Here is a 53020-nt window from a genome sequence, read left to right as displayed (position 1 = left end):
TCTTTCAATGGGCTGTAGGGCAGAAGTTGTATACAAAATACGAATTTTGTCTCAAGGGATCAGAAGTTACCCATCATAGTGACCTATTCATTCAAATTCAAGTTAAAACACAAGTCTGGAATAAAAATCTAATATCAGTAATGATGACCATGTGCCTATTGGATTCTTATTAAAAACAAAACAGCTTTTCTTACTGAATTTGTTTCCCTTAATAAGTCAGTCCTTTTTATTTGTTTGATTATTTGCTTTCGTTTCATTTCACCACACCACTCCCCACCACTCTTAGATGTCTGAAAATAGTCCAGCAAGGCAAGAGAAAAAGTTCAAGGAATAATACAAGAATAACGAATGCTGGGTTTCAACAACTAACAATGAAGTAAAAAGGCACATTAAGTAGATTGTTGTAATGTATTCATAGATTTAGAAGAACATTTATAAGCTACTGTTCATATACTGCCTACCAGAATTTTTTTTTATCTATACCACAGTATATTTTACTAATAACAAATTTCAAGTGTTTTTGTTACATCTATTAAGTTTTATATATTCTGTGTAAATAGTCAGAAATTAACACCTCGAATAAACAGAAACATGTGCCATCAATATCCAGTTTTGGGAGAGAAATGTTCAGTCATTCATACATTCAGAGGACATTTTCATCTGGATTTCAGTGTAATTAGCACTGTTAGTGAACTTCCCAAAATCTAAAGTAATTATGAAATAAGCTATATGACACTAAATTATTGCATGACAAAATAGAGAAAGTTAATTTGTGGGATTAAAGGAAATTTCTTTGAAAGTATATAAGCTATAGATGGAAATAAAAACCAAACTAAAACCATCCTTTCATCAGTATATATGGAACTCTGACAGGATTTTCAACTAAGGCTGAAAGTGCTAATATTGTGTTTTTGAGTTAGCAGCCTTAAACTTTCCTTGAGCAAAGTGAATTACTATTTTATGCCAGTTACCTCTGCCTTCTGACTTGCATCAGTGATGGACCCCTCTTTAGGTGTGATTTGGCAATGCCATTTCTTAAAAATTTAAATTATTTTTATTCAACAATTTTTAAAACAAAAATATTATATGCATTTGTTCATAGTTCTATTTAATTCTTGTTCCAGATATAGAACTATATCCTCTTGATATAGAACTATATCCCAAAATTGTTACACTTCCAATTAGTCCCTTAACTCTCAATTATGGCCTCAGGTCTCCTAATATTAAGGATGGATGTGCAACAGACAAAAGGACGTATATACATCACTGGATTCCTGTGCTCTTCTTCCCTGTGGTGGCAGTTTACAAAATGTTGGATCGGAATACCGGCTCCTGTGAGGAGCCACAAGGATGCGGGCTTCCCCGTTCCACACTGGTCTAAGCCATATTTCTATTTGCACAGCAGCATTGGCATTACAACACTCATACGACAGCAGAAAAACACTGCAAAACTACGACTCTGCATTGTTCAGTCAAAGGTATCATGACAAACTACAAGTTTATACACCAGTGCATCCACTTCAGGAAACTGAGTTTGGACTTCAAATCATTTAGGATTTTAAAACTTTTACCAAAAGCTGAATATTTTATATGCCAGTATATAAAAAAATAAAACTGAGGCAGTTGCAATCCCTTCAGTGGATCACAGACCCAGTGAGCTTCACTTTTGAAGTTTGTTCTTTCATGTTTTTCTTAGGTATTCATCTTTATATAAAGTATTTGGCATTTAAACAGATCACGTCACCCAACACTATCTGTTGATACATCTGTCCCAAAACGATTGCGAATAGCAAAATAAAATATAAAGTTATGCTTTAATAGCAACAATATTTAAAGGTAATTTTTGCCCTGGTTTGGTTTCATCCTGCATTTAATACCAAATTAGTACCAGTCTACAAAACATCTGTATGAATATTAACTAGTCCATGATTTTTCCGCTGCACCACAGAACACAAGTACAAACTACATAATGACACAACAGATAGTGCAATCTCTGACTCTGAAATACTCAGCTGCCATACAAGGACTATTAAAGCATGTGGGAAAAGATGGGGTGGTGTGGGGTGGGGACGCTGCTTTCAAAACAAACTACAGAGAACACCAGAGGTCACATTCTGTTGAAGGCTAACTAAAATTGATCAAAACTCGACATATTGCATTAAAATGTTATTTTAAAATAGGAATACGATCATTTTATACATTTATTATACACTCAATTAGTGCAAGGCATTGTAGATACATTATTCATCCATATCATCCAAGGAGGAGTCTAATGATAATCCTTTGAATACAACTTCATTTTTTATATAAAAAGGTCCCATTTGAGAAAAGCCTGAATTATTGTCAAACATAACCTTGCTCATTTTTCTTTAAATAACAGATTGACCCTCACAGACACTTACACAACTAAGAATTGGACAAAGAAAACATGTTCTTATCCTCAGCTGCTAATGAAAGACACTGAACTGGGCTTCCATAGTTCACAGGTGCTTGTAAACATTGTATACTTTGGGTCCCTTTGACTGAAGCCTGGAAGTGATTCCGTATTGACTCGGTCATTTTCCCATACGCTGCTCACAGGCTGCAAACTGCTGGAGGGCAGAGAGAAACCTTTCATAACTTAAGTTGATGTGCGAAGGCAATGATCTACAAGGGAGAAAAGGGGGGGAGAAAAAAGATCAGTTTTGTTTCTACAAGCAAAGCATTAATAGAATTCAAGGCAGTACAATTCCTTAAATACGTAATGTACTCACAGAAGCTGCAACGTGAGAGATTTTGACTTTTGTGTGACTCTCTGCTCCAGCCTGCCAGCTGATTATTTACACCAGCGACAGAACCCTTTCAAGAACCAATCTAATTTAACCTACGCCAGTAGACTACAATGTCCCCAACAGGTAAATCAAAGTCAAAGTAAATGTATTATCAACGTTTGTATAACATTACCATAGACTACCTTGAGATCATTTTCTTACAAGCCACAGGAAAAGAAATACAACAGAATTTAAGAAAATCTACACATAAACGAAGACTGACAAACAAATAATATGCAAAAGACAAACCACGCAATTAAGAACATAAATACTAAGAACAAAAGTTGTAGAGCCTTTGTAAGTCAATCTGTAAGCTGGGAAATCAGTTCAAAGTTAAGGTGAGTGTTGTTCAGGAGCTTGATGGTTATTGGGCGATCACTGTTCTGAGCCTAATGGTGTGGGACCCAGGGATCCATAGAAACTACAGCACAGAAACAGGCCTTTTGGCCCTTCTTGGCTGTGCCAAACCATTTTCTGCCTAGTCCCACTGACCTGCACACTGACCATATCCCTCCATACACCTCCCATCCATGTATCTGTCCAATTTATTCTTAAATATTAATAAAGAACCCACATTTACCACCTCATCTGGCAGCTCATTCCATACTCCCACCACTCTCTGTGTGAAGAAGCCCCCCCCCTAATGTTCCCTTTAAACTTTCCCCCCCTCACCCTTAACCCATGTCCTCTGGTTTTTTTCTCCCCTTGCCTCAGTGGAAAAAGCCTGCTTGCATTCACTCTATCTATACCCATCATAATTGTATATACCTCTATCAAATCTCCTCTCATTCTTCTACGCTCCAGGGAATAAAGTCCTAACCTATTCAACCTTTCTCTGTAACTGAGTTTCTCAAGTCCTAGCAGCATCCTTGTAAACCTTCTCTGCACTCTTTCAACCTTATTTATATCCTTCCTGTAATTTGGTGACCAAAACTGAACACAATACTCCAGATTCGGCCTCACCAATGCCTTATACAACCTCATCAGAACATTCCAGCTCTTATACAAGGATCCTGTACCTCCTGCCCGATGGTAGGAGTAAGAAGAGAGTATGGCCTGGACAATGGGGATCCTTGATGATGGATGTTGCTTTCAAATTATACTTCTCTTAGTTCATGCCTTTTGACTTAACACCCAGGGAAGTAGTTGGTTGAGTTTGATTACCAAAGCTTCAACCTTGACTTTAGCATTTGTTATGCTGGGTCCAGTCATGGCTCCTCTACCCTGCATCTTGTTGGCAAATGTACAGTCGTTGGAGCACAAAACTGAGGACCTCAATGCAAGATTGCTGTATTGGAGAGAAATGAGAACCTGTACCATTCTATGCCTGACTGAAATGTAGCTTTCTCCAGGGACACCTGATAGAGCAATCAAACCCAAAGGCTTCGCGATTTACAGATAGGAACGAACTGCTGATTTGGAAAAGGCAAAAGGAGAAGGTATGTGTTTTATGATAAAACTCTCAATGATGCTCCAATGTGGCACTTTTGTCAAACACTGGTTCTCCCAACTCGGGGCACCTAATGGTCAAATGTCACCGTTCTATTTACTCAGAGAGTGTTCTCATCCATGATCCTGACCACAGTTTACATACCTCCACCAGCCATGAGATATTGCATGATGCCATCACCATACAAGAAAGTCCATCTGATGCATTTGAAATCATAGTCAGACTTCAATCAGGCTTGTTTGAAGAAAACTCTGCCCAATTACCATTAGCATACAACTTGTAGCACCAGAGGTCCCAACATACTAGACCATTGTTATACCAAGATACGGAATACCTACCATATTTTGGGAAATCTGATCACTTGGCTATCCTTCTCCTACCTGCATACAGGTAGAGGCTAAAGAGCAAAGCTCCAGAGAATAGGATAAAGAGCTGGACGTGGGAGGCAGAGGAGAGGCTATGGGATTGCTTCCAGACCATGGACTGGGCCATGTCCAAGGACTCATCAAGGGATCCGAATGAATACACCATGGCTGTAATGGACTTTATTAAACAGCTGTAGATGAGTGTATCCCCACAAAAATCAAGAGTCTTCCAGAATCAGAAGCTCGGAATGAACCAAGAGATCCGAAATCTGCTGAGGGCCAGATCAGAGGCATTCAAGTCTAGTGACCAAGGAAGTTACAAAAGTCCAGGCACAATCTTTGGAAAGCTATCTAATGAGCAAAATGGAAATTCCAGACCAAACATGAATCAACAAAGGATGCTCGACAGCTGTGGCAGGGCTTCACTTCTAGACAAGTTCAATACCTTCTATGCTCCTTTTGACCATCACAAAACATGGAGGAACCATCACAAACTCCTACATCCCCCGATGATCATAGGATTTCTGTCTCTGAAGCCAACATGCCAGCTGCCTTCAGGAGGGTGAACCCACTAGAAGCACCCGGCCCAGATGGGATACCTGGCCACATAATAAAGACCTGTGCTGATCAACTGGCTGGTGTTTTCACTGAGACCTTTAACCTTTGGCTTCAGCAGTGTGTGACACCTATCTGCTTCAAGCAGTCAATTATACCAGTGCCTAAGAATGTTATGACCTGCCTCGATGACTATCATCCAGTAGCATTTGCATCCACTGTGATGAAGTATTTTGAGAGGGTGGTGATGAAACATCAACTCATGCCTGAGGAGCAACTTAGATCTGCTCCAATTTGCCAACTGGAGTAACAGGTTCACAGCAGATGCCATCTCATTGACTCTCACTTAACCCAGGAACATCTGGACATCAAAGATGCTTACATCAGGATACAACAGGAATTCTGCAGATGCTGGAAATTCAAGCAACACACATAAAAGTTGCTGGTGAACGCAGCAGGCCAGGCAGCATCTCTAGGAAGAGGTGCAGTCGACGATTCAGGCCGAGACCCTTCGTCAGGACTAATCCTGAATTGGATCCTGAATTTCCCCACTTGCAGACCTCTGTCATTTCAGATTGGCAACATCTCCACAATCTCTATCAGCATAGGCTGTGTGCTTAGACCCCTTGCAGCACTCACTTTACATTTATGACTGTGTGGCTAAGCACACCTCCAGTGCCACACTCGTTTGTTGATGACACCACTGTTGTAGGCAGAGTCAAAAGTGGTGATGAATCAGCATACAGGAAGGAGATTGAAAATCTGGCTGAGTGGCATCATAACAACAACCTCTCACTCAATGCCAGCAAGATCAAGGAGCTGATTATAGACTTCAGGAGAAGGAAACCACAGGTCCATGAGCCAGCCCTCAGAGGATCAGAGGTGGAGAGGGTTAGCAATTTTTCGGTGTTATTATTTCGGAGGACCTGTTCTGGGCTCAGCACGCAAGGGCAATTACAAAAAAAAAATCAAAGCAGCACTTCTATTTCCTAAGGAGTTTGCGGAGAAATGGCAAGACATCTTACACTTTGACAAACTTCTTTTCAGTGCGTATTGGAGAGTATTTTCAGCGGCTACATCATAGCCTAGCAGAGATATTTAAATCCATAGCAACAGGTAACTTACCAGAGGGTTGGAGGGCAGCCAATGTTGTGCCGCACTCGCAGAAAGGTTCTAAAAATAAACCAGGAAGTTATAGGCTGGTGAGCCTGAAATCAGCAGTGGGGAATTATTGGAAGATATTCTGACGGACCAAATATACAAGTATTTGGATAGACATGGACTGATTAACGATAGTCAGCATGGCTTCATGAGAGATATGTAATGTCTAACCAATATTAAAGAGTTTTTCCGAGGAAGTTAGTCGTAATGTTGATTATGGCAAGGTAGTGGATGTTGTCAACATGGACTTTAGTACGGCACTTGACAAGATCCCACATGGCAAGTTGGTCAGGAAGGTTCACTCCCTTAGCATTCAAGATGAAGTAGTAAATTGGATTAGACATTGGCTTTCTGGGAGAAGCCAGAGTGGTAGTAGATGGCTACCTCTCTGACTGGAGGCCTACGACTCATCGAGTGCCACAAGAATCAATGCTGGGTCCACTGTGGTCATCTATATCAACGATTTGGATGATAATATGGTTAACAGGATCAGCAAATTTGCAGTTGACACCAAGTTTGGGGGTGTAGTGGACAGCGAGGAAGTCAATCATGGCTTGCAGCAGGATCTGGACCAGCTGGGAAAATGGGCTGAAAAATGGCAGATGGAATATAATGCAGGCATGCGCAAGGTGTTACACTTCAACCAGGATAAGTCTTACACAGTGAATGGTAAGACACTGAGAAATGGGGTAGAACAAAGAGATCTGGGAATACAGGTCCATAATTTGTTGAAAACGGCGTCACAGGAACTTCTGGTAAGATGTGGCGCGTATACATGCAGTGGCCTCTCGGGGGGAGGAGGGGGGCCACCAAATGTTGTTTTCTCTTTGTTAAATGTGTTTTATACCTAGTAAGGCTACTCTTGACTCCACTACATGTACAGCAGGTCTAGCGCATCGGCGAGCTGCTCATTGTTCAGAGTAGCCAGCTGTGATGTAGCAAGAGCCGGCTGGTGGTTCAGAGAAGGCACATCGGGCTGAGGGATTCAAGTCGGGCTGTCAGACTGGGTTCGGAGAGCTGACCTGGGTGCAGACCACGCTGCTGCCTGCTACTTGGAGGCACCAGAGCTGGTGCATTTGAGTTGGCGCAAAGGTGATATGTTATGAAGCCGTGAGTGACTGTCTTGGTCATTTCTTTTACGAACGCAAGATCCTGTTGGACATTCATTCTGGTAGGTCTGTTTCCCTTGCTCTTGGTGCTTAAGATAGGCGGCGAGACAGCAGTGTTGCCTCGGTTGTAGAGCGGCATCCAGGCTCCGTTGGGGTGGGCCTCTCCTGTCAGTGCTGCTCTCCATTGTTGTATCAGTGGAATTACAGGCTGGACTGCCGGGAACCAGCAATTTGCAGTACTTGTCGCTCAGTGTCTTGGACTAAAAACATGTTTTCTTATGTGATTATGTTCTTCCCCCCCGCCCCCCCCCCAATATTTTGAATGTGTGAGTATGCTGTTGTATCTTGGCCCGCGAGGAACACTCTCTCGTTTGGCTGTATCCATGCATGGTTTTTAATGGCAATTAAACTTGATTTTATTTGATAGGGTCATTAAGAAAGCTTTTGGCACATTGGCCTTCATAAATCAAAATACTGAGTACAAGAGATGGGACGTCAAGTTAAAGTTGTACAAGACATTAGTGAGGCCTAATTTGGAGTACTGTGCGCAGTTTTGGTCACCTACCTACAGGAAAGATGTAAATAGTGTTAAAACAGTAGAGAAATTTTGCAAGGATGATACCAGGTCTGGAGGACCTGAGTTACAAGGAAAGATTGAATAGGTTAGGACTTTATGAAATCTCCTCTCAATCTTCTACATTACAAAGACTAGAGGTATACAAAAATTATGGGGAGCAGAGATGGGGTAAGTGCAAGTAGACTCTTTCCTTTGGGTGGGATTACAACTAGAGATCAAGGTTCAAGGTGAATAATTTAAGGGAGACATGAGCAAAAACTTCTTCACTCAGAGGTACGTGAATTCAATCAATCACTAAACCTTAAACCACTGATCAAAAATTCCAATGATTCACCATCCTCGGTGAAAAGGTCTCTCTTCATCATAATCTTCAGAGATCCAACTTGAAACTTTGACCACTATGATAGTTTTATTTGTTACATACACATCAAAACAGTGAAATGTATTGTTTTTTGTCAATGGGTAACACAGCGTGAGAATCGTGCTGGGGGCAGCCCATAAGGGTCTCCGTGCATCCACCACCAGCATAGCATGCCCACAACTCACTAACCCTATACTCAACTGTACATCTTTGGCACATGAGAGAAAACAGAACATCTGGAAAAGTAGGCAATCACAGGAAGAAACGTTCACACTCAGTCGCATGCAACGAACCCTGGTCAGTGACTGCTGGCACTGTAAAGTGAATGCGATATACTATGATGCCACCCATGTTCTGGACTGCCAAGTTGGGGAAATAGCATTTATGCATCTACCCTGTTAAGCCTTAGAACTTGGTATGTCTTACCAAAGTCACCTCTCATTATTCTAAACACCAGAGAATACAGACCCGACCCACTCATTCCCCTTTCATAGTCAGACCTGCCTACCTGGGACCCGGTTTAGAGAATACCCCACACATCCTTTCTTTCACTAGGAAAAGAAACTGATATTATGCACATTGCTCCAGATATGGTCTCAAAGCTTCATCTGATTGCAATACATCATCTTTATTCCTGTAGGAAGTACAAGAGATTCTGTAGACGCTGGAATTGATGTTGGGTCCTGACGTCCATAAGGCCACAAGACATAGGAGCAGAATTAGGCCATCTGGCCCATCGAGTCTGCACCGCCATTCAATTATGGCTGATCCTTTTTTCCTATCTCCTCCTCAACCCCAGTTCCAGGCCTTCTTCCTGTCACCTTTGATGCCATGTCCAATCAAAAACCTATCAATCTCTGCCTTAAATACACCCAACAACCTGGCCTCCACAGCTGCATGTGGCAACAAATTCTATAAATTCACCACCCTTTGGCTAAAGAAATTTCTCCACAGCTCTGTTTTGAAAGGGTGCCCCTCTATGCCCTCGTCCGAGACTCTCCCACCATGGGAAACATCCTTTCCATATCTACTGTCTAGGTCTTTCAATATTCAAAATGTTTCAATGAGATCCCCCCTCATCCTTCTGAATTCCAGCGAGTACAGACCCAGAGCCATCAAACATCCCTCGTACGCTAACCCTTTCATTCCTGGAATCATTCTTGTGAACTTCCTCTGGAATCTCTCTAATGCCAGCACATCTTTCCTAAGATGAGGGGCCCAAAACTGTTCACAATACTCAATGTGAGGCCTCACCAGTGCCTTTTAAAACCTCAGCAATACATCCTTGCTCTTGTATTCTAGACCTCTTGAAATGAATGTTAACACGGTATTTGCCTTCCTCACCACCGACTCAACCTGCAAGTTAACCTTCAGGGTGTTCCGCACAAGGATTCCCAAGTACCTCTGCATCTCAGATTCCTGGATTTTCTCCCCGTTTAGAAAATAGTCTGCACATTTATTTCTACTACCAAAGTGCATGACCATGTATTTTCCAACATTGTATTTCATTTGCCACTTTCTTGCCCAGAAGTCCTTTGGCATCCCACCCATTTCCTCAACACTACCTGCCCCTCTACCAAACTTCGTATCATCTGCAAACCTGGCAACAAAGCCATCTATTCCATCACCTAAATCATTTATATACAGCATAAAATGAAGCAGTCCCAACACCAACCCCTGAGGAATACCACTAGTCACTGGCAGCCAACCAGAAAAGGATCCTTTTATTCCCACTCACTGCCTCCTACCAATCAGCCAATGCTTTAACCATGTTAGTAACTTTCCTGTAACACCATAGGCTCTTAACTTGGAAGCAGCCTCATGTGTGGCAACTTGTCAAAGGTCTTCCGAAAGTCCAAATATACAACATCCACTGCATCCCCTTTATCTATCCTACTTGTAATCGCCTCAAAGAATTCCAACAGGTTCGGCAGGCAGGATTTTCCCTGAAGGAAACCATGCTGACTTTGAACTATCTTGTCCTGTGTCACCATGTCGTGATGAATGGTCTCGGCCTGAAACGTCGACCCTCAATTCTTCTCCACAGATGCTGCCCGACCTGCTAAGCTCCTCCAGCATTTTGTGTGTGTTTACTCTTGTAATCCTTTTGTACTTAAGAATTCACACATCACTGGCCTTTTGAACTACCTGCTGCACCTGTACATTTACTTCAGTGGCTTGCGCACAAGAACACCCAATTCTTCTTGACCATCAACATAATCCAATCACATTTAAATAATATTCAACTTGTTTTACTTTTCCCCTACCAGAAGTGGATAACCCCAAGCTTTTCCACATTTCACTCCATCTACCACGTTTTTGAAATGTTCTCACAACAGAGGCCATCATTTAACCCATTATCAGTATGCTGACACATATTCCCACTCAGTTTAAGGCAGCATGGTAGCAGTCATCAGCATAACACTTTACAGTGCAAGCAATCAGAAGTTTGGGGTTTAATTCACACTGCTGTCTCTATGGAGTTTGCATGCTGTCTCCATGACCTTGTGGGTTTCCTCTCGGTGCTCCAGTTTCCCTCCACATTCCAAAGACTTACGGGTTAGGGTGAGTAAGTTGTGGGCATGTTAATGTTAGCAGCAGACACATGGCGACACCTGCCCAGTATAATCCTCGCTCATTTGATCTGACACAAATGACACATTTCACTGTATGTGACAAATAAAGCTAATCTTTCACCCATTAATTTTTCCTTTGGAACCCAATCTCCCCACTTTCCCATCAATTCTACCCTTTATATCCCCTCACTGGATTTGGGCCACCCACCACTCCAATTAGCTCTTCAATTACCCATCACCATCCATGACTAGCTCCAGAACTTCAGAGTTCTGATCTAATTCAATAACTTCATTCCAATCCTTGCTGCTCAGCGTGCATGTGGTCTTGTATTATAAAATACCACCCAAAGAACACAGATCACATCATTGCTGTCTGCCAATGTTTAACACTATCATCCTTTCATTACCAATGCCCCACACAGGAGTTCCCAAACTAAGATCCACAGACCCCCTCAGTTAATGGTAGGGGTCCATGGGATAAAAAAGGGTGGGAACCCCCGCCCTACACCTAAAGAATGTAGTAACACAACAGCATATCCTATCCCAGAATACCTGAAAGAATGATAATTCCTCTCTTTGGGGCCTTGCAGGTTCCCATCCATTATTCCATAGCCTGGTATAAAGAAATTTCCCGCTTGTAATCAGTGACAATACCTACAAAATATTTTGCTAAAACACGGTACATCAAAGACAGTACACGTCGTCCATGGAAAGCAGCCCCTCTGCTTTAGAAGAACGTAACTTTTAACTCAATCAGAATGCATCCACGTCTTTAGAAACTGTAAATAGTCTGTCAATCAAGTTCAAAAGGCACTTACATAATCTCAGTAAGCCTGATGTGCCAAGGCAGGAAGCCAAGAGTGCTGCTTACAGGTCCAAATTTCAAAACTAGATCTGGATCAGGTAAACCCGAAGAATCTTCTAAATGAGAGGAAAAATGAAATAAATTGAGCCTGTGTATCAATTATATCTATCAAATCACACAACACACGCCATCTACAGAGCAGGAGAAAAGGTCTCCTGTTCAGTGATCTACTTAAAACCTATGCATAGTGTCTAGAAAAAGTATTCACCCCCATCCCCAACCGTCATGGAAGTTTACATGTTTTATTGTTTTACAACATTGAATCATAGTGGATTTAATTTGGCTTTTTTGACACTGATTAACATAAAAGACTCTTTCGTGGCAAAGTGAAAATAAATTTCTACAAATTGGTCTTAAATTTTACAATTATTTAAACACAAAATACTTGCATAATTACTCACCCCCTTCAAGTCACCCCGCTGGTTTCCTTGCACACTCTGGTCCCGCCAAACCCATGAGATTGAGATGGCTCTCCCACCCCAATCACTGGTTTGTGTGGATGCTATGTAATTTGCAACCCCATTACAGCTTAGTGCCGAGAAACAACAGCCAGCACACTGCATACGATTAAAGGAATTATATTTATGAATCTTAACTAAAGGGTTAGTAAAGAAAAGAAAGAAAAAACAAAAAGGGCACATTATAATTAAACAAACATGCACTAGGTTGGAGCTCAATTCACCGATTCTCTGTCGATCTTGCCGTCCAGCTCCGTCGAATCACCATTTCCCCACCAAGTCATAAGTCATATCCTATGACCAGATCTCTCCATCGTCTTCTCTCAACTCACGCCGAACAAAGACCCAGCTCACATTCCAAGTATCCATCATCTCTAACCATAACCCAAACACTGCTTCTACAGAAAGACCATTACGCTAGCAGTGAAACCTTTCCCAGGGTGCTACAAGTAGATGTACCCTTGGTAGCAATTACAGCCTTCAGTCTGTGTGGATAGGTTTCAATCAGCTTTGCATATCTGGACAATGCAATTACTTCATTCTTCTTTACAAAATTGCTCAAACTCTGTCAGATTGCATGGGAATCGTGAGTGAACAGCCCTTTTCAAGTCCAGCCCCAAATTCTCAATTGGATTGAGGTCTGGACTCTGATTTGTCCACTCCAAGACATTAACTTTGTTGTTTTTAAGCCACTGCTATGTGGCTTTGGCTTTATGCTTGGGATCATTGTCTTGCTGGAAAACAAATCTTCCACCGAGTCGCAGATCCCTTGCAGACTGCCTCAGGTTTTCCTCCAGGATTTCCCTGTATTTTGCTGCATTCATTTTACCCTCTACCTTCACAAGCCTTCCAGGGCCTGCTGCAGTGAAGCATCCCCACAGCATGATGCAGCCACCATGCTTCACAGTCGCGATGGTGTGTTTTTGATGACATGCAGCGTTCGGCTTATGCCAAAGATAGCGTTTAATCTGATGGCCAAAAAGCTCAATTTTGGTTTCGTCAGACCATAGAGCCTTCTTCCAGTTGATTTCAGTCTCCCACATGTCATCTGGCAAACTCTAGCCAAGCTTCTGAGGGTTTTTCCCACTCTTCCATAAAGCTGTGACTGGTGAAACACCAGGGTAACAGTTGTATGCACAGTCTCTCTATCTCAGCCACTGAAGCTTGTAACTCCTCCAGAGCTGTCATAGGTCTCTTGGCCTCCCTCACTAGTCCCCTCTTACACAGTCACTCAGATTTTGAGATGGCCTGCTCTAGACATATTTATAGCTGTGCATATTCTTCCCATTTCTTGATGATTGACTTAACTGTACTCCAAGGGATATCCCTTAGAAATTGTCTTGCATCCACCTCCTGAATTGTGCTTTTCAATAACATTATTGCAGGGTTGCTTGGAGTGTTCTTTTGTCTTCATGGTGTAGTTTTTGGCAGGATATTGACTCACCAGTCCATTTAACCAATTATGTGACTTCTAAAACCAATTGGCTACACAAGTGATGATTTGATGTGTCATATTAAAGGGGGTGAATACTTATACCCTGTGTTTTATATTTGTAATTAATTTAGATCACTTTGTAGAAATCTGTTTTCACTTTGACATTAGTCTTTTTCTGTTGATCAGTGTCAAAAAAGCCAAATTAAATCCACAATGTTTCAATGTTGTGAACAATAAAACATGAAAACTTCCAAGGGGGGATGAATACTTTTTATAGGCACTGTACAAAGTGGAGAACAATAGCATAAGACTATTTCCTGCTTTATAGGTCAGTCCAAACATATTAAAATGGAAACGACAATACAAATACAGCAGAAGAACAAGTCACGTGAACATTTGACAGAGTGTGCCAATTAACGTGTAGATCAATGAATGTTAATTGTTTTTTTAGTGTTCAATTCTGCCTACAGTGCATTAGTACCAAGCAGATTGTTTGGGAGAGATCAGCATTCTCTGGTGTTTTCAATTACAAATTTCCCTTAAATAAGATCCAGAACGGTCGCAGGTTCAACATCCATTCATGGCACCCAGTTGACCTCCCAAAAGCAAGCCACTAGCTAATCTTTCTAATTCCTTGTTCTGCATAGATGATCAAATTGAAGGGAAAAACTGTTGGTAAGATAAAAAACACAACTGTCACCACCACCAAATTCGTTCAAGCATCTGATCAAAACCAAGTATCACTCTAAAATGATTGTCCAACTACAATTCCATGACATCAGTAAGACGACCAATTCCATTTTCAGATTTCTGGCAGTGCCCCTTGCTTCAAATCACCTGTAGCTGGAACCAGATCTGGCACACAACCTTTTGCTGTTGAAGCCTCCATATTCAGCTATTCCTATACAAATCAGACCAACTAGCTTCTACTCTGTATCCAGCTACGTACATTTAATACAATCACAATCAAAGACAAACCCTTCAGGACATTCTCTCATCTCCCCTCTCCCAGAAAATACAAAGGCCTGAAAGCACATACTGCCAGGCTCAAGGACAGTATCTATCCCAGTTATTACACTTTTGAACAGACTTCTTGTATGATAAGATGGGCTCTTGGCCTCACAATCCACCTCGTTATGATCTTGCACTTTATTGTTTGCCTATACTACACTTTTTCGGTAGCTTTTACACTTTATTCTACATTCTTATGCACTGTGTAATGACTTGATCTGTATAAATAGTATGCAGGACAAGCTTTACACTGTATCATGGTACATGTGACAATAATAAAGCAAAAGCAATTTCAAATTTCTGCTGCTGATATCCAATGTGCCTCAAATCTTGCTCACATCTATTCAAAGATTTATTAATCTATGCTGGCTGCCAGTTTGAAAATGTTCCAATTTGTAAAACTGGCATCCTCAACTTCAGACCCCTTCACCACTTCCCTGTGCTCCTGCTTGTAACCTTCTTCCTACTATGACGTCCACCAAGACAGTATTCTTGTAACTTATGAATCTGGTACACTTCCAAATTTAATTATACATAAATTTAAATCGCTGGCTCTGAAATTTACAACTTTAAAATTTACTTTTGGTCAGATGTCCTAATTTTGTGGTACAGTGCAAAATTGTTTGATAAAGTTGTTGTGAAGCAAATGGACTATGCAAATCATGGCAAATGATACTTTTTCCAGTGAAATGTGTCATGCATAATAAATACAAGGTTAAATGATTATATTTATATTTTTGTTGGGATTATCCATGATTATCCTCAGAATATTTGATCAAGTAGTGAGCAGTAAGCCAGACTGCCATACAAATTTATTAAGTTATTAATTATTCAGCTTTGTTTTATTTAAATCTAGAAAATACAGTGGACAGAAAGCACTGCCACTCCAAGAGGACGACAACTTGTCATAGGATTTGGAAGCAAGTGTGCCTCAATGACCCACAAAGAGCTATGTTGGCTGGAGTCAGGGCCTTGTGCTTTGACTCTCAGCAGGGTCACCCATGCCAACCAGGTCAAAAGGCCAGACTAAGAGTGCTCCACCAGTACTCCAGGTTCTGGGATTCAGCTCAGGGCTAACAAACCTGACTGCAGGTTTGCTACAGAAACAGCAATAAGAATCCTTCTACATCTGTGTGCGACTGAGGACCCTGAACCACACCTGGGGAACAATAAGGGAAGATGGCTAAGGACAGACAGAGATAGAGTATCTTCATTGCTGCCCTAAAAATACACAAAAAGATTTGTCATAAGAGATGCTACAATATGAAGTCACTTAAAAACGCAGAAAACCTACAGCACAATACAGGCCCTTCAGCCCACAAAGTTGTGCCAAACATGTCCCTACCTTAGAAATTACTAGGCTTACCTATAGCCCTCTATTTTTCTAAGCTCCATGTACCTATCCAAAAGTCTCTTAAAAGACCCTATCGTATCTGCCTCCACCACCGTTGCCGGCAGCCCATTCCATGCACTCATCACTCTCTGAGTAAAAAACCTAACCCTGATATCACCTCTGTACCTACTCCCCAGCACCTTAAACCTGTGACCTCTCGTGGCAACCATTTCAGCCTTGGGAAAATGCCTCTGACTATCCACACAATCAATGCCTCTCGTCATCTTACACTAAATTTATTGAAATAAACAAGGAAACAATTCAAGTTGACAGTGATAAAAGTTTGAACGTTATGTTTTATATGGTCATATTTAATAAGTTCGAAGTATAAGAACACGTAACAGCATATCACTGTCAGAAATTAAATTAACATAGTCTGAACACATTCTCAAAACTATGAGCAAATTACAATTTTGCACTCCTTCCGCTGACCAACAGGTGGCACGTACCTCTGAGTAAACTGTCCATAATATTCACATTTAGATCAGCAGACCTTCTTTGCTGTTGAGCAACTAATTGACAGTACTTCTTTGCAGCTTTCACTATATTGGCTTTCCCATCATCAGGTGAAAGCACTTTCACTGTGGTCGGACAAGATAAAACTGAAATAAAAGTATAGTAGTAAGTCAGCAGTAATATTTGGATTTTAAAAAAATCTAAATTCAGAGACAACAATGTTCAGATGTTTATAATATAGGATTTTATCAACTACATTTCTTTTATTTTACATAGCACCTTATTTTATCTGAAAACTTCAAAAGCACATCCTCACTTCAAAAATACTGGCTAGGAAAGTAGAATAACAAGCAGGCAAATAAAAATGTATTCTTTACAAAAAAGAACGAGGGTGAATTTTGCACTCCTTCCGCTTCGTTACACAAGATCCATATAAACTAACAATGTAAACTTGGATCAATGCGCAAAATTTCCTAAAATGATTTATTTTAGGGATATGCTTCAAGTGGCTCTATAATATTAAGATTTCACTTACACCATTTCTTTTCACATACTGACTTCCTCTCAGAAGAATCTGTTTAATAAATTTAGCTAAAACAGTGCCATCATTAACAAATGCTGCCAATGGTTGAATGCAGGTTGCACGAGTGAAATAGAATTAAAAACCAGGGTCTCAAATCTGAACAAAGAATACAGGGAAAATGGAGAAACAAATTGACTATCATATGGGGAAAATTCCCCATAATATCATGCGTTCAATATGTGCCGTATCGTGTGACATAGGCAATCATGATCTTCCCATGACCATGATTGTTCTGGGCAAATTTTTCTACAGAAGTAGTTTGCCATTGCCTTCTTCTGGGCAGTACCATAATATAGGGAAATTTATTTATGGGTTGACTGTGGATAGGCAACAGACAGCTTTTAAAGATTGCATACATGAATTACAATTACACACTGCTGTCTGGTGTAGAAGGAACGCAGTAAAAAGAGCAAAACCATGGCTTCTGAAGGATATCAGGGTTAATGGTACATCCAAGCAAGGCATTTATAATTTTAAAACAGCAGGGTGAGGATCAGCAGCGATTTAAAATCCAGCTAAAAAGAGGACAAAATGAATGAGGAGTGGGTGGAGGGGTGGGAGAAATATGAAGCAAAGTGCAAATTTTCAAGAAATAAAACTGACTATATATGATAGTTTCTATCAATATATGAAGAAAGGTTAGCGAAGGCATGTTACTACAGTAAAAAAAAAGAGGATTTTTAAAAGGATCTAGTGCTTTCCCGGCATACATGACGATTAAACTCTTCTTGGGGTTCCTGCCAGGTACAGATACCTGTACTAGCTGGAAGCCCAAGAAGAGTTTATTCGAGGAATTTATAATTTGAAATAAAGAAATGGCACAATGACTACATGTGTTAGGGAACCTTGGGTTTAGAGAAGGTGGAACTGGAGGAAATTGGTATTAGTGAAACATAACACTAATAGGGCTAAAGACTGAAAGAAATGGAAACAGTGGATATACTGTTGCTCATATACCAAATTTCTTTAGACTAGGGAACAGTTTCTACAAACAGATCTCCACAATTTACAAAAAAAAATGCAATATAGGCTAGCTAGCTAGAGAAAACATTAGAATCCACTATAAAAGATGCAGTAACAGAACACTTGGGAAGCAAATGGTACATTGGCTTAGTGACGGCTTAGGTGACATCACATTTAAATTTTTCATGCAAGTTTTGAGCTCTTAATCGAAGGAAAGATGTTCCTTCCACAACGGGAATGAGACAAAGATTTACTACTAGACTGATTTCTAGTGATGTACAAGGAGAGACTGGGTAGGTTTCGCTCAGCTTCACACAAAAGGATCCAACTGATATCGATAAAGCCCTAGCAGCATTAGGCAGACCAGGTACAGAACAGTATTCACGATAGCAAGGCATCCAATACCCAAAGATCACACTCTCAGTATTTAGGTATGTTACTTAAGACAGATCAGGAGAAGTTTCTTCACCCAGCAGGCTGCGAGTCTATAGAATTCACTAACACAGGAGACAGTGAAGGACAAGTCACTAAACACATTCAGAGAGGTAGTATATATATTTCTTAAGTTTAAGAGTAATGAAGTGAATAATCTAGTTGTGGTTATATTTAATGGTGAAGTAGGGATGAAGAACCAAGTGAGTTACTTCTGTTCTATGTTTAATGAAGAATATATATTATGTATATTCATTACTTCCAAGATTTCAGAAGAATGAACTTATCATCACATCGCCCTATGCAAGCCCAATCATAAGGAATTATAGTATTAATGAACTTTTATAAGTTCAAGTTTATTGTCAATCATATGCAGGTGTACCACCAAATGAAACATTCCTCCAGACCAAGATGCGTAACACAGTATAGAACTTATAACTCACATAAAACACAAGTAATATTACCACAAATAATAAGGTGTATTCATAACACAGGTTAAAAAAACAAACAGTTTCACGCTACTGGTGTTTCATACATCGAGACCTGGGGGTTGGCAGGGAGTTCAGTAGTCTCCTGGCCTGGGGGAAGAAGCTGTTTCCCATCCTAACAGTCCTTGTTCTAATGCTATGGTATTCCTGATTGATGGTAGTGAGGGGGGTGAGGAGGGAGAGGGGGTCAAAAAGATTGTTGGACAGGTGGGAGGGATTATTGACAATGCTAAAAGGGCCCTGGGTATTAGTGAAGAATACAACTAGGAAAATTAATAGGGTTAAAGACAGAAATCAATGTCTGGATAATAAATATCCAAAAATACTGAAGGAAATGGCTCTGGAAAGGGTGGGTGCATTGTTGGTCATATTTCAAGATGATTCCAACTCTGGAGCAGTTTCTACAAAAGCAAAAAGTTTCCACACTGTAGGCTTATTCAGAAAGTCAGAAGGCATGGGATCCAGGGAAGTTTGGCCAGGTGGATTCAGAATTGGCTTGCCTGCAGAAGGCAGAGGGTCATGGTGGAGGGAGTACATTCAGATTGGAGGATTGTGACTAGTGGCGTCCCACAAGCATCTGTTCTGGGACCTCTACTTTTTGTGATTTTTATTAACAACCTGGATGTGGTGATGGAAGGGTGGATTGACAAGTTTGCGGACGACACAAAGGTTGGTGGTGTTGTAGATAGTGTAGAGGATTGTCGAAGATTGCAGAGAGACATTGATAGGATGCAGAAGTGGGCTGAGAAGTGGCAGATGGAGTCCAACCCGGAGAAGTGTGAGGTGGTCCACTTTCGAAGCACAAACTCCAAGGCAGAGTACAAAGTAAATGGCAGGATACTTAGTAGTGTGGAGGAGCGGAGGAGCAGAGGGATCTGAGGGTACATGTCCACAGATCCCTGAAAGTTGCCTCACAGGTGGATAGGGAAGTTAAGAAAGCTTATGGGGTGTTAGCTTTCATAAAGTCGAGGGATAGAGTTTAAGAGTCACGATGTAATGATGCAGCTCTATAAAACTCTGGTTAGGCCACACTTGGAGTACTGTGTCCAGTTCTGGTCACCTCACTATAGGAAGGATGTGGAAGCATTGGAAAGGGTACAAAGGAGATTTACCAGGATGCTGTCTGGTTTAGAAAGTATGAATTATGATCAGAGATTAAGGGAGCTTGGGCTGTACTCTTTGGAGAGAAGGAGGATGAGAGGAGACATGATAGAGGTGTACAAGATAATAAGAGGAATAGATAGAGTGGATAGCCAGCGCCTCTTCCCCAGGGCACCACTGCTCAATATAAGAGGATATGGCTTTAAGGTAAGGGGTGATAAGTTCAAGGGGGATACTTAGAGGAAGGTTTTTTACTCAGAGAGTGGTTGGTGCGTGGAATGCACTGCCTGAGTCAGTGGTGGAGGCAGATACACTAGTGAAGTTTAAGAGATTACTAGACAGGCATATGGAGGAATTTAAGGTGGCGGGGTTATATGGAAGGCAGGGTTTGAGGGTCGGCACAACATTGTGGGCTGAAGGGCCTGTACTGTGCTGTACTATTCGATGTTCAAACATATTGAGAGGTTACCCACCTTGTTCAGCTTTCCTGCTGCTATTTAAAAATTCAGTAGAATACTTTGAAGAATCCAGACCTAGTAATTCTTGTTGTTGTTTTAAGATTTCCTCCATTAATCTGGAATTATTTCTCTTGAAAATACCTGAAAAGAGTCAGATGATTAAAAACAGTGATTACAATAAGCAAGGCAACAACATAGGTGATAGCAGTACTACTGAAGCAGCTGAGACTGGTCAGTGACTTTACCAAGGGCATCAGTCAATGACAGCACCTGCATTTGAGACAAGATACAGAGACCATTCTTGGAGTATACAAAAGCCAAAAACCAGTAGCATTTTCACTTCTGGTATTCATGGCAAAAATAACTTATTTTTTAGGTAACAATAACCTAAAGGGACGATCTTTTCATCTCTTGTTTGAAGTTCGTATTTCTTTTTCTTTTGTAGTTGCAGAGTTTGGCATTTTTTCATATTGGTTGTTTGTACGCCCTGTTGGGTATAGTCTTTTATTGATTCTATTGTGTTTCTCGGATTTACTGTGTATGCCCACAAGAACACAAAATTCAGGGTTGTATATGGTGACACATGTACTTCGAAAATAAATTTTCTTTGAACTAATAGAAGGGTTTGTGAGCAACATCCCATATTTGCAAGTGCCTCCTCTAGCTGTACTGCTATGATATACTCTACATGAGCAAAACTGCCTCAAAGTCTTGCCTCAGAGAACCAATTGTAGTCTCAGTATCTTCAGTCTAAAGTTGACTGGATAAAAAAAAAGCTTTCAAATTTGAGTACATTTATTATTAAGATGAATATTAGCAACACCATTTAGAACCTGGGGTAAGAAAAATAATTGTAACAGGTCAAGGCTTTACTATTTGCAGAAAAAAGCGGTCAAATTACTCAGTGCACAATAGTTTGATTAATAGAAACAATAGCCACAAGTGCATTTTAATATTGTCTAGTATTTCAAGGTAAGAATTTGAGCTAACTGTTCCTGTACTAAAGACTGGTATCATAAAACAGCACAATTCAATTAGAATAAAGTGCAATACCTGTCCTACTGTTCAGATACAGTGTCATCCATTTATCCATATGCCCCTGTGTAAGCCTTACGATCTCTGAAATTTGGCTGAATGTGCATCCTTCATTTCCATTGCTCCACAACCAATTGCAGTGTCTTTATTTGACCAGATGCCAGGCTCTTAAATTTTTAATTCTTTCCTCATTGCTTGAAAATATATCTTAACCACCGCCTGATCTCCCATCATTACATGGTGCAATGACAGATTTTATAGCTTGAACGACTAAAACCTAATCACGTTTATAATAAAGCTTGTAACATTATTGTGGAAAACAGCTCTAGGCCTCTCAAATGTAAGCTGGGAAGCAAATATTGGTAAAAATGATACTGTGCCAACGGTTAATTTTAAAAGTATTAATTGAGATTCAGCACGCAATAGGCCCTTCTAACAGCAATCCCCGATTTAACCCTGACCTAGTCACGGGAGAATTTACAAAACCAATTAGCCTACCAACCAGCACGTCTTTGGACTACAGGAGGAAACCCACAGGGAGAACGTACAAACTCCTTACGGATAGCAGCGGGAATTGAACCCAAGTCGATTGTACTGTAAAACATTGTGCCAACCACTACACTACCTTGCAGTTCAAATTAGCAGCTGATAAATTGTTAACCAGTCATGAAAGAGATGAAACAAAGACAGATTTGAAAGTTAGTTACTAATCATAAACTCATTAATAGCCAGAAAGAGTCAAGGACTACTTGTATTACCAAGCAAAACTCAGCTGTCCACAGAGCTCAAATCACAGCCAGGCAATGAAGAAATGTGTTAGGGGTCATAGATTGTCAAAGTTTGTTATAAATTATTTCTACGGCAAACAAAAAATTCTGTGGAACTTAGCCAATATACTGTATAACAAACTATATTAATATACAATATATAGACATAGTACAGTTTATCCATTTCATCCACTGCGACAAAGTGGATAAAATTCCAATGCTATAATTTTGCTTTTGCAGGTTATTTGAGGAAACAACATGGACCATCTGAAGGACTATATCATGAGACACTAATTTGGATTAATTGCACAATTAAAACATACATTTTTAAATTTGTCCACTAAGTTATTCTGGCACAACTGATCATTATTTTCTCAGACAAGACGACGACTTAGGGCATTACAACATGAGCTAGGCAAGTAAGAAATGATATATGGTAGAAGCACAGAGTTGGACGAACAGCTTCAATTGTGTTTTAATTCAAATCTGGTATGTAGGGATTCTGACAGTTACAGATAACTTCATTCGAGAAGGGAGAGGTGATCCCTTCTCAAATGAAGTTATTGATAACTACCAGTCCGTCTGTTTGGTTCACTGCAGTCTGCTGAAGATACTTCCACAGCAGTGATGGTAATTCTAGAACTTTAACCCAGCAAACTCAAGGATGACACATGTCCAGTTCAGGACTGGAAGAGGAAGTTGAAAGTGTATATGAACAGCTTGACACAGATAGTTCTGGATCTTCACTTCAGAGCTAAGTGTTGTGAAACTTAGCAGGATGAGATGGATAAATTTTCTAGATGAAGATAGCTGTAAACTCGAGTTTTTTTTGTTTGAATTTAGGCTGATGTCCACCATCACCGAGGGCCCTGTCTTATATCACTCGTTTATTCGAGCAGATGGGACTCGTCAGCTCATCTCCACCTCTGCTGCCTTGGAACTATACCTACTCATAGGGAAAGCTTCAGGAGTAAATCCCCTGAAGGAAAATCCGGAGCTGGAGTTCCCTGTGGCAGTACTAGTTAAATTCAATGCTGACTGACAACTCCTGCGACTCTGCAGGTGCCAAACTGTATCAGTCTCTGCCATTCCTTAAGCCAGAGGCTGATAGATTCTTGATTGGTCAGGACCATGAAGAGATACAGGGAGAAGGTAGGAAATTGGGACTGAGATGAAAAATAATGAAATGGTGGAGCAGACTCAATGGGCAAAATGGCCTAATTCTACTCCTACATCTCAAGGTCTTATGGTCTTGTCTTTCTCAGATTGCAGCTTTGTGCTGTAACTTCAGTACACTGAAAGCTCATGACAGTTATGGTGGTATAGTTTCTGGAAGACATTTATATTCTTCACTAAACCCAACCTAGCCTCCAGACTTCACTGCAATAGGACGAGAGTTACACCCAGCCATGAGATTGCTGTTGGCCTTTGTTACAATAACTGACAACATCTACGGTCCAAAGATAAAGAACCTGATTACATTCTATTGCACATTGTAATGGAGGGTAATAAATGAGGTCAGAAAAATCAATTACTGCTTTAAACAGATTTATGACTGAAAATTAAGCACTCTCAGATAATAAAAGAATGCTATCAAACTGAGAATTTACTGGTTTTTCAACTGCAATTTAGGGTAGTTAAATTATCTTTTGTCACCATTACTAACAGATTCAACTCATCAAATCTTGGCTTATGGTCCTGTTGACGCTTGCATAATTCATACAAGTAATGCCACATTCACAAGCTATGGCTTGAACAAGAATATACTGATCGGTTTCTTTTGATTATCATAAGTTACCTTTAAAGCAGGACTAACTTCACAAACTACACTGCAAGTCTCAGGCATCTACTCAATCAATGGCTACATTAAAATGTGCTCCTCACCTTTCTCCAGCCTGCTCACTGGAAGGTAAGTTCTATTGGGAACCAAATTCTTAATTTTTCTGGACAAAGTACTTTGTCACTGTTTCTCGCAAATTATGAGGGAAGTCAGCACACACAATCTGTTAACCAGCTTTAAGGAACACGATTAATACATGGTCTACAGTTAAAACTAAAGGCAGCTTTGAAGCCAAGAGAAAATGTTTCTAATTTTGCTCATGAAAGCACTAAGTGCAAGAACATGACAAAGGAGATAAAGTGTGTAAACTAGCAAAAAACTAAAAAACTGTTTGCAAGAGCAGGGATGTAAAAAGTATAAAACTAACATGGATAAATGTGATTTTCATAGACATCAATGGGAGAAGGAAATCACAAACATGAGAACAAATACAGATGCTGGAAATCCAAAGCACCACACAAAATGCTGGAAGAACTCAGGTCAGTCATCATCTGTGGAAATGAATAAACAGTCAATGTTTTGGGCCGAGTCCCTTCTTCAGGACTGGAAAGGAAGGGGGAAAGCCGCTAGAATAAAAAGGTGGGGGGTGGGGGGGGGAGAAGAGTGTGGCTGAAAGACGATAGGGAAGCCAAGTGGGTGAAAAAGGTAAAGGGCTGGAGAAGCAAGAATCTGATAGGACAGGAGAATGAACCCAGGGGGAGACGATAGGCTGGCTAGAAGAGGTAACAGGCCAGAGAGGGGAACAGAGGAAGAGGGGAGGGGGAGGGAATTGTTTACCATTGCAGAAAGATTAATCTGAGAACAAATTACTCTTGCACTCAAATCCTACTACAGTAAGGACCTGAGTTGTAAGGAAAAACTGATCAGTTTAGGACTTTATTCTTGGGAATGTAGAAGATTGACAGGAGATTTGATAGAGGTATACAAAATTATGAGGGGTATAGATAGAGTAAATGCAAGCATGCTTTTTCCACTGAAGTTTGGTGTGACTACAATTAGAGGTCATGGGTTAAGGATGCAAGGTGAAAAGTTTAAGGGGAACACGAGAGGCAGCCTCTCAGAGGGTCGTGAGAGTGTGGTACAAACTGCCAGCGCAAGTGGTGCATGTGAGGTTGATTTCAATGTTTAAGCAAAGTTTGGATAGGTATATGAATAGCAGGAGGGCTATGATCCTGATGCAGGTCGATGGGAGTAGGCAGTTTAAATGGCCCAGTGCAGACTACAATGGGCTGAATGGCCTGTTCCCACGCTGTATTTTTCTATGACTCTGAATAGGAGAAATCGATATATATATTGAGAAACTGATATATGTAATGTGAAATAAAGAAACAGCAGAGGAATAAACAGGTATTTCATGCCCGACTTCATGGAAACTGACAAAAAGTTCCAAGAAATACTGAAGATTCAATAGCACAAATGAGGAAATGAAATAAAATGGAGAAAATAATGAGCCTAAAAACTGATAATGACCGAATGATCATCAGAGAGCTTTGAAAGAGAGGTAGCAGATTGTGGATTTTGGAAACAGTAAGACGAGGGAACACACACCAGTCTTCAGAGGGATCATAAGTGGAGAGAGTGAGCAATTGCAAGTTCCTGGGCGTTAACATCTCTGAGGATCTAATCTGGTCCCAACATAATGATGCAGCTATAAAGAAGGCAAGACAGCAGCTATATTTCATTATGAATTTCAGGAGATTTGGAATGTCACCTAAAACACATGAAAATTTCTACAGATGTACTGTGGAGAGCATTTTGACTGACTGCATCACCATCTGGTATGGAGGGGGGTGGGGGGCTACTGCACAGGATCAAAGTAAGATGCAGAGAGTTGTAAAATCAGTCAGTCAGTTCCATCCTCCATAGCGTCCGGGACATATTCAAGGAGCGATGCCTCAAAAAATTGGCATCCACCACTCAAGACATGTCCTCTTCTCATTGTTACCATCGGGAAGGAGGTTCAGAAGCCTGAAGGCACACACTCAACCATTCAGGAGCAATACCTTACCCTCTGCCATCTGATTTCAGAATGGACACTGAACCCATGAACAGTACTTCGCTACTTTTTTAAACTTCTATTTTTGTACTACTTACTTAATTTAACTAATTAATATACATTATGTACTTACGGTAGTTCAGTTTTCTCTATACTTGGGTATTGCATTGTACTGCTGCCGCAAAGTTAAACCTGATTCTGATTGTGATACGGTGGATGCTCTGTAATCATCTTTCATAGATTCCAAAATGATTCCTGCAGTTAAGTGTGGCAAATGTGGCTTCACTATTTAAGAAAAGAGGAAGGACACTTAAACCCCTTTAGCCAGATGTAGGAAATACGAGAATCCATCAGAAGGGATGAGATATCAAAACATTTAGAAACAAGTTACTGAGCAGAGCAAACATGGAATTTATGAAAAGGAAGTCACATTTGACTAATCTGTACAAGTTCTTTGAGGGTGTATCTAGCATGATAGACAAGGAAGAAATCAGTGGATGCTTTGCGATGATCAAGAGTCATACAACATAGAGACAAGCTCTTTGATCCACCAAGTCTGTGCATTACTCTACATTAGAATAGAACTTTATTGTCTTTGCTCAAGACAACAAGATTGTGATGCTACTTCACTCTGTGCAAAGCAGATATTTACAATGCAAGCGATACAGCTTCATTATATAAAAAAATCCTATATTTACATGCAACAAGTGACTTTGATAGTCCATAACACACAGAGGCCATTGGCAAGCCAGGATGTGGAATTATTCAGCTGCACAACAGCCCTTGGCTACGATGCTTCCGTATCTCCTACAAGATGGCAGGAGATTGAACAGATAGTGTCCAGAATGGGTCTTTAACGATGCTACGAGTGCGCCGTAGACATCGAGAGTTGTGGATTTTCTCCAGGTCTGGTAGTTGAGTCCCAATGAAGTGCTGAGTCATCCTAATCACCTGTTGGAGTGCTTTGTGATTTGTTTTGCTACATCTAGAGTACCACACTATCATTCCCTAAGTCAGTATGCTCTCCATTGCACATCAGTTAAAAGTTGGCCAGTAATTTTTGCTTCAGATTAGCTCTTCCTACTATCAAGGCTGAGTTGACGGACCAAGAGAGCTCCTCAAAGGTGCTCTTTCGCAAAAACTTGAGATGCTTTCAACGGCCTTAGTTTTTATGAATAGTGGGGCTTGTTCAGGAATAAAATCCCATTTTACACACGCCATGTCAGAGCAGTGCATCTTGACATTACTCTACCTAGGAAGGTTATGGAGGCTCAAACACTGAATGCATGTAAAGCAGAGTTCCAACAAATTTCTGAATATTAAAGTAATTGCAGATAAGGAGTTAGAACAGAACAATGGAAGTGAGGTAGAAGATCATTCAGAATCTTGTAGAATGACCATCTTGTACATTAACAAGAAAGGAAGAGCAAATAAAATGAAACCAATAATCATTTATACTTAAACATCTATGCTTATTTTTCTGGTGGTCAATTTGAGCTCAAAGTGTAATGAAATCAGGATTTGTATTGAGAATGTCTGGCTAAAAAAAAGTGGGAGATTGGTTTTAAAGTCTTAAAGCAAATAGTATCATTCTTTTAAAGCTAATGTTACAACAGCAAAAACATTAAATATCTTTCTTGAACCAATTATTTCAATAATAGATGTATATCGCAAAGTGCACAAGCCAATGGAGTTACAAAAAGTCATCTCAACAGTCAACAATCAAAGTTTTAACTTATTTAGATTTTATCAAGCCCAAGTTACTACAAGTACCCCCCATAATGCAGGGGCAGTTACTAAAAAGCGGCCATTTTGTGATTTTCCTTATGTGAAGCCGCATCATCTGCACACCTCAAGAAATGCAACTGTGTTAATTTATTTACTTTTTTCCACATAGATTCTGTATGTCATAATTTTGGGTAGTGATTCACGAACTGAGCAAGGGCAAACTTCCACAACCCAAACAGCCAGAATGCAGGATTGTGTAATTATTTAGATTAAACTTACAATTCTTCTATGATCAACGGAGAAAAAGGAAACATTATCAAGTGCAAAGAACGACCGTTAAAAATTGCAAAGAATAATGACAACAGAAAGAAACAACCAAGCTCGTAAGTGGACTTTAAATGCTATTCCCCATACTCTGCATCAAAGTGTCTAGAAAACAGAAGTAAGCCTGTTAACTAACAAAAAAAAATAAAACCCACTGAAACTTCTACAGATGCATAGTGGAGACCATATTGACTGGCTATATTACAGCCTCGGTATGGAAACACCAAAGCCTTTGAATGGAAAATTTTACAAAAATTAGCGATCCTGTTAGTTACTAATCTGTAGATTTGCTGAGTATGCCCACAGGAAAATGAACCTCCAGGTTGTATATGGTGACATACAATAAAATTTACTTTGAACTCTGATGTATTTCTTTGTAAGCAACATTCAGTATGTTCCCCACATATAAGAAAACACCAATTCTGTGTTTAATGGTAAGGTCCCATGATTATGAAGAGCGAAGAGGATAATGGAATTGATGGCTTTGTGGCAAAGTTTCCGGATAATATGAAGATAGATGGAGGGGTAGGTGGTGCTGAGGAAGCAATGCGATCACAGCAGGCCTTAGACAAATTGGAAGAATGGGCAAAAATGCGGCAGATGGAATACAGTGTTAGAAAATGTATGACAATGTATTTTGGTAAAAGGAACAATAAAGGGAAGAAGGTTCAAACATCAGAAGTGCAAATGGACTTAGGAGTCCTCATGCAAGACTCCCAGAAGGTTAATTTATAAGTCGAGTCTGTGGTAAAGGTGACAAATGCAATGTTGGCATTTATTTCAAGGGAAATAGAATATAAAAGCAAGCACAAAATGCTGAGGCTTTATAAGACACTAGTTACGCTGCACTTGGAGCATTGTTTTAGCTCCGTATCTCAGAAAGGAGGTGTTGTAATTGGAGAGTCCAAGGGAGGTAAACAAGGATGATTCCAGGAATGAAGGGGTTTGGCAGCTTGGGCTGTACTTACTGGAATTTAGAAAAATGTACAGGGATCTCACTGAATGTTGAAAGGACCAGATAGGGTGGATGTGGAGAGGACATTTCCTATGGTGAGGGTATCCAGAACCTGAGGGCACAGCCTCAAAACTAAGGAGTGACCTTTTAGAACAGAGATAAGAAGGATTTTTTGTTTTAGCCAGAGAGTAGCGAATCTGTGGAATGCTCTGCCACAGACTGTGGGTATATTTAAGGTGGGTTTCTTGATCAGTCAGGGCATCAAAGCATATGGCGAGAAGGCAGGTGTATGGAGTTGAGTGGGATCCAGGATCCATGATGGAATGGCATGGCAGATTTGATGGGCCGAATGGTCTAATTCTGTTCCTACGTCTTATTATATTGGGCTGACCTTTAACAACACTGCAGTTAGACCCCCTTGGCTCATTTGGGCAGCCAGATGCAAAGACAATACAGAATTTCCTCAAAAATGGATCAACTTTCACTTACCCGTTACTCTTTTTCTTAACTGCTGACTTCGGGACCTGGTAAAATCATGTTTTGGTTTAAAGTTCTCATCTTATTTCTCCTCCAGTTTCCCCCCTCATTTCTAAATTTTGCCTGTCCAATAATTTCCAAGAGATCAGAACTCCTCCAAATTGGTCCTCCTAACCGTCTCATATTTTCACTGTTCTGTAGTAGTGGTGCTTTCAGATAGTTAAAGAGGCCTGAAGCTCCACAAAACCCTCCCAAATATGTTTCAACTATTCCACTACCACTTCCAACTGTGACGCAAAATCTTTTTCTTTGATAAAATGCTTGGTCATCTACCCCAATATTTATGAGGCTCACCATTAATTGTGGTGACATTCAGGACACTATATCTGTTAAATTCTAAAACTTGAACTTAATTATGCACCTCTGCCTACAAAATAAATTAGATTGGCAACAGCATCGAAATATTTGAGATTTTAATTATTTGCCAGGGTAGGTGTTTACAACTAAAAGAAATCAATGGGTATAGGTCAGCTGACCCACCCACAAGCAGAAAACTATTCTATTGAAAGGTCAAGGGCTTGAAACATGAATTCCTGCTTCTTCCGCTGTTCAGTGTTGCCCATTCATTCCGTCGAGGAGTTTCAGATTTCCAACAGCGCCAGGATTTCGCTAAATTGCACGAAACCTTAAAGCTACACGTCCACCACTAAACGAAACCGTAAATTACACCGATTACCATTAGAGAGAGAGAGAGAGAGAGAGAATGTCACGAGCAAGTCATCTGATTTAAACTATAAACCCCGAGTGCATTGTGAAATGGGAATGAATCACCGGTGTTTTAACCCAGTAGTAAGATTGTATCCAGGGCCCTGGTTTGTGCCTGACGACTCTTAAGCGTCACAGAAAAGTACTAGTCCGTGCCGAACCACTTCAACTGCCTACTCCCATCGGCATGCACCGGGACCATCCACGTCTCCATCCAAACTTACCTTGGTTGTCATAGACGCTAACGTAGGAGATGCCCACGGCCATGCACCAGACCACCAGGCTGGCGATGTCGGTGTAGCTGCTCTCCTCCTCAGTGACCACCAGCCCGAGGTGCAGCGGCAGCTTCTTCAGCCCGCGCCCGTCGGCCCGCCAGCGCGACCGCCGGCTCCGCCCTTTGTTCTGCAGCGCCGCGTTCCAGCGCGCCCAGGCGCCCGCTCCGCGCCGCAGCCAGGCGCCCAGCGCCCGCTGCAGCCACAGCACGGCGTGCAGCAGCCGCCACACCAGCTCGAACACCGCCATGCGATCGCGGGAGGGGAGGCCGCCACGACACCAAACTCTCTGGGCGGGAATACGGCCGGGATATCACATCGGAGGAAGGGGCAGAGCGGCCGCGGTTGCCCACTCGGGGGGCTCCTTTCCCCGCGGTGATCGCTCAATCAGTGCCAACTCCCCAGAACCAGCGGGGCCATCTTTGCTTCGGCTTCAAAGCGAGTCGCTAACTTTCACCTTTGACTGAAGCAACACATGGAAGGCGGGCATTGGTTCACGGGCTCCCTCCGCTCGTAACACGTCGACCGTCGGCCACCGGCAAGAAGGGGACGGGGCTCGGAGCCCGAGCTCAGCGCCCCCTCCGCTGGAGGAGCGGAACCACAACCGCAGACTCCAGAGCTGAGGTGATGATCCAAAGGAGATGGTTCCACAGCTCTGAATGAAAAATCAAGTTTATCGTCACAGACCAATGTTGTGGACTACAACTCATGTTCTCAGCCTTCTTTTTAAAAAAATCTATTTATTTATCTATCTCATCAGCAGCAGCAGTGAACAACACACTGGTGATGAAAGGTTTACAAATGGATTGCCAAGATCAGCGAAGAACTCAAACCAACCATCAACAACCCAAGCTACACATTTTCCGAGTTATTTCCGTCATCGTCATCGTTATGTGCCATGTCATATGACATAAGCGATCTTGGTCTTTCCGTGAGCATGATTGTTCTTGGCAAATGTTTCTACAGAAGTGGTTTACCATTGTCTTCTTCAGGGTAGTGTCTTTACAAGATGGACGACCTCAGCCATTATCAATACTCTTCAGAGATTGTCTGCTTGGCGTCAGTGGTCACATATCCAGTACTTATGATATGCACCAGCTGTTCATACGACCATCCACCACCTGACTCTGATGGGACAGGGTGGGCTAACCATATGCTACACCTTGTCAAAGGGTGACCTGCAGGCTAGTGGAGGGCCTTGTACTTCCTTTGGTAGAGACGTATCTCCACCACAGTACCTATTTATTTATCTTTATATCTTTATATATGTATGTGTGTACTTATACACGACAAGGGAAGCTCGAGAAGAATTTATTTGTATTTATTTATTTATTTACTCGTATTTTCTCTTATAGACTCCATATCAGGCTGTGATAAAACCGTCAGAATGCTCTCCATCAAACTGGTGTCTTCACAGAGCCATACAGACTAAGAAACTTTCCAAATACAAAACCTAGCATGAATGTTTGAAAGTCTGGAGAGTGATACCACATCAGCTAATGCTTGGTCCTATTAAAAGTGGAACTTTATAGATATATGCTAATCAATAATCTTCAAGACCTTGGCCTCGATACCCCTTTGTGCAACTGGATCATTGATTTCCTCCCTTGGAGACCCCAGTCAGTTCAGAATGGCAACAACAGCTATTCCATAATCTCCATCAGCACAGTTGCACCACAAGGCTGTGTGTTTATTCCCCTGATCTACTCAGTTTACACTTAAAACTGTGGCTAAGCATGGCTCCAATGCCATGTTCAAGTTAGTTGATGATGCCACTGTCATAGGTCCAATCAAAGCTAGTGATGTATCAGCATAAATGAGGGAGATTTAAAATCTGGCTGAGTGGTGCCATGACAACAACCTCTTGCACAATGCCAGCAAGACCAATGAGCTGGTTATCGACTTGAGGAGAAGGAAACCAAAGATCCATTAGCCAGTCTTAATTGGAGGACCTATTCTGGGCCCAGTACGTAAGTGCACTTATGAAGAAAGTACGGCAGCATCTTGACTTCCTTAGAAGTTTGCGGAGATACGGCATGACATCTAAAACTTTGACAAACTTCTACAGATGTGTGGTGGAGAGTATAACAACTGGCTGCATCACAGCTTAGTATGGAAACACCAATGCCCTTGAAAGGAAATTCCTTCAAAAAATAGTGGATTTGGCCCAGTCTATGAAGGGTAAAGTCCTCCCAGCCACTGAGCACATCTACATGAAATGCTGCCGTAAGAAAGCAGCATCCATCATCAGGGAGCCCCAGCACCCAGGGGCAAGGTCTCTTCCTGCTGCTGCCATCTGGAAGAAGATAGTTTCACTCAGACCATTATTGAAATGTTCACATGGGACTTTCAAGGACTCTTCATTTCATGTTCTTGATATGTATACTTTATTCATTTATTATTATTCCTTCTTTTCATAGTTTCATAGTTTGTTGTCTTCTGCACTTATGTTGAATGCCCTAGTTGGGTGATCTTTCATTGCTTCTGTTATAGCTGTTATTCTATCAATTTTTTGAGTATGCCCACAAGAAAATGAATCTCAGGGTTGTATATGGTGACATATACTTTGATAATAAAATTTACTTTGAACATTGAAGGTCAGCCAAACTATACAGTACTCTCAATCTGTGATAAAGGTCTGCAAAGGTTGATTGGAAGTCTGAGTCTGTGAGTCTCTGTCAGTTCGCTGGGGAAGATGAAGCCCCACGTCTTTGAATTCTCAAGTCCTCTGGAGGCCAAAGATGGCCTGCACTGGAGAACTGTGTATGTGTCTGGGAGGATGAGTAAGAGAGAGGAAAGCGGCTTATTTTGCTCAAACACGAGGAATTCTGCAGATGCTGGAAATTCAAGCTACACACACCAAAGATGCTGGTGAATGCAGCAGGCCAGGCAGCATCTCTAGGAAGAGGTACAGTCGACGTTTCGGGCCGAGACCCTTCGTCAGGACTAACTGAAGGAAGAGCTAGTAAGAGATTTGAAAGTGGGACATATCCCTTTTGCCAATCACCTGTCCAGCTCTCAGCTCCATCCCTCCCCCTCCTGTCTTCTCCTATCATTTTGGATCTCCCCCTCCCCCTCTCACTTTCAAATCTCTTACTATCTCTTCTTGCAGTTAGTCCTGACGAAGGGCCCCGGCCCAAAACGTCGACTGTACCTCTTCCCAGAGATGCTGCCTGGCCTGCTGTGTTCACCAGGAACTTTGATGTGTGGGGCTTATTTTGCTGCTGTTATTTGGTTGCTTGTTGTGTTCTGATTTCTTGTGTTTGGTGTTGTTCTGCTGAGAACTTTGGGCATGCGATGTTGGTGCCTGAATGTGTGGCGACATTCACCGGCTGCCCCGCCGCATCGTTTGGTTGTGTTGTTTGTTCACACAAGTGACACATTTCACAGTGTGTTTCAGTTGCATGTGATAAATAAGTGAATCTGCATCTGAAGCAAAAGCTTGATTTCACAGACCCCTGCCATAGCGACAAGTCTTGTGGTGGTGGTTACTAAAACACTGCTGCTTGAATTAATGAAGCAGGCTTTCACTTAAGCAGCAGAAAGTTGCTACATCTCTGGGTACTACAGAGATGAGCAACAAAAGAAAAACAGGAATCATGGCTGCTCCCAATAACAAAAGCATTTTGAAGATAGAATAAGTCTTCATGCTCCCGATAGCAGCTTGTGGATTAGACCCTGTGGTTTATGTAATGATGTGGTTCTGTTTTCTGGTCACTCCTTTTCTCATTGCTATTTTGTTCAGCTTTGATCGGGGCGGACTGCAGATAACAAGTGACACAGTGCTAAATTCAACTGAACTGAGGTGAACCGAAAATGCCCGGACCCTTTTGATGACTTTATGGGTTAGTGTTTTATACTCTGTGTTTTTTGCTGTTTGCACAATGTTTTTTTATGCATGTTTGTTGTGGGGAGGTTGATGTTTTTCTTTGAACGAGTTCCATGATTTTTCTTTGTTTTGTGACTGCCTGTGGGAAGATGAATCTCAGAGTTGTATACTGCATACGTACTGTGCTAATATATGAACTTCGAATCTTCGGTGACCCAAACAGTAACAGACCCACAGAATCAAGGATGACTTTTGATTTGGTTCTGTGAATTATGGGTTGACTAGTAACATCAATATTAGAACCGCAGACCTTTACACAAACAGAACAGTAAGCGCGGAAGAGACTCATGGATGTGTTGTTTGTCAGCCTTTCACCCTTTGACTCCAGCTTTCGGTGAATCACGAGCCTGTGTTTCTGAGTAACATTACAAATTCTTCTTCTCCACACTGAGTGCTCACTTTGGGACATCAGGTGCATCCTGTGAAGGTGCAGGGTAATTTCTGAAAACTTATGGATTGCTTTACTTAATTGTGCATGTTCAAAATCCATAATTTGCAGATGGATTTCCTCTAATGTAACAGGGAGCAATCATACTTAATTACTTGCTGCCTGTTATGCCGCTGCTGTTTCAGGCAGCAATGAAGGTCCTCCATCTCTGGCGGTGTTCAGGGCTTCCTTCACCATGTCAGTAGCTTCCTCTCAATTTTCACTGCTGTCATTCATGCAAGTCCCGAGTGGAGACTGTGGAACACCATCACACTCAGAGGTAAAAGAGTTTTTCATTGATGTTTCCATAACAGTTTTGTTTTGCCAATCAGGGTTCTTAGCCCTGAGCTGAACCCCCCAACCTGAAGGACCAGTCTTAGTCTGTCCTCTACACTTTGTCCTATTTGGCATGGGTGACTCTACCAAGATCCAAAGCATAAAGCCCTGACTCCAGCCGACATAGCTCTCTGGATCATTGAGGCACGCAAGTCTTCAAACCACGACAAGGTTGTGGTCCTCTTGGAGGTGAGCAGTGATGGTCCTGCCATTATTATCGCTGTAAACTCCAAGTTATTGATATAAATCACAAACACACATAGAGGAGCATATTTGGAGTAAATCAGCTTTAACCAACCTTAATCAATTAACGGGGTAGCAGGGTGTAGATACTTCTCCACCAAAGGAGGTGTAAGGCGCTCCTTCTGCCTGCTAGCCTGCAGGTCACCCTTGGGCAGGGTGTAGCACCTGCTTAGCACCCCCTGCCCCCCCCCCCCCAATCAGGGTCCCATGAAGCCATGGGAGCAGGAGGTGGATGGTCGTATGCATATCTCAAGTCCTGGCTTTGCGACAACTGATGCCAGGCAATCTGAAGAATATTGATAATGGCTTGGTTCATCCGTCTTGTAAAGTCACTACCCAGAAGAAGACAATGACAAACCACTTCTGTAGAAAAATCTGCCAAGAACCATCATGATCATGGAAAGACCTTGGTCGCCCTTATCATACAACATAGCACATAATGAACAAACAAATCAATTAATACCTTTACCTTGAAAGAAACAATGAGGGAAACAATTCTGAATTTCTATTGCTCAATGAGAACCATCTTCAATATTCCATTGGCTTTGAATAAGAATCATTATAGAAGTTGGGAAGTAGGTTGACTACAACACATAATTGTTTAATCTGGTAGGGTGCCCCGGAGATGTCTTTGCAAATAAATTGTGACTGAGCCACATTATATAATCAATAATACAGTATTATATGGGAAAGTGCATGGAACCAGAATCAGAGGAGCAGTGTGATTCTGGAAGATTGTAGGGGCAATATATACTACAGAGAAATTGAGGAGCTAGGTTACAAAAGGATTTAAAGTCAAGGATAATAACGTCAATGCGGAAACATTACCAGATTGTAATCATTATAATGGGATCAGGCCAGCATTTAATAGAGTGGAGATCAAAAGATGTTATATATTGATTAATGCCCTTAATTCAGAAGTACTTTGCATATATCAACTACTGTACTACAAAATCATACTTAATTATCTAAATTCCAGCTATGTTGCAGTGCCATGCAGTAAAAAGTTGGAAAGTGGCGATGTTGTAATGTGGTCAAAAGGGGGTTGCAAGATTGCTTATTGAATATAAGAGAAATGCTGTAAATTAGACAGGAATACAAAAATGAAATAGATCAGCTGGTTGAATTGTGTTGCAACCACAACCTTGTACTCAATATCAGCAAGACCAAGGAATTTGTTGTGCACTTCAGGAACGGGAAGTCAGGAGAACCCACGCAAGTTCTCATCAAATGGTCAGCATGGAACGGGTGAGCAGCTTCAAGTTCCTTGGTGTCTTCATTTCAACCCTGATCCTTAGCCAACAGGTTGATGCAATTACGAAGACTGTTCATTAGGAGATGGAAGAGATTTGATATGTCACCAAATACTCTAGCAAATTTCTACAGATGAACCGTGGAGAGCATTCTATCTAGTTGTCTCATGATCTGTCATGGAGGCACCAATACACCGGACTGGAAAAGTCGCAGAGAGTTGTAGACTCAGCTAGTTCCATCATCGACTCTACCCGCTTCCCCCATCGAGTTCATTTTCACAAGGCGATACCTCAAAAAGGCAGCATCCATTATGAAGAATCGTCACCATCAGGACATGCCCTCTTCTCAACGTTTTAAGAACAATTTGTTCCCCTCTGCCATTAGATTTCTGAACGGCCCATGAACACAATCTCATTATTTTTCTTTTATGCTTTTTATTTATTTTCTAACCTATAGTAATTTTGATGTCTTAGACTGTAGTGCTGCCACAGAATAACCAATTTCATGACATATTTCTTGGAACGTAGAATACTGAGGGGAGACCTTATAGAAATGTTTATCATGCTGAAATGCATCCTAAGATGCGATGGGACACATCTTCAGTAACCTAGGGTCATCGGGTGTTTCAGGTCTTTCAGCATCACACACTCTCTCCCAGATGTCCCAGCCAGGGTTGATCAGGCCCTGGCTTGTAAAATAATAGGCCTATGTAAGGTGGATGGTAGTAATCATTTTCCCAGGATATGTTGTCCAAAACTAGAGTTTAACATGAGAGGGGAAAATATTTAAAAGGGACCCAAGGGACAACTTTTTCACACAGATGGTGGTGAGTATGGAATGAGCTGCCAGAGGTTGTGGCTGAGTTAGGTACAACATTATGATTTAAGAAGCACTTGGATAGGGACATTTTGGAGGCCTGTGGACCAAACACAGGAAATTAACTCGAGCCGGGTAGGTTCTGCAGTTAGTGTGGACATATCCATGCTGTGTTGCTCTATGACTCTCCTGATACATCAGCGACAATAAACCCGATTCAGATTTTGATCGACTACTGTTGTATTCTGAGTTCAAAATTGCCTTGGGTCCTGCAGAGGGCACCATGCTCACGAGAAACATTGGACTGCTACGTTCTGCTGACTTGCTCATAAAATATACTGTATGTGACAGGTGCCAACAGGTTCCTTCACTACTAGGAGAAAACATTGCCTTATATAAAGTCAATATGTGAACACCTTAGATTCCGTATGGGTACCCTCCAATCTGATGGTATCAATATCGATTTCTCCTTCTGGTGAAGAAAATTTCTCCTTCCCCTTCCTCTATTCCCCACTCTGATCTTTTACCTCTTCTCGCCTACCTATAACTTCCCCTGGGTCTCCTCTTCCTTCCCTTTCTCCTATTGTCCCCTCTCCTCTCCTATCAGATTCTTCCTTCTCCAGCCCTTTTCCTTTCCAACCTTCACCTATCTCTTTCCAGCTAGCCACTTCCCCTCCCCCCCAACTTTTTATTCAGGTATTTTCTTTCCCCCCTCCCCTTCCCTCTCAGTCCTGAAGCAGGCTCTCGGCCCAAAACGTCGACTGTCTACTCTTTTCTATAGATGCTGCCTTACTTACCGAGTTCCTCCAGTATTTTGTGTGCGTTGCTTTGGATTTCCTGCATCTGCAGATTTTTTCATATACGTGAAATAATGTTTTACAAACTTTTTAAAACCTTCATGCATGAATTATTAAATATCTGCATTACTAAGTCACAGTAATCTACATATTTTGTAATGATTTGCTTCTTGAAATAAAATGTTTAATTAAAAAATCTTTATTCCAAAATCATCATAAAGTGATTACATCATTGCTGATTGTACATCTGAACTTGTTTTTGTACTTATTCTTTATAATTGCATTGTTAATTAGTAATATAATTAGTATCAATTTGTAATCAATATCTGTAATAGATTCAATACTGGAAATCTAATGGTAGAACAATAATGCTAGTTTAATCTAAAATTTAAAAAATAAAGTAAGACATTAATATAATTAAACAACCACTTGTTATGCATATTTTTGATTTTATGGCAACACTGATTTAAAACATGATATAGAACCCAGACATGATTGGTTTTGTACTTAAAAATGCAAATACTCATTTTGTTTAAGGCTACTATATAAGGCCGTAAGGTACAGGAGCAGAATTAGGCCATTTGGCCCATCGGGTCTGCTCAGCCATTCCATCATGGCTGATCTAATTTTCCCTCTGAGGCCTTCTCCCTGAATTCCTTCATGCCCTGACCAATCAAGAATCTATCAACCTCTGCCTTAAATGAACCCAATGGCTTGGCCTCCACATATGAACTATAGTAAATTGAATGAGGCATCTCTTTTTAAAAAAAATACATGACCATGGACAATAAAAATACCTTATCATACCAAATGAACATCATTGACTATTCAGAATTTTCTACTCCGTGTTGTTGAATCATTGCTTGTACTAAGCTTACAGTAGCATGCAATGACAATAGTGAATGACTCAGAAATCTAAATTATAGGTCAACAGAAAAACAGTTAAAATACTCATAATTAGCTATTCTAAACATTTACATGTGATTTGTCAGGCAGAGTGAAGACAAAGTAAGCATAAAAGGCAAGTTACACTAGAACATTGTTTCCCTTTGCACATCAGTCATACAATCATAATTTTTAGGATAATTGGTGTTTTAGTTATTGATTTTCAATAGGTATCATAGTCATAATAATCTTCATAATCAGTTGGACCATTGTTGTTTGAGCTGTCATGATTCTGTGCTACTTTGGCATAGCTTGCAAGAAACGCTTTTCCTCTCACACTATGCCAAATATTATATCCACAGCTGTTCAGAATCTTGGTAGAAGATAGCCAGTTCTCACCTTGATAATAGGCTGGAGTTGCACAGTTGCCACTTTTAATCTCCAATTGTTTTGCAGATAATAAATCCCTTATTTTAATGAGGTCACATGTACAATTCCATGGGTTTCCATCTAAGTAAAGCCGCCTGAGGCGAGGGAAGTATGCAAACACTTCTGGGTTTAGAGATGACAATTTGTTATTACGCAGGTTTAGAACTTGCAGCCGCTTCAGATTTTTTACTGTCTCCTTGCAAATGTCCTGTATGTTGTTTCCTTTCAAGTCTAGCCTTACAAGAGTAACAGGGAGCCTGAAGAAAAGACAACGGGTAAGAATTACTGGAATTGTGTTAACATATTCAGTTATTAATAAGTACAAGGTTTATGCATAAATACAGATTATTGCAGTGTCAGCATTTGTGGGAGAAATATCACATGGGGCATTTTCCATTATAGATACATAGAAACATAGAAAATAGGTGCAGGAGTAGGCCATTCGGCCCTTCGAGCCTGCACCGCCATTTATTATGATCATGGCTGATCATCCAACTCATGGAATCTGACTCAGCATTTACAGCAGGATTCATATATGGTAACACACTCAAAATGCAAGTCAGGCCACATCGATGGAGGGAAATAAACTATTGACATTTTGGGCTGAGACTGCTGAGTTCCTCCAGCATTTTGTGTGTGTTGCTCAAGATTTCCAGGATCGGCAAAACCTCTTGTGTTTATACATGATTATTTTGACTAATTGAATTGTAAGGAGCCAATGTTTTGAGTTCAGACCCTTCACCAGAACTAAATCAACATGAGTCCTGATGAAAGTTTCGGCCTGAAATGTTGACTGTTTATTCCTCTCCATAGATGCTGCCTGGCCTGCTGAGTTCCTGCAGCATTTTGTGTGTGTACCTCTGAACTTCCAGCATTTCCAGAATCTCTTGTGTTTAGAATTGAAATGTATTTTCCCTTCCTGTTTCATTACCTCTATCATTTCTGAAACACCTACCAAAAACACTATTTCCCTCTGGACTAACATCCTGAGTATTTGAAGCACTTCAGTTGTCAATTGTGGAAATCCAGCATTATCATTGCTCATACTCAGAATCCTCTCCAAGGATCATCACCTTGTCCTGGTGGAGAGCTTAGCTCCTGGTAGAGTCACCCATGGCAGTAAGGTCAAGGGTGATATTCCAGACAATGAGTGATCCAACCAAGACCTCACCGATGGAGCTGGTGGAAGATGATGACACATCACAACAACAGTGATGGTGGAGGAAATATGCGGCAGTGAGGAGTCCCCGATCATAAGACCATAAGATATAGAAGAAGAAGCAGGCCATTCGGCCCATCGAGGCTGCTCCGACATTCAATCATGGACTGATTCAATTCTTCCAGTCATCCCCACTCCCCTGCCTTCTCCCCATACCCTTTGGTGCCCTGGCTATTCAAGAACCTATCTCTGCCTTAAATGCACCCAATGACTTGGCCTCCACAGTCGCTTGTGGCAGCAAATTCCACAGGTTTACCACTCTCACCCTCTGACTAAAGTAATTTCTCTACATCTCAGTTCTAAATGGACGTCCTTCAATCCTGAAATTGTGCCCTCTTGTCCTAGACTCCCCTACCATGGGAAATAACTCTGCCATATCTAATCTGTTCAGTGAAGTCATGCCACTGGACCTTGACCCAATCTGTCAAGGACTGCATGGTGGCTGCCCATGCATTAACGTTCTCTTGTTAAATAAGTCATACATAGACGTTCTCCATTAAGGAGAACATCATAATCAACTGGGCAATGCACTATAATTTATGAAATACCTCGGTTCACTTTGCAGTAAAAGCTTTTACACAAGTTACTACATTGAGATAACCTCCCAAACACTCTGAGATGCATTTCCAACAATGCTTATTCACCATGGCTGTGATGATTTTCCAATGTTCTATAACTTCCAAGATTACTTACTTGCCCTGCTACTGCAGAGTGCAATAATTTTCTGGCAGTATTCTTTCTCATCAGCTTAATAGATAATAGTAACCTTCTAACTCCAACCCTCCACCCAACTCCATTCTCCACAATTCTCCATGGAGGTGAATATTGTGCCGAATCTTTATCCCAAGATAAATCTTGTTCCGTTTAGATGACATTGTATAAGCGAAAATTAGCTATTTTTCTCATCTAGCCACTATCAAGCTGTGAAGTTTGATAGTAGCTAGATTGATAGTGGTTATTCTCTTATTTATTTCCAGCAGTTGCACCAATAAATTCATAGTCCCCTTTCTTTCCATTATGTCCCCGAACAAAATCTGCAGAAAATCGGAAGTCAAAAAGAAAGAAACTCGAAACATGAATCTGTTGAAGAAAATGTAAAACAAAGATGTGCACACTTTCAGAATTTTAGAGCAATAGACTTGTTCAGGATAGCCCATCATTGTTTTTTTCTCATCTAGAGATACAGCACAGTAACAGGCCCTTCCAGTCCAATGAGCCTGCGCCGTCTAATTTCACAGTACCGCCAATTAACGTACTAACTCATACGTCTTTGGAACGTAGTAGGAAACTGGAGCACCTGGCGGCAACCCAATGGGTCACAGGTAGAATGAACTTCTTAGATATAGTGACAGGAATTGAACCCCAATCCCTGTCACTGTAAAGTGCCTGCCACTCCGTTTTGATGTCTTGATGAAGCATTTTAATTCTTTTACTTACATAATATTTGATATAATTAATGTTTATGTTTACTAGAATTGTTTCATGCTGTTATAAAATATTAGCTTGTAATCATGGGTGACCTTAAAGCAAAGAAACATACACTAATGGCAAGTTTTTAAACAAGTTGGGAGCAAAATTAATTGGCACCAAGTGTATTTCTCCCAACCTAATTGTTCCAACCTACCCTTTTGGAAAAGATGACAGACAATTTTGCTCCAGTGCTAGGTCAGAAAGTTGTAAACAGTGCTGCAGTGCATCTAGGTCGATGTTGGTAATGTTGTTGTACTCCAGAAACAAATGTTTGAGCCCACACAATCCGGAGAATTCCTGCAGTGTAATCTTCTGTATGAAGTTGTGGCTACAATCCAACATTCGCAGATGTGATGGGAGACCAGCAGGTATTGCCTTCAGCTGGTTTTTGGACAGATCCACTGTAGATAAGTTCGACAAAATCAGTGCATTATTAGCTGCAGAGATCTGATTTTCGGAAAGGGAGAGTTCAAAGAGGTGACTGAGATAGCTTAAATCTTGCATTTCCAATTCGCTGATCAAATTTTTATCCATCTTTAAAGACCATAACGATGGTGGCATTTCTTGCGGGATCTTCAAAAATGTGTTTCCCGACAAGCTAAGAAAGCGTAGAGATGGTAAGAAGTTGAAGAAATTCAAGGGAAGTGAAGAGAGTCTGTTATTTTGCATGCTTAAACGTTTCAGGTAAGCAAGCTTTAATGGTCCTGATAACAATTCAAGTCTATTACTATCCAAAATAAGACTTTCTAAACTGACAGCAGATGACAAAACGCTGGAATGAATTATGGAGATCTTATTGTTTTGAAGGTCAAGGACCTTCAGTTTTGCCAAACCTTCAAAATCAGCTTCACACAAGGCCTGAATCCTGTTATTACCCAGTTTTAGCACTTCGACGTTGGAGGGAAGTTTACTGGGGACATGTTTCAGCTTGTTTTTCCATAGTTCTAATGTTCTGAGATTTGTTAATGTTGAAAATGTGTAAGCCTCTGTTGCTTCCATTCCACATGAAGACAGTGCTAGCTCTTCAATTCCATTAAGTCCACCAAAATCAGATGCCTGCAAAAGATCAACGTACAATAGATGCAGTTCACAGTAAGGACCTGATAAACGATTCAATCATATCTTTATAAGTGTAGGTTATAACATTGGGATAGGGAAAAGGAAAAGGCTGAAAATGAAGTCTGCCAAATAGAAAGAACAACACTGTACAAATAATGACATGCCATATCTGACATACGAAGACTTTCTTTCTCTTTATTATTGTGATTGCCCCATTAATATAAACTTAATTTCCAAAATGAATTTGCATGTCTAATTTTGAGCATGATGCATACCATCTGGTATGGGGGAGGGTGGGGGTGACTACTGCACAGTGTCGAAATAAGCTGCAGGAAGTTGTAAACTCAGTCAGCTCCATCATGGGCACTGGTCTTCCCAGCATCCAGGACATCTTCAAGGAGCAACGCCTCAAAAAGGCAGCATCCATCGTTAAGGACCGCCCCCCCCCCCCCACCCAGAACATGCCCTGTTCTCATTGTTACGGTCAGGAAGGAGCTATAGAAGCCTGAAGACACACACTCAGTGATCCAGTAACAGCTTCTTCCCCTCCGCCATCCTATTTCTGAATGGACATTATTATGTATTGCATTGTACTGCTGCCGCAAAGACAGCAAATTTCACAACATATGCTGGTGATATTAAACCTGATTCTGATTAAATTCTTTATATTCAGGAGCATGTTTAAATTCAAACTCAATTTCTAAACCAAACTATTGAGGAGCAAACTAGAGAATGGGTTGTTTTGGATCTATTATTTAACCCTTTCCTACCCTCTTCCTTCAATTCTGCTCACCCCTCACATCCACCCTGTGTCCCCTCCCCACCTGGCTGCATTGCTCCTCTCCTTCTTGTTCTTCCCTTTCCCTCTCCTAATTTTTTCCTCCTTCCCTCTCCTAATTTTGTCCTCCTTCCCTATCATCTCCCTTGTCCCACATATCTTTCCTCGACCATAGACATAGGAGCAGAATTAGGCCATTTGGGTCATCAAGTTGCTTCGCCATTTGATCATAGTTCATTTATTAGAAGCCTGTCTGCTCCTCATCTGCGCTGATTCAATGAGAAGAAATTTCTCCACCAAGAAGGAAATTCAATAGCCAAGTAATACTGTGGAGGCCTAGTCACTCGCATTTTCAAGGGAGACGAGTGAAACTTCAAAAATTAAGTGGACCTAGGGCATGTAACAGTGCTGAGATAAAAATCAGCAGATTGGCTGATCGCCGCTTAAATTAGTTTGTGCATGTTACTGTACGTTCATGGTCATCTGCTGTAGCCCATCTACTTCAAGGTTCAACATGTTGTGCATTCAGAGAGGCTCTTCCACACACCACTGTTGTAATATGTGGTTATTTGTTTTTACTGCTTGCCTTACTCTGAGCTTGAACCACTCTGATAGAGGAATAGCTGACAGGTAGGAGGCAATATGCGAGAACAAAGGGGGCCTTTTCTGGTTGGCCGCCAGTGACTAGTGGTGTTCCTCAGGGGTCAGTATTGGGTCCGCTACTTTTCACATTGTTTGTCAGTGATTTAGATAATGGAATTGATGGCTTTGTGGCAAAGTTTGCGGATGATACGAAAAATAGGTGGAGGGGTAGGTAGTGCTGCAGCAACTCTGCGATTGCAGCAGAACTTAGACAAATTGGAAGAATGGGCAAAAAAGTGGCAGATGGAATACAGTTGGGAAATGTACGATGATGCATTTTGGTAAAAGGAACAATAGTGCGGTCTATTATTTAAATGAGGAGAAGGTTCAAACATCAGAGGTGCAGAGGGACTTAGGAACCCCGGTGCAAGACTTCCAGAAGGCTAATTTACAGGTTGAGTCTGTGGTAAAGAAGGCAAATGCAATGTTGACATTTATTTCAAGGGGAATAGAATATAAAAGCAAGGAGATAATAATGAGACTCTTTAAGACACTAGTCAGACTGCACTTGGAGTATTGTCAACAGCTTTGGGCCCGTATCTCAGAAATGATGTGTTGTCATTAGAGAGAGTACAGAGGAGGTTCATGAGAGTGATTCTGGGAATGAAGGGGTTAACATATGAGGTTTAAACAGAAAGCACAAAGGCTTAATGACTCTAGTTAACAAATACAGGTGCATAGGCAGGGGTTATGACACCTTTCATTTGGCAATGTTGGGCCTGTACTGACTGGAATTTAGAAGAATGCGTGGGCATCTCATTGAAACCTACTGAATGTTGAAAGGACTAGATAGGGTGGATGCGGAGAAGATGTTTCCTATGGTGGGGGTGTGCAGAACTAGAGGGCACAGCCTCAGAAATGAGGAGCAACCTTTTAGAACTGAGGTAAGGAGGAATTTTTTTAGCCAGAGAGTAGTGAATCTGTGGAATGCTCTACCACCATCTGCGGTGGAAGCCAAATCTGTGGGTATATTTAAGGCGGGAGTTGATAATTTCTTGATCAGTCAGGGCATCAATGGATATGGTGAGAAGGCAGCTATATTGGGTTGAGTGAGATCTGGGAGCAGCCATGATTGAATGGCAGAGCATCAATTGATGGGCTGAATGGGCCAATTCTACTCATATGTCTTGTGGTCCTATGGACCATTCTGCGCTGACCTCTCTCATTAACAAGACATTTTCACCCACAGAACTGCCTCTCAATGGATGTTTTTTTGTAAGTTTGGTACCATTGTCTGTAAACTCTAGAGGCTGTTGTGCATGAAAATCCCAGGCTATTGGCAGTTTCTGATACTCAAACCACCCCATGTGGTACCAACAATCATTTCATGATCAAAGTCACATAGATCACATTTCTTCCACATTCTGATGTTTAGTCTGAACAAAAACTGAACACCTTGGCCTTGACTGCATGCTTTTATGCATTGAGTTGCTGCCAGATGATCGACTCATGTTATACTTGCATTATAGAGCAGGTGCAGGAAACATGTTCCCGATGTTTGCGGAGTCCAGAACTAGAGGCCACAGTTTAAGAATAAGGGGTAGACAATTTAGAACGGAGTTGAGGAAAAACTTTTTCACAGAGAGGGTTATGGTTCTGTGGAACGCTCTGCCTCAGAAGGCAGTGGAGGCCAATTCTCTGGATTCTTTCAAAAAAGAGTTAGATAGATCTCTTAAAGGTAGCGGAGTGAAGGGATATGGAGAGAAGGCAGGAAAAGGGTACTGATTGTGGATGATCAGCCATGATCACAGTGAATGGTGGTGCTGGCTCGAAGGGCTGAATGGCCTACTCCTGCACCTATTGTCTATTGTCTATTGTGTACAGGTGTACCTAATAAAGTGGCCACTGAAACTAATGTTATAACATGAGTATAATGTGGATTGAAATTTGGTTGGCAGACTGAAAGGAAATAATTCCAGTGAATGGGTGGTTATTCAATTTGAAGAGGGTTGGAATTGTGCTCTGAATGGTCAGTGCAGGTGCATTTTTCTTGAATATTCACATAAAATACAAATGTAAGTTTACAATTGTCAAGGGATGTATATCAAAAATTCAGGGACACTGTAGATATGAATTTATGATTGGAATGAAAACTCAAAATGGCTGAAATTGTGCAGACACAAATATGAAATTAAAATATTTTAGGGTAGATGAACATTCAAAAAGACCAAGAATATTCAGGCACAAATATCATTAAAATGTAATGAAATTTGTAGAAAACAACTGTTAAATCACAGACAGAGTAACCGTAGTTGTCTCATTGAAGAAATGAAAGGTGTCATAGCCCCTGCGGGCCTGTGCACCTGTATTTGTTAATTGTTGTCTTATCTAGAGCCATTAGCCTTTGTGCTTTCTGTTTAACCTAGTCGAGTTTCCTTTGACTGACACAGGATTTCTGGGTACTGGGATTATCTCAAGCAGACTCCCGATTAGCACATTGTGGGGTCCTCACTGTTTCTAGAATGATTCGTCTCATGGTGTCACTCAGTCGAACCACCGATGTTCTGTTGGAATTCCTGAGTTTGGGGATGACCCACTGTTTGGACAATTTGAACGCTGGGCCAGATGGACTGAAAAGGCAAGGTGTCGGGACCGGAGATGAAGACAGCCGGTTCTGCTCCATGACGTTTTACTCCTCTCACCTCAGAGCTGAGTCTGTGCTGTGCCCCGACTGCCGGCTGCTCTGGGCTCAGTTTCCGTGAGCTTCGCAGCAATTTGCCCGTCTGATGGACTGAGAATGAGACTACGGGCCCTCTCTGACTGCTCCTGGCTTCATTCTGAGTGCTGATGCTTGCTTTATTGCCTGTGTGATTTGGTTTAATTTGTGCTTTTTTCTCTCTGAGTTGGTCTTTTCTTCAAATTGGGTTCTTTTAGGTTTCTTGTTTCGTGGCTGTTTGTAAGCAGGCAAATCTCAAGGTTGTATAATTTATACATACTTTGATAATAATAAATATGCTTTGAATAAACTCTTGTTTCTGTCTCTACATGGGAGTCTGTCATCTCTCCACCCTTGGGTTCAGTCATTTGCTAGTGCAAATCCATGACAGAGAGGTAGAGCACAACTTCACCAAATTATAAATTACAGGGAATGATTTGAAATACTGGCATAACTTGTAATGGAGAACAGAGATGAAGGAGCAAAAATAGAAAATTTCAAAGTTTTAAAATATATGAATGTGGAAAGCATATTTCCTCCAAATGGGAAGCCAATGATAAGGGTCTATTTAATTTGACATTGTTGGAAAGAATTCAGGGAGCAAGCTTATTTCCACAGTGTTTATTGAAGAGGATTATAAGTAGGAAGCAATGAAGAGGGTCTACATCACTTCTTAAGTAGAAAATGAGTAAATCAATCATAGAAAATACAGGTATGGTGAATGATAATACTCGGTAAGATTAGTATCACATTATTTCAACAAAACAAAATCACATTGTTGGATGTGGTTTCTTGGTTTAAACAGTATTATTTTCCTGTATTAATGAACTGCAAAATGCTATAAAAATAATTACTTTTATTTATACACATCATAGGTAGTTTCACATCATCCCAAAGTGCCTTACTGATAAAAAATGTTTTTTTAAAATATGGCATTGCATTTTACTGCAATATGTCCGATAACTCTCACAAACTGTAATGTGACCCAATAATCCACTTTTATTTAGAGGGGAAAGAGGTTGTTGTTTCTCCAACCTGAGTGTGGCTTTATCTTTACAGTAGTGGAGGCCGTGAAGGCACACTCAGGTTGGAGGAACAACACTTTATATTTTGTCTGGGTAGCTTCCAACCTGATGGCATGAACATTGACTTCTCTAACTTTCATTAATGCCCCACCTCCCCCTCGTACCCCATCCATTTTTGCCCATCCTCTGGGCTTCCCCCCTCCCCCTTTCTTTCTCCCTAGCCCTCCAGTCCCAAGATCCTCTCATATCCCTTTTGCCAATCAACTGTCCAGCTCTTGGCTCCATCCCTCCCCCTCCTGTCTTCTCCTATCATTTTGGATCCCCCTCCCCCTCCCCCTTTCAAATCTCTTACTATCTCTTCTTTCAGTTAGTCCTGACGAAGGGTCTCGGCCCGAAACGTCGACTGTACCTCTTCCTATAGATGCTGCCTGGCCTGCTGCGTTCACCAGCAACTTTTATGTGTGTGGCTTGAAATTCCAGCATCTGCAGATTTCCTCGTGTTTGAGAAGTAAAAGCCCATCCTTTTATTTTAAATTGTATAACTCTATCTTTAATATTCATGTGAAAGAGCAGGAGGGATTTACAACATGTTTTAATCTATTCAATGTACATATATTGTAATAGATTTATTAATTTATTATCATTTTTTTCTTCTTCTATATTATGTATTGTATTGAACTGCGGCTTCTAAGTTAACAAATGTTACGACACATGCTTGTGATAATAAACCTGATTCTGATTCTGATTTAGAAAGGGGTTATAGAGAACATATTGAATCTTATACTTTATAAAGGAGACACAGTGTACAAGAACAAGGAGGTCATAATGAACTTCTATGAAGCCCTCGTTTGGCTACAACTAAAGCAGAGCGTTCCATTCAGAGTGCCATGCCTTAGATAAAATATAAAACCATTCAGAAAGAATGGGCTGGCAGAGTCAGTACAATGCTTTACAGTGCCATTGACCTGGGTTGAATCGTGCCCCAATCTTGTAAGGGGATTGTATGTTCTCCCTGTGACCATGTGGGTTTCCTCTGGGTGCTCCAGTTTCCTCCCACAGTCCAAAGACATGCTGGTTGTACATTGTCACATAATTAATCTCAGCTAAAATCAGGGGTTGCTGGGTGACAGGCTCAAAGGGGCCTACTCCACACTGAATCTCAATCAATCAATAAATAAAAATACCAAACAACAGGAATTCTGCAGATGCTGGAAATTCAAGCAACACACATCAAAGTTGCTGGTGAACGCAGCAGGCCAGGCAGCATCTCTAGGAAGAGGTGCAGTCGACGTTTCAGGCCGAGACCCTTCGTCAGGACTAAGTGAAGGAAGAGTAAGGGATTTGAAAGTTGGAGGGGGAGGGGGAGATCCAAAATGATAGGAGAAGACAGGGGGGGGGAGGGATGGAGCCAAGAGCTGGACAGGTGATTGGCAAAAGGGATACGAGAGGATCATGGGACAGGAGGTCCGGGAAGAAAGACAAGGGGGAGGGGGAACCCAGAGGATGTGCAAGAGGTATAGTCAGAGGGACAGAGGGAGAAAAAGGAGAGAGAGAGAAAGAATGTGTGTATATAAATAAATAACGGATGGGGTACGAGGGGGAGGTGGGGCATTAGCGGAAGTTAGAGAAGTCGATGTTCATGCCATCAGGTTGGAGGCTACCCTGACGGAATATAAGGTGTTGTTCCTCCAACCTGAGTGTGGCTTCATCTTTACAGTAGAGGAGGCCGTGGATAGACATATCAGAATGGGAATGGGATGTGGAATTAAAATGTGTGGCCACTGGGAGATCCTGCTTTCTCTGGCGGACAGAGCGTAGGTATTCAGCAAAGCGGTCTCCCAGTCTGCGTCGGGTCTCGCCAATATATAGAAGGCCACATCGGGAGCACCGGACGCAGTATATCACCCCAGCCGACTCACAGGTGAAGTGTCACCTCACCTGGAAGGATTGTCTGGGGCTCTGAGTGGTGGTAAGGGAGGAAGTGTAAGGGCATGTGTAGCACTTGTTCCGCTTACAAGGATAAGTGCCAGGAGGGAGATCAGTGGTGAGGGATCGGGGGGACGAATGGACAAGGGAGTCGCTCCCATCCTCTGGGTTCCCCCCCATCTTTCTCCCCGGACCTCCTGTCCCATGATCCTCTCATGTCCCCTTTGCCAATCACCTGTCCAGCTCCTGGCTCCATCCCTCCCCCTCCTGTCTTCTCCTATCATTTTCGATCTCCCCCTACCACTCCCACTTTCAAATCTTTTACTAACTCTTCCTTCAGTTAGTCCTGAAGAAGGGTCTCGGCCTGAAATGTCGACTGCACCTCTTCCTAGAGATGCTGCCTGGCCTGCTGCGTTCACCAATAAAAATACCAATTGACTCCGATTCCAGGGATGTAGGACTTTAATTATAGGATAGTCCAGGATTGTTCTCCTTGGAATAGAGGAGAATACAAAGGGATCTAACAGGGCTACTTAAAATCATGAATGGGAGACACAAGCTACAGAAAAAAACTTTTTGTTTCAATGATCCTGCAGATGCTGGAAATCCAGAGCAGAACACAAACTGCTGGAGCAATGTAGCAGATCAGACAGCATCAATGGAGAGGCATAAACGACCGGTGGAGGGGCCTCGTCGTCGCTTCATTCCTTTCCATAGATGCTGCCTGGCCTGTTGAGTTCCTCAGGCATTTTGCATGTTACCCGGGAAAAAGCTTCTTTTTCTCATGTAGAGAGTTGTTAGGGTCAGGAATGCCTATCAGGAGTTAAAGTGAATGTAAATTTGGTGTCTGGTAAGTATCTAAAATGTGGGGGAAAGCTGCAGGCCTGGGGTGCGAACCAGATTATGGAACAGGCGATGGAGTGTTGTTACATCGACCGGTGCGGACTCAACGGGCCGAATTATGCGATCCTTGTGCAATCCCGAAAAAAACATCCTACTTCATCCGCTGCACTCCCTGGCTACTCCAACTACACTGGCGAGTCCACTTTCTGCTGCGAGGGGCAGAGGAACCCAGACACGAAGACGAGATTGAGATCCACAGGGAGGGCACGGAATTGGAAGCTATCACTGACCCATGCTCACTTCCTCCGCAAGGACCGATGTCACATGAGTTTTGTTCGAGAAGCTACACAGTTTTTTTTACATTTCTAAACATTTTACATAACACAACGCTGACTCAAAGACTATTATTTTTTTAAATTTTTGCTTTCTGGGTAAAAATGTAACATCAATTAACAGCATGAAATTCGAAGAGTTAATATCTGGACTTCCCGGACGGCATCTTATCAACCATATCCTAAACCATGAACGGGATTTTAACCACGCTTAATAAACTGCAGAACTTCGATTAGCCTTGTAGCTTTTAAAAATAATATCTTACCCACGGTATTTTTTTGGGGGGGAGGGGTAGGATACTGCTTCGCCTACTCATTTGTTACATTTAGATTTCTCAGTCGTGAATGGGGCTAATTTCTCTTTTCCGAACAGCTTCTTCCCCTGCGCCATCTGATTACTGAACGGTTTATGAATCCTACATCGTTATTCCTCTGTTATACTGGTTATTTATTATTTTAACTTATAGTATTTTTTTTAAAAGTCTTGCACTGTACTGCTGTCAGAAGGTAACACATTTCTCGAGCTATTCCAGTACTGCTACTGATTCGTGCAGACCGCAAATGAATCATGTTCGAAATGATAGACGCAAGCTACCTCATTACTGGAAGTCTAAAGAAACCCGTGGCTAAGCACATAACGCTAATCAGGTGGCCTTAGAAGAGAAATTATCAAAGAAAATACAGTAGTGTACAAGAATAACTGAACCAATGTTGATGAAATAACCCGCAAGAAGATAGAGAGCGCGATATAAGATGTGGTCAAACTCCTTGCGCTTTTTAAGCCTCACCCGCAGCTGCTTGATGTTGTTGTGTCCGAGGTGGAGTTTTCTGGTATCCGTTGGAATGGCTTTAGGCACGGTCGTAACTCTGTAGCATTGCACTGATTTAGAAGCGTCGCACACACATCTCGTGGGGCAATCGCCTTGGCATTCAATCAGAAAGGTCAACATAGAAAAAGAAATAAATAACAACATTTTTTTTGGCTTCTCGGGATCTACTCGTATTAATTACGAACGGTCCACAATAAACCTTAGAAACTGACGTCAATGCAGAAACCGTTCTGCTTTCGTTGGGAATAATCTCTATCTCTGAAAACGACTTTCTATCACTCCCTTTTAAGCTTGGTGTCTCTCGTGCGACCGTGTTTCTCTGACTGCAAACGTCGATCAAAGAAAAGAACAGTATTATCCGACCTAAAAAACAAGCCCTTTGTAGCAAACGGAAAAAG

At 41.4% G+C, this 53020-nt stretch overlaps 2 protein-coding genes across 2 annotated transcripts; both read right to left on the bottom strand.

The window, feature by feature from the left end:
* Positions 1-2187: 2187 nt before the first annotated feature.
* nus1 (NUS1 dehydrodolichyl diphosphate synthase subunit) lies at positions 2188-31291 on the bottom strand. Its single transcript, XM_063033732.1, has 5 exons — positions 30719-31291; positions 20623-20748; positions 16576-16728; positions 11783-11885; positions 2188-2646 (listed from the first exon to the last, which is right to left on the bottom strand). The coding sequence occupies exons 1-5, from the start codon at positions 31014-31016 to the stop codon at positions 2556-2558; spliced, it is 771 nt and encodes a 256-aa protein (XP_062889802.1). The 5' UTR covers positions 31017-31291; the 3' UTR covers positions 2188-2555.
* A 7697-nt stretch (positions 31292-38988) lies between these two features.
* On the bottom strand, positions 38989-52776 carry LOC134358305 (nephrocan-like). The gene is made up of 3 exons (XM_063070391.1): positions 52581-52776; positions 42686-43587; positions 38989-40099 (listed from the first exon to the last, which is right to left on the bottom strand). The coding sequence occupies exons 1-3, from the start codon at positions 52764-52766 to the stop codon at positions 39637-39639; spliced, it is 1551 nt and encodes a 516-aa protein (XP_062926461.1). The 5' UTR covers positions 52767-52776; the 3' UTR covers positions 38989-39636.
* Between the last annotated feature and the right edge of the window lie 244 nt (positions 52777-53020).

Source organism: Mobula hypostoma, chromosome 2 (genome assembly GCF_963921235.1).
Source record: "Mobula hypostoma chromosome 2, sMobHyp1.1, whole genome shotgun sequence".
Taxonomy (NCBI): Eukaryota; Metazoa; Chordata; class Chondrichthyes; order Myliobatiformes; family Myliobatidae; genus Mobula; species Mobula hypostoma.
Note: the sequence above shows the minus strand (reverse complement) of the source record. Positions and strands in the feature narration are given on the sequence as shown.

Bases quoted from the DNA above. Each gene is read 5' to 3' on its own strand.
- LOC134358305 (XM_063070391.1), bottom strand. From the start codon at position 52,766: ATGTTGTTATTTATTTCTTTTTCTATGTTGACCTTTCTGATTGAATGC. The intron at 43,588-52,580 runs GTGAGGCTTAAA...GATCTTTTGCAG, and splicing joins ACAACATCAAGCAGCTGCGG to GCATCTGATTTTGGTGGACT. The intron at 40,100-42,685 runs GTAGGTTGGAAC...TCTTTTCTTCAG, and splicing joins CTGTCATCTTTTCCAAAAGG to GCTCCCTGTTACTCTTGTAA.
- nus1 (XM_063033732.1), bottom strand. From the start codon at position 31,016: ATGGCGGTGTTCGAGCTGGTGTGGCGGCTGCTGCACGCCGTGCTGTGG. The intron at 20,749-30,718 runs GTAAGTTTGGAT...GACTCTTTTCAG, and splicing joins TAGCGTCTATGACAACCAAG to GTATTTTCAAGAGAAATAAT. The intron at 16,729-20,622 runs GTGGGTAACCTC...CTTTTATTTCAG, and splicing joins CAGCAGGAAAGCTGAACAAG to TTTTATCTTGTCCGACCACA.